General features: G+C 51.1%; 1 protein-coding gene across 1 annotated transcript; it reads left to right on the top strand.

The window, feature by feature from the left end:
• Positions 1 to 13,391: 13,391 nt before the first annotated feature.
• On the top strand, positions 13,392 to 42,286 carry IGFBP2 (insulin like growth factor binding protein 2). The gene is made up of 4 exons (XM_025278225.2): positions 13,392 to 13,908; positions 38,354 to 38,583; positions 39,607 to 39,747; positions 41,941 to 42,286. The coding sequence occupies exons 1-4, from the start codon at positions 13,491 to 13,493 to the stop codon at positions 42,103 to 42,105; spliced, it is 954 nt and encodes a 317-aa protein (XP_025134010.1). The 5' UTR covers positions 13,392 to 13,490; the 3' UTR covers positions 42,106 to 42,286.
• The last annotated feature ends 10,793 nt before the right edge of the window (positions 42,287 to 53,079 follow it).

The following is a 53,079-nucleotide window of genomic DNA, read 5'->3' on the forward strand; positions in this document are numbered from 1 at the left end:
TGTGGGGGACAGTCATCAGCTACGTGCCTAACTCAGGGTGAAGCCATAAGGCTGAGAAGTGCCACAGAGAGGTCTAGGGTGCTTGGGGAGTCTGTAAGGACAGTTTGACCAATGTGGGGGAAGGCCTTCCAGAAGGTTGAGATGACAGAGGAGATGGTTGAAGGAGATGCTGGCTGGTAAAAAGGGAAGGGACTGGAAGCGCCACTTAGAAAAGGGAGGTGCTTGGTGTGCAGTGAGGCTCAAGATGGATAGGGACCCCACCTAGGCCCTTGATGGCAGATCCATTCTCCCTACCACCTCCGTGTCCCCTACCCTCCTCCCACATAACTTCCACCAGGAAAGGGAGCATTGTCCGCTTTGTTCACCGATTTATCCCAACAAAGAAAACCATTCCTGGTGCATAGCAGTTGCCCCAAATTCCTGAAGGTCTCTAAACTTTCCAAGTGCTTCAGGAAGGGTTATGGCAATCTCAGATCCATGGGTGGCTAAGGCAGGCATGGGTCATCTTGACTCATTTGAATAATTTTTCCTGGAGTCTAGCATGGGCTCAGGCCAAGGATTCAAAGGATCCCATTGTCTCAAAGGGAGAAAGAAGAATAATCAAGGAAATGACTAAGACAGGATAATAAGGGCCTGTCTTCAGTACAGAATGATGAGTTCTGCAAAAATGAATCTTTGGGAGTTTGCTTGATCTAGGTCAGCAAAATCTTATTTGGCGCCTACTTTCTGCAAGCTGTATGCCTTGGACAGGTCACTTTAACCTCTCAGGGTATCACTTTCCTTATCTGAAAAATGGGGATGATAAGAACTGCTTTGTGGGGTTGTTCTGAAAATTAAGTAACTCAGTGAGGTTATTTTTGTAAGTCTTTTTGCTAAGAGACTGGTACAGAGCAGACCACTCAGCTATTCCACTGCTCTCTTCCCCTCCCCATCTCCCCCCTCTCCCCTTCCCCTCCCCCTCCTTTCTCCCTCCTTCTTTCTCCTTTCCCTTTCCTGTTCTTCCTTCTCTCCTGTTGCTGTTGTTATTACTATTATTCACTAGCTAGCCTCCCTGGTGTCTCTCCAGAAAGCCGTTGTGTGCGTGTGTGCTGAGCTGCTTCAGTCGTCTCTGACTCTGCGATGCTATGGACTGTAGCCCACCAGGCTGCCCTGTCCATGGGCTTCTCCAGGCAAGAATACTGGAGTGGGTTTTCAGGCCCTCCTCCGGGGGATCTTCCTGACCCAGGGATCAAATTGGCATCTCTTATGTCTTCTGCGTTGGCAGGCAAGTTCTTTACCACTAGTGCCACCTGGGAAGCCCCCCAGAAAGCCACTGATAATGGTTAATCCATAATTCCTGCTTATATCCCCTTATAATTATATAGAGTTGCCCACCTGAGAAACAGCTCAGTTGCAACCTTGCATGTCCTCATGCCTATTGCTCTGGGGCTTCACTTGAAACCACACTTGCTTTCTCTGCTCTCAATGGCTTAATATATGTAGTGTGTCTGTCCTAAATCGGATGTCATCCCAGCCTGCCATGGCATCTCTTATGTAGCTGCAGAAGAGCATGGCTTCCCACTCTCTGGGGAATGCCCTTCCAACAGGCCACTTCAAAGGGAATTTTGCATACCCCTCACAACCTATATTTTAAGTCAAATCCTTTGAAATAAGCTCTCCAGTCTGGGTGAAAAAAATCTCACCAGGCATTTTTATGTGAAGTGGAAACAGAAAATCTCATTTTTATAGAAAGGACCAGTCCAGGACCTCATCATCTAGTGGAGAAGGTTGGGGTTGGCCTGGGATGTGTTAACAGGAAAGACCTAGATGCATAGGAGTCCAGACTGCCAGCTTCCTGGAGAGCTTCCCCCATGGCTCAGCGGGTAGAGAAGCCACCTGCAATGCAGGAGACACAAGAGACTTGGGTTTGATTCCTGTAAAGGTCACATTAAATTCCTGTCCACCTTCTGTCAGGGCAGGCTGGGAGCACAAGTCCAGGATCTGGAGAAGACTGAACCCAGCCCTTCCTCCTCATTGGATGAGACAGTTTGGGTGAGTAATGGGACCCACTGTGGTTGAAGTGCGCCCTTACCTCCCACTGTGGCCCAGAAGGAACTGGAATCAAATGGGATATGGACAGAATCATAAACAACTGCACTGCTACAGGACACGGTGCTTATCTCCACAAATATTGACTTTGGAGGAGCAAACAAGTGGCCAAAAAAACAATAATATTTTCCCCAGAGAGAAGGACCTGTTCCAGATGGCTAGGACCAAGCAGAGCGGACAGGCAGCGGCAGGTGGCACTCTTACAAGGTGAAGGTCTCCAGAGTGGGTAGTGCCAGTGGGTGGAGCCTTCAGCATCTCTCCGGCCTGGAGGGAAGGTGGGATGAGGCTCAGGTGCCCACAGGTGGCCTTGAAGGATACCAGGCACCCCATGTCCCGGACCAAAGTTTTCACAGCCAGGGGATTGACTGTTCCGAGAAGCAAGATCCTCACAGTAAGAACCCCCTTGGGTTCAGCAGACAGTAGGTTGAACCTGCTTTTTGGAATACACATCCTGCCAGAGGCTGTCATGCATGATTCCACTCAATCATTCCAGAAGCCCTGTGAGCTATGTGTTCTTTCCCCTATTTGGCAGATGATTAAACTGAGGCTGCAAGCTGTTTGGTGACGTATAAAGTCATCCTGGGCAGAATTGGCACTGGGACCCCACAGAGCCGCCTCTAAAGTATGTGGGCTTGTCCTGGTTGTCTCAAGCTATGAAATCCTTAGAGTTACAACTCAAATGCCCCTTTACACACTGAAGGTCCAGAGATCAGGATTCTGGACCAAAAGCAGAAACTGAGGTCATTTGGCTGAGCTTCTGGGTTGTAGCTATTTCGTAAAGATGTGGATGGAAATAACTATCGATTCTTCGTTCTGACCGTGGGCAGGAGGCACAATTTGGAAAGTACTGGCAAAACGCCCAATGCCGCACTGTGGGTGTGTTTTATGTGTTGTGTGTAACGGTGTTAGGGTATTCACTGTGACTCTAAACCTTCCCTTCTGCCCAGATCCCAGAGGGCAATACCTTAGAGCCCCACAGCCACTGATAATCACTACAATAGAGCAGAGTCCCTGGGACTTTTCTCTATAGAATGAAAGGATGGGGTATAGAAAGAGGCCTTGAGTTGGGGGTCAGCGTGGGATGAAAAGGATATGAAAAGGATATCATTAAAGAAGATAACCAGGATGGAGAAAGGAGGCAGAGAACACAGAGAAAAAGACCAAGATAAGCTACAGAGTAGCAGAGAGAAGCAACAGCAGAGAAGATAGAAATAGTTGCACTCTTGACAGTTGCACAGAAGAGAGAGAAACACTACAGAAAATGAGGAAGACAAGTTTCCCTGGAGGCAGCAATCAGAAAGATTTCCAGTGGGAAGAACGTGCACTCAGGAGGCTGTGGGTGAGGGGGTGCGTGGGGGGCTGTGGAGAAGCTGCAGAGGATGCTGAGCGCCGGGTGACACCCCAGAAACACAGCATTGCTGCCTTTAGCAGCCCCAATGTCCTGCCAACCACTACCAGCCTCCAGAAAAGTTGATTCCAACACGCACCCGCTGTCCACGACAGGAACCCAAGGGGGTTGTGGAGCTGAGATGTGGGGAAGGGATAAAGAGCTCTGATTTCTGACACCACCTCCAGGAAGGCTTCCCAGGCCACTGTTTAGGTTGTGGGGCTCCCCCTGAGTCTCCCAATGCCTCATCCTCCCCTCGCTTCACATTTGTGGCTCAGGAGATTCTAATCAGGGTCAGAAATCTCTATAGGTTCTTTTATTTGTGTTTTTCATGTGGGAGTGTATTGTTTCTTTTAATAGGCTGTACATTTCTCTACTATTTCTGTTAGATCTCCTTCGCAGGATCTGTGCAGGGCTCCTGTTCTTTTGAGTATGTACAGCATTCTCTACTCCTTCTTCTTTTAGCAACTTATACTTTGAACAATTCCCATGCTTATTAAATTTTGGGACATTCTCCTGGCTACAGTTTCTGTTAAGAATCCCCTTTCTACCTGATAACTCTGTATAGCGCCCACTGTCCTTTGTGGGGTATTGACACCCTCAGGAAGGCAGAGTAAGGTACTTTCATTCCCATTTTATGGATGAGAGGACTGAACCTCAGAGACTTGCTTGAAATACTTCACCTGGCTCAAAGGTTAAAATATCTTCTATACTGTGTACCAGAGTACGGTATACAAGGTGATTTTAGGTGTATTTTGAAGAACATCTTTTAAGTTATGCTTTTTTCTTTTTCATGTGTAAAGGAAACATAATATATGAAACTTGTTTTCAGAAATATTACTACTGCAGTATTTTATTATAAAATATGTGAGTTGATTTAAAGGTAAGTATTAAAGAAATAATTGAAGTCACTCAAAGCTAGGTCTCCAAAGGACTGATGTTTGGGAAACACTGCTAGGCATCTGCTCTGTCAGCAACAGCCCAGTCACTGCGGTTTATGGCCTGCCCACAGCCAAGATAAGGAGACAGGAGTGCCAGATGGAGTGACCATTGCTCCAGGAGTGAAACTGCAGATTGGGCCCCTGACCTTGAACCAGGAGGAGCTTGGTTTCCTCAGGCCGCAGTTCTTCCATTTGCAGAGAGAGGACTCGCTGAGCCTGCCCACGTGTCAGCACCTAGGCAGGGTGGGATCATCTCCATCTGCTGTGGGCAAAGCCAGGCAGAAGAGGTGTGTACCCTCACAGTGCATGGGGAGATGGGTGGAAAACACAAAAGCACAAAGTAACATAAACTCGGATCTTAGAATAGCTGTGGCAGAGCTCCACTCCTGAATGTCAGTGTTCAGGTGTTGGGCACAATGGGCGGGATCACATGGGGGTGGCCTCCCCCCCCCCACTAACCCTCCCCCTCACCCCCGCCCAAGGTGCTCTACAGGGAGTGAAACAAGAATGCTAGTAGAAGAGAGTCTTCACTGCTCCCCCTGCCCCACCCCCCGCCTCCCAGGAAACTTCCCTCATCCTCACACTGGCCTGTTTAGAGTCTCTAAATTGGGAGGGTCCTGCTCTTCCCCAAGGGAATGACTGTTTGCTATCTCCAACCCCCTCAATGACTGAGCTTCCAGACCGGCTGGCTGATTTCATCATTTCCTCCCCTGCTCAAATCTCCCTCCCTTCCCCCTCAACCTCCGCTGAGCAGTGGCCCCTCTCACCAGCGGGCTTCTGATTGGAGGGGCAAGGCTGGGCTTTAATTGCAGAGCAAAGGAGTGCGCGTTGGATCCTAGGGTGTCCCCATGCAATCCTCTCCCCGGTGGTAAAGGGAACAGGCGGGCAGAAGGGCACATTCAAACCCATGCGTCACCAGGACCCGGCAGCAACTATGTAAGAGCCCAAACGTGCCCACGGCAACTTCGTGCCTTCCCTGACTCTCAGAGGAGGCAACAGATTTCCTGGAAAGGGGAGTCAGGGTGATGAAGTGTGTGCCACCATGTAGGAAGCCAGAGACGACTGGAGGTGGGGGGAAGGGGGTGTGTGTGCAGAGGTCTGTGTGCACAGCTGGACACACAGATCCCTCAGCCTGCATTGCAACAGGCTTTTGTGGTGGACTTGGGTTTCAGCTGTAGGAGGGGCTCAGGGTGTGTGTATGTGTGTGTGTGTGTGTGTGTGTATACTGCTGGTGCCCTTGGGGAGCAGAAGGCAAGCTGAACTGAGCCTGTGAGCCTGCAATTCCGCATGGCCAGGGCCTTGGAAAAGCTGGCTGCATCCCTCCTCCCATCCTTTATTTGTTTAGCTTTGCCTGCTTCTCAGTGGCCCCAAGGGGGTGAGGGTGGGGGTAATGGGAAGATGAGATAATTGTGGGGCCCTGAGCAAGTTTGCTCAGACAGTATTGTGTGACTGTGATCCACTGAACAAGTCAGTGAGGGAGAGAGACCCCCTGGGAAGAATGGGGGAAGGAGAAAAAAAAAACCCAAGCAGACAATACTAAAAGTAAACTCGAAGAAACACTCAAAGCCAAGAATCTGTTCCCATCGAGAGGGGCCAAAGGTGGCGAGAGTGAGCAGCCTTTCCCCCAGTGGAGGGCTGGGAGTGGGGGCGGTGGGGATTTCCCCGGGAAGGAGTTGGGTAGGGGGGGCCATGCAGACAGATTTAGGATTAATAAGTCTGTTGCGTTTCAGGAGCTCCCCCATCGGAATAAGATGGGCTGTTGTTTGCCAGGGCCTGAAAGGTTTATTTAACGATTCCAGATAGAGTATCGCCAAACAGATGTAGTCTTGTTCCTCGAAAGAAAAGCTGCAGCCTGGAGGAGGGGGGCAGGCCCATCTAATGGGAGCAGTGGCCCTGCTCGAATTTTTCACAGATGCTGCACCCTGCTCAAAACCTTTTCAGGGAAGCCAGTGCTCTCTCGCTCGGGTCCATGGCATCTGCCTTGCCTCCTGATGCCGCCTGTCCTGCCTTCCTCCTCCAGGAAGTCTCAGGGAGCATCCTATTGAACTCTGAGTTTTGTCTTATAAGACTGGGGTTGGGTGGTGGGGATAGGAGTGGGGGTCTCCCTGGGCCTGGCCAGATGCCGGATTGAGATCGTCTTCTGGTGACACTGGGGATCTAGACAGCTCACTGTGGGATTCTGGGAAGGAACGAGGATCCCTGGAGAGGGGACAAAGCTGGTCTTTTCAACAGGCATCCTGTTGCTCCCTTGTGGTTGCATGTAGGTACTTTCTAGTGGGCGGTCAGTGGGATGCAGACTGGGGAGTAGCACTCCAGGGCCTATATTATCTCCTGGGTTTGATCATCTTTGAAAGCCTGCTGTCTAGCATCAAGGAGGCCCTAGTGTAGAGGTCAGCATTCTGTTGTCCCTGGGTGAATTCTGGCCGTCATCTGTTCTAATAAATGAAACATAATTGGAACATAGCTACGCTCCTTTGTTTGACTATAATCCTTGGCTGCTTTGGGGCTGGGATGGCCGAGATGAGCAGTTGTGACAGAGACCATATGAGGCCAGCAATGCCTAAAATACTTACTGAAGGGTTATTTTTTGTTTGTTTCGTTTTTTAAAACTAAAAATGTCTTCTGGACCCTGATATGAAGGCTGGGGGATGCTCTGCTCAACGCCTCTCTTTCATAGGCAATGATTACTCCGGGAGTTGGTGATGGACAGGGAGGCCTGGTGTGCTGCAGACTGTGGGGTTGCAACGAGTCAGACACGACTGAGCGACTGAACTGAACTAAACCAAGGTCCCAAACCCATCAGGAATTTCCACAACACGTTGACCTCAACAACCTCCCAAAAAAGGAGGGAAAATATGTGACTTGTGTAATGCGTAGCACCTCTTTTCTGCCGTGTGGAACTTTGCTGTGCTAGGTGTAAGACTGTGAGCCCTGGAGGCTGGGAGGGAGAGAACCCAGTGCAAAGAAAAAGCATTGATTCATTTAATCACCTGGCTCAACTACTGGCCAGGACAGTGCTCTTGATGCTAAGCTTAGTTAGGCTGACCCGGGTCCCAGGCTCCATCTACTACAGCCATATGGAGGAACCCATGTGACGATGACCCAGCAGAGCCCGACCAATCCATAGAACCACGACTGATGATACACATGTTTGTTTTAAGACTCTAGCTTTGGGATGATGGGTCCACAGTGAGAAATAACCAGACCAGGGCAAAGGCAATGGGGGCCGTGATGAGCAGGCGGGATGACTAGGGTCATACACCTTGAAGTCAGCAGCTGACTTTGAACTGAGTGCTGGTTTCTTTGCTTCTCTGGGATTGTAGAAAGGTAATACTATTTGGGTGACCACAGATAGGTCACTTAACCTCTCTGGGCATCTGATGACATTTATGAGAAATGAGGTAATTCTTGTGAAAGTATTTGCATGGAATTACTGCTCCTAGTTTTGTTCTTTTCTTCCTGTCATCAATGCACTTCATTGCCCGTTGCTTTGGCCGTGTAGGTCCGCTGGAGCTTCTACTTACCGGAGGGAGAAGGTTCTGAATCTGCGCTTTCTGCCAGCCTCTGAGGCATCTATGCTCTGATGTCTTCTCTTCCTTGTCACTCTTCAGTGCATGCAGTTACCCCGCCCTACCTCACTAGAGACTAGGGAGCCACTCCCCCTTCCTGTCAAGCTCGATGAATTCCTCCCCCTGCAGACATTTTACCAGCTGTGTTAAGAGGAAGGGATGTGAGATTTCCTGACCCCACACTGAGGAGCATTCAGTCTCCCGAGCATCAGGTAATAATAACAGCACGGCTGTCTGTTGTTGAGGGCTGTGTGCCAGGGGTGGGTGTGAAGGACTCACTTTGATCGTTTCATTCACTCCTTGCAGCAACTCTCTCAAATGGGTACTATTATTATCACCTCCTTATGACAGATGAGGAAACTGAGGCTCAGAGAAGGGAAGCAAACTTGTCCCAAATGACAGAGCCAGGGAGGGGAGGAGTTGAACACAAATCCAGACAGTCCGGCTGCAGCGCCTTCTCTGAACTCTTCCACCAACCTCGGGTGCTCACATCGTCATCTGATTCTTTCCCTTTGTATCCTCTCCTTTTGGTCACTTTAGAGCCATCCAACTCGATTCAGTAACTTCTAAGAGGAAGGGTTGCACAAAAGCCCAAGCCAGCATTTGGGGAGAGGTATTTGGTAAAGATGTTCTGAAGACCAAGATGATGGTGGTGATCTGATCATGTTGTTGCCCTGGTACCCGATGCTCATTTGGGAAACCCCACAAAGCATGCAGCCTTGGCCTCTGAGAGCACATTCTTCAGTTTTCATATTGGTTGGTGGGGTTTCCAACCACTGGATCAGAAGGTCCTCTTGCCTGTTTATTCTGTTTCAGGACGCATCAAAGAGGAGGTGGATAGTGCTGGTCTGCAGTAAGGGCTTCCCTGGTGGCTCAGATGGTAAAGCATCTGCCTGCAATGCAAGAGACCTGGGTTTGATCCCTGGTTAGGGAAGATCCCCTGGAGAAGAAAATGGCAACCCACTCCAGTACTCTTGCCTGGAAAATTCTGTGGAAGGAGGAGCCTGGTGGGCTACAGTCCATGGGATTGCAAAGAGTTGGACATGACTGAGCAACTTCACTGGTTCACTGGATGGATAGAGAGTAGAGAACACTTCTTCTGCTCAAGCAACAGTCTTAACACTCTTTTCCCTTCCTCCTGAAACAACTACAATTAAAATCTCCATAATAAAAAAGGTGGAAACTCCTACATGCAAGATCATTTTAGGTGCTACTCAAGATGTATAATCATGATACATGGACATGACATTACATCACATTATATGACACAATTCCCTTTGAAAATTCTTCCTAGTCTATCATTAGAAAGGTGCTCAGCTTCTTCAGTCATCAGGGAACTCCAAAATAAAACCATAATCAGATACAATTATCAGAACGGATACATTGAGAAATGACGGAAAATGCCAAGTGTTGGTAAGGATGGGGAGAAAGTGGAACCCTCATAAAACTGATGGTAGGAGGTTAGAGTCATACATTTATTTGGCATGACTTTCTGGTTAGATCTCCTAGAGCTGAGCATCGGTACACTTCATGATCCAGAAATTCCACATCCAGGTAGGGAGGCCACAGAAATGTGTGCCTAGCAGGAGAAGGGACGAACAGCTACATGCAAGATTATGGACAAATCTCATGAGTGTAGGGCTGAGCAGGGGAAGTCAGAGACAAAAAGGTTACACGTTGTATGTTTTCATTTATATGAAATGTAAAAATGGGCAAAACTCACCCATGCTAGCAGAGGTCGGGATGATGGTTCCCCTTGGTGGGGCCGTAGCCACTAGAAGGCCACAGGCAGGGGTCTTCTGTCGATGCTCGTCATCTGGTATATGGGATTCCTCAAACATTCCTCAAGTTTATGATACGTGTACTGTTTTGCATGTATGTTACGTTTCAATAAAATGTTTTTAAAAATATTCCTGTCCTTCCGATGACTTAATGGAGAAAAATTTCAGCTTGGGTCAGGCTTGCCTTTACTACTGCTCTTTAGATTCGGCTCATCTTTCGTTAACCAGAGGAGTATGCCAGCCTCAGAGGCTGCAGTAAGCAAGAGGTATGCAACTTGAACTGAGTAACATTGTTTTGTTGTCATTGTGTTTATTTTTATGGTTGCTATCTATATATGGCCATCCATCAATACTGCTTTTCCATTTATGGTAGTGATATAAAGTTGCATTAAAAAAAGCTTTAAGTAAAAAAGGAAAAAAAAAGGGGGGATTGACTTTCATTAAGAAAATATTATGTAAATAATAGTACAGGTGGTACTTAGTTACGGTAAACCTTGTGAGGGTGGGGTTTGTGAAGCACTTTTCAAATGGAAAAAAGGCAGGGATTAGGGGGAGGGGAGTAAACCAGTTGCAGCCTGTCTCCATCTCTTAGGGAGTCCTTACTGCCTCATCCTTAGCAGAGACAGGCTCTCAGGACAGGCCTAAGGACATCACAGAGGAACTCATGAGAAATGAAAAGGTAGATATGCTCTAGGGGGCTAGGAGCTGAGTACCCGGGTTCACTCAGGATTTATCCACTCTGTGTGTACCAGGTGCCGTTCTAGGCCCTGGGACTGCAGTGATGAACAAAACGGAGGAGTCCCAGGCCAGCTAGTAACCTGCGTGGGGTCTTGGTCAAGCCCTTGCTCCTCTTCTTGAGACTTCAGTCCACTGAGGATGTTCTGTGATTGAAGCCTCAGCAGAAGCTGGTCTTTCTGGAGTAGGACTGTGGACTTCAGGGTGGTTAGGAAAGGACTTCAAAAAGCTAGCGAGTGAATGTGCATACACAGGGAGGAGGATTACTCTTTTAATCATGGAACAAAGAGAACTGGTGGAGGATCTTCAGACTCATCAGAAAGAAAACTTTCATTGAGCACTTGGCATGTGTCAATTAGCCTTACTTTGCCTGCTCATCTCCATGGTTCTTGGCTAAGAGATCAAGAACTTTAAAGGAGATGGAAGAAGAATGTGTCTCAAAAGATAAGTGAGGAGCTGAACGAATGAATGAATGCCTCTCCTATCCTCTCAACAGTGTCATGATTGAGCCTTACCTTTCATCTCCAGCTACTGGTCACTGCAATGGCAACTGATTATCAGGGCCCTGAGAGGAGTATTTCCAGAGATCATACTTTTCATTCATTCAGTACATTTATTGAGTGCCTACAAAGTGCGAGGCACTATATTTTAGACCTGTTTCCTGTCCAATCTGGCAGCTACTTGCCACATATGGCTAGAAAGTATTGAATTTTGGTTAGTTCAAATTGAAATGTGCTATAAGCATAAAATTGGCACTTCCCAGGTGGCTTAGTGGTAACGAATCTGCCTGCAATGCAAGAGATGTGGATTCGATCCCTGACCGAGAAGATCTCCTGGGGAAGGGAATGGCAATCCACTCCAGTATTCTTGCCTAGGAAATCCCATGGACAGGGGAGTCTGGCAGGCTACAGTCCTTGTAGCTGTAGCCCAAGTCTACAGTCTTGGGTTGCCAAGAGTTGGACACAACTGAGCACACACAGACACATAAACATAAGATACACCTCAGAGTTTGAGGATTTAGTATGAAAAAAGGAGTGTTAAATCTCTAATAACTTATAATATAGACTACACCTTGAAATGATATTTTGAAGAAACTAAATAAAGTATATACTAAAATGGGTTTCATCTCTTTCTTTTTACTATATTTTAACATGACTACTGGAAAATTGAAAATTGCACATGTGGTTCACGTTTGTGGTTTGCAATAGATTTTTATTGGAGAGCTTCAAGCCAGAGTGTGTCTACTCTGAAGATGCTCAGACTCTAATGGATGAGACCAATAGCAACAAATGTTACAAGGTTGGCACAGGACCCTAAGGCACACCAAAGAGTGACCAGCAGCTTCCCATGCCTGTCTCTTCTTAGTTCCATCAGATCTGCACTAGATACAGCTCTGTGATTTCCAGAAGTCCAGCTCTGTCTATTACTCCTCTGCCCAAACACGGATAGATGCTGCACCTCCCTGCCCATTATTTGAAGCCAAACCTCCACCCAAGTCAACTGGATTTCCTGCCAGTCCTCCCCCTGCCTCCAAGCCTTCCTTTCTTCATCCTTGATTTCCTATTTTCAGGTCCTTGCTTTAGCTGGTCCCTCTGCTCAGGATGCCCTTGCTATGCCTGTATGTCCCCTGGTAGAATTCCAAGCTTCAATTTAAATTCTGATCCACCCCTGCAATCCCCATCACCTTGCCATTTAAATATTTCTCCTCCTCAAAGCCTCTGACAACCAGTTATTTGTTCATCTCACCAAACTCACCCCCATAACATTGTTGGTTCCTTAAGATCAGGCACTTGCCTTCCTGGGGCATGGAGCTAACTTTCAAGGCCAGGTGGCCACGTGGAAGGGTGGCATGGAGGTATTGAGAAATTAGACCCAGGCTGGAGGCAGTTCAGTGGTCCTAATCCCTACCAAGAGAATCTGACAAGAATCTTTGTTAGGGTTACAAGAGAGATATGTGATAATTAAAGTGGGGTCCAGTCTGGAATTTCTAAGTTGGGGACAGCTTGGATGGATGAATCAGTAAATCAAGCTGAATGATGAAGGGAGGTCATTCTTGTCCACCTGCATTTATTGGAGTGAGCTCTAAATGACCTTACTGCAGGGCATTCTCCCACACCTGGAAAACTGATCTGATCTAAGACCCCTGAAGCAGGGTATTCTGTCCTGCAGCAAATGCCTTCAGATCTGGAGTGGGTGTGGTGGGGCAGGTCCCCAAGGGATTCTTTGTCGAGGGAGGGGGTGTGGAGCTGAGTAAGCCCGGAAGAGAGAAGATTTCTTAGTGTCCAGAAATTGCATTTCAGGTACTTACACGTTACCAGATGCCTGCAGGGTTGGGAAATTGCAATGGTCCCTAAGAGGGGCAGTTCGGGGGGTAGGCTGATCTACAGGACGCGAACAGCCTCCTGACTCCGAAGTCACTGTCCCAAGCAGCACGTCAGCAGGGAGGGAAACCCCGAGGATGGAGGGAACTGCTGGGAGTAGACCGAAATCTACTTGAAGGTCATGCCTGACGTCCTCTGCATTCCCTCCAGCAGTGAGCCCAGCGCCGGCCACATGGGAAGCGCACAAAGTCCTTCCGAATTGAACCGAAAACAGGAGACAAAAGCACCCACTCCTGCCCACTCCCGCGTCGATCTTAACCCAAACCCCCAAGTTATTCTCATTTTCCTGGCGTCAGGGAGCCCGGGGTGGCAGTGGGTGAAGGGACGGAGGCCAGAGGGTGTAGGGGACCCACGTTACATGCGAGGAGGTGGGGATGGGCGAGTGGGCGTGCGCGCACGCAGAGGCCCGCGCGCGGGAGTGTCGGGGGGAAGGGGGTGGTCTCCAAAAGGGGGAGGGGAGAAGGCAAGGGGGCGGGGAGAAGCAGGGCCCTTTAGGACCCGGCTGCGGCGGCGGGGGTGGAGAAAGAAGCGGAGGAGGCGGCTCCCGCGCTCGCAGGGCCGTGCCACCTGCCCGCTCGCTCGCCGCCGTCGCGCTCACCGCCGCTAACATGCAGCCGAGACTGGGCGGCCCCGCGCTGCTGCTGCTGCCGCCGCTGCTGCTGCTGCTGCTGCTGGGCGCGGGCGGCGGTGACTGCGGGGCGCGCGCCGAGGTGCTGTTCCGCTGCCCGCCCTGCACGCCCGAGAGCCTGGCCGCTTGCAAGCCCCCGCCCGGCGCCGCGTCCGGGCCGGCCGGCGACGCCCGCGTGCCCTGCGAGCTGGTCCGCGAGCCGGGCTGCGGCTGCTGCTCCGTGTGTGCCCGGCTGGAGGGAGAGCGGTGCGGCGTGTACACCCCGCGCTGCGGCCAGGGGCTGCGCTGCTATCCCAACCCGGGCTCCGAGCTGCCCCTGAGGGCGCTGGTCCACGGCGAGGGCACTTGTGAGAAGCACGGCGATGCTGAGTACAGCGCCAGCCCCGAGCAGGTTGCAGGTAACGCGGGGCTGGGACAACTAGTTGGGAGAAACTTAGTGGGCGGGGGGGAGGGGGGGAGCCCGGCTAGCGGCCCTTCTGGAGGGAAGGAGTGTGCGGCGGGACCTCAGAGACCGTTTTAACGGAGGAAGAGCAGGGTCCTGGGCCGGCTCTGGGTTGGGGTGGAGGGGGTGGTTGTTGGGAGGGGGGAAAACCCGAAAGTCAGGTCCCGGGAGAGGAACTGGAGTTGGAGAGGGCGGAAGATCCCCGGCTACTAATTTGCTGGGGAATAATACGGAAAGAGAAGGCATCCCTGTTACCGTAGGCTTCCCTGGTGGAAGGTACCCTACTTATGTTTTGGAGGGGGGATTTGCTGGGGAGGAGGGTGCTGGTCAGATCGGTGGTAGTAGGAGCTTGAGGCTTATCTGGGGCACCACTTGAGCTGGTGGTCGCCGGCCGAAGGTTCCCGGAGAGGTCCTGGTGAAGGACGCTGTCCGGGGTGGGGGTGGGGGGTGCGGGGCGGAGGCTGGCGGGTACCGGTGACACCAGGGACCACTGGTGAGAAGGGGGCGCTAGGAGAAGGCAGCGGCGCATTGAGGTCCCTTCCTTCTGGGATTGTGAGGTGAGAAGAAAAGACTTGTGCATACTTTTTGTAGGGTGGGCTGCCTAGGAGTTAAAAAAAAGGAACGCTGCTATTTTACAGAGAGGACGAAGAAGGCGCTCGCTTTTGTGTTGGGTGGAATGATGAAAGAGGAGCATTTGGGAGGCGAGGAGACCCCAACCGTTGAGTCACTGTAACTCAAGCCAGGTCGCCGGTTGCATGCAGTCTGCGGCGCGGGCAGCCTTGCCGCTCATTTTAGCATCTGGGCGTCCGGGCGGGAGGATGCCCCAGCCCGGACGCAACTACCCTTACCGGAGCGAGGTGTCGCCCCCCGCCGTCCCATCCTAATTGACGGAGCTCTTCCTGTCCCATAGAATGGGGGCTCCGAAATTCTTTGTAAGGAGCTGTAAGCCCCTCCCCCCAAAAAGTTTTTTTTTATTTTTTGGACACAACCAGACTATAAATATCTCACGTGTTTTGTTGTTGTTGTTGTTGCGTGTTTTTTTTTTTTTTTTTAAATTACAAAAGCCTCCTGCTTCAGTGGTCTGGAGGAAGCTGTAATTATTTTCTTTCCTCTTGGAGACAGCGGTGAAATGTGTACACTGCCTGCTGCCGTTGTTTAAAAAGCAAGCGAGTCTGACCAAGTTTCTCAAACTTAAGAGACATTTACAAAAAGAAGGAAGGAAGAAAAGAAAAGTGAAAAATTCTTGCTCCCTTAGCTTCTGTGGTCTTCACCCCCTCCCCCCTGCGCACCTCCCACCCCCGTTCCTTCAGCCTGCTATTGTTTTTTGCCTGTTCTCCTTGAGAAGACAAGTAGGGGTCAGAGTTGAAATCTGTTTTCGGTCGCATTTTGACCTTGAGTGCACAGCAAGTTAGGGCTTCCTCCAGCGGAACCCCTCAGTCCCTTTCTTTTGGCTGGGGCTTGCCTCCCTCCCCAGCCTAACTGGAGATTAACCCTTCCCGCCAGCTTCTCTTAGAAAGCGCTGATGCCAGGGAAAAGACACTGCAAAGTCCTTTCACCGCGGGCGCCCATCCCCCCAGCCTTGCGTCCGCGGCCCTCCTCCATCGCCCGCTAGCACCCCGTGGTCCACCGGGAGGTACTGTGGTTTTCTGAACTGAACTCTGACAAACTAAACATCTCCCCCAGCGGGGTGAACTTTTGTTCAAAAGGCCTCCAAGTTCATAGAATCCTTTGGATTTTGACTGTTGTAACCAAGTGCGGTAGTACACGTCCTTCCTAAACGTTTTAGTATTTTTTTTTTTCGTTCTTCGTTCTTCTTACTTTCTGTCTGAAAAACCAACTCTCCTGCCTCCCAACCCCCGAGGCAGGTTAGGGTTCTAAGGAAGGGACCAGATGCGGGGAATTCTCCCATGCACTCCTCCCTGCAGTCGTCAGGGGAACTCGGGGACAATGGAGTGAGTTCACGGGAAGAATGTCACAGGATTTTCTGCCTGGTTATGGGACTCCTTTCCGCCAGCTAGCCCCAGCTGCCTCCTCTGCCTGCTCCCAATGGCCAGACAGCCGCCTTCCGCATTTTTCTCTTGTGCTGCACGTTGGGAAGAGGGGACACCAGGGTTGGGGGGCGGGGAATGTGGGGTGGAAGCTGAGTGGGTGCCCTGGAAAGAAGTGCCAAGAGCAGGGTGTCTGCAGTGTGAGGAGGGCTGGGGGGAAGGGGACACTGCTGGGCGAAGCCTGGGCTTGCAAGGGTGGGGGTGGGGGCTGGGGAGCCGGGGGTGCAGGGAAGAGAGAAGGGCGAGTTTGGAGGCTCCTGTGCAGGAGAGGGTTCTGGGCTGGAGCAGGGATTGGGATGCTGAGTGAAGAATGCGGAGGTCCGAGTTGGGTGGGGTGGCCCAGATAAGACCTTAGCACTGAACGCCACTGCCTCCACTCCATCACCGGTCTCTTCTCCCCCACTCTGAAGAATAACGCCCCCCTCCCCATCCCAGCCTGCCTTCCTCTGTGAGCAGGTTGCTTTTTGAGAATTTTAAACACACCCTTCTTATTTCGAGGCAGCAAACCCCAGCAGTTCCGGCTTTGCTGTTAGCTCTTTTGTCTTTGTTCCCAGGACTCAGGGGCTGTGCTGCTGGCTTCCTGGGGATGGCTGGGATGCTGGGGGTGGGGCTGGGCACATCAGCGGATGCTGAGCTTGCATCCCATGGGCTGGGACCAATTGGTTTCAAAGAAACCCAGAAGTCACACGGAGGCGAGGCTGGGGGCTGGCGGAGGGGTGGGGGTTGGAGTAGATGGGCCTGGAAGAAAAATAGCAGGGGGACCCTGAGACCTGCCTGAAGTCTGGACCTGAGAAATGTGTGGGTGTGTTCGGTAGCGGAGTGTGCGGAAGTGCCTAGAAATGTTAGGGAAAGAAAAGGAAGCAGGCCTGGGCTGGTCCGGGCCCTTTCAGAATTCAGGGCCTCGGCCGGGCCGGACTGGCTCCCTCCAGCATCTCCCCAGCCTCCTTCCCCGCCGCGTACAATGCCGGGGATTATGCCGAGGGGCGGAGCCGCCCAAGTGGCCGTCTGGCCCGCTGCACTTATAAAGGTGCTATAGAAATGTGCAGTCATTCAAAGTCCCAGGGCAGGCGGGCAGGCGGGCAGGCGGGCCGGCGGGCCGGCGGGCGGGCGGGCCAGGGGAGGCTTTGCATCTGCAGTTGCTGGGGCAGCATAAAGGGGGGCAGAGGCGAGGGCTGATTTACAGTGGTTCAGTGCAGCTTCAAAGAAGGGGGAGAAAAGCAACGGGACTTCTGGCTCAGAGCACTGCTTTGCATCTTGTCTTGCATAAATTTGCATACTGAGTTCAAACTTGTAAAATAGTCTCGAATGAGTGGGACCCACTGTCACGGATTGCTAGCATCACTACCTTCCGGCCCCCCACCTCCACCCCCTTCTGGACAGAACACCCAGAACTAGCTCTGCTAAGCCGCTCTGCCTGAGTATGTTGGAAGGGGAGATGGGGGACTAGAGGGCTGCTGCTCCTGGGTTCTTCTGGAGAGACCGGAGACTTATAGTTCCTGGACTACAGGATCAAGCTGGGTGTGGCTCCGGGCGCTATGGCCTTGGAGGCAGGGCTCCTCCGGAGGGTGTGACTCCCCAGGTTCTGAACCAGCCTGGCAGAGGCAGGCCGTGTTGGAATCTTTGCCTGCAGGCTCCCTGCTCACCTTCAACTCCTGCCTAGAGTTCACTGAGCTTCTTCCCTTTGTGTAGAAATAATGACCCATGGTTGGATGGCATCATTGACTCAGTGGACGTGAGTTTGAGCAAATTCTGGGAGATGGCGAAGGACAGGGAAGCCTGGCGTGCTGTGGTCCATGGGGTTGCAAAGAGTTGGGTATGACTGAGTGACTAAACAACAGTGACCCCATCTATTCCTTTGATGAGGTATTCGAGTGAGCTTTGAGGGAAAAAAAAGTCCTATATAACAGTGTCAAAGAACTTAGAGAAACAAAACCAGAGGTAAGGAGCCTCTGAATTAGGATAGGTGGTGAAGTCCAAGGGGAAAGAAGAACTTGTCTGTTGCGGACATGAGTGTCTTTCTATGCAGTGATTCTTGACCTAATTGGATCATTGAGTTTCCTGGCAGGCAGAGGGAAAAGGGAGGCTTAGATTTTCTCACTGTTTGCTTACCTTAGCACTCAGCTTTAAAATAAGTTTTCATGCACATAGTTTCTTTGGGGGAAATTATTCCTATAGAAATGCATGCAGGGTAGCTGTTACTCAGCTAGAATCATCAGCTGTCAGACACTGAGGGTGACTGAGAGCGTCTCTGTTCTCTAGCCCATTGATCAGGTTAGCTTCTAGTTTCTCAGATTAGCTATTCACTGCCATAGAAAATGGGACACAATTGCTAGTTTTGATATGAGCAAGTTCCAAAAATTCTTGGTTTAATGAAATGCAGGATTGCGGGGTGGGGGGTGGGCAGGAGGGGAGGACAGGGCAGGAAGTGCTAAAGGGAATGAGGGAGAAGCAGAAAATGAACAGGCTTGGGCCCACGTTTGGTTTTGTCGTTGGTCCTCCTCACATACTACAAAACTACCAGGAAAAAAAAAAAGTTTGGTTATCACTATTATTGTTTTTAAGGAGACTGCATATCCAGGCACTGCATTTAGTTTTAGTCTTTCTCTGCTTTCTCCAGCCTGTGAACTGGTCTCTTCTCCCGTGCTTCTCCTCCTGTGGCTCTAGAACACCTTGCTGGATGCTAAGCAGAACATAGCTTGAAAAAAAATGACGTGGGAAATAGATTGGCTCAGCCATCCTCAGAGATCCAGAAGTAGATTGAGACCACATAGATAATTGGGGATTGGCATGTTTGAACCAAACCTGATTCTTAAATGAGAAGGGTGGTTAGCTGGCCGTGCAGGAACTGGGCTTGGTGGGGGGTAGAGGGGGGAAGCCTTATCCTCCCAGGGGGTTCCTGCTCAGGCTTCTTCTGCCACAGCCAAGACACAGATCAGTGAGGTTATACTTCTAATGCCCCAGGATGCTGGTGGTCTGGTTGGCAGGTGTTCAGAGCCCCTCTGCTTCTCCTTGCAACCTCTGGCTAGCTCGCTGACATGGCAGGCAGCCTCCCATCTGCCCCCGTCCTGGTCGCAACCAACTTCTTTGCCTGCTTCATCTCCTGTCTTAACAGCAACTCTATGAGAGAGGCCTTTTACCTCCATGTCACAGGTGTGGACTCTGGGGCTCAGTGGACGGGCCACCTTAGCAGGTAAGTAGTGAGGTGAGAAGCTAACCTGAGTCCCTTTCTTCTGAACCCCTCTGCCTCCATGGCCAAGCAGGGGAGTGGGGGCCTCTGGCAGCAAAAGCCTGTGACCCCATCAGAAGGTTTGTTCCTGGACACCTGCCACATGCAGGCGATGCTTGGGCCACTGTGAGAGGCGCAACTCCTGGAGCTTGGGGATTTCAGAAGTGGAAGTGGCCAGCATGCAGCAGCCAGGAGGCACAGAAGGGCCCCCGCACAGGCCTCTGGAGAGGAGCTGGTGGGCAGGGAATGATGGTGGAAGCAGCCTGGCCTTGGCTGGCAGATTGACCTGCGTTCCGATGCAAGCCTGTCTCTGAGAACCTGAGTGATGTGAGTCTTGTCCTTTGATGAAATGAGGATGATTGTTTTTCTCAAATGGGGTGTGTGTGAGGTCAGCTATGATAATACAGAATGCCCGGCACATAGTAGGTTCTTTTAGCTGCCTTCATCTTGGCAAGCAACGTCTCCTCTCTGATGCTTAGTCAGCCAGCCTTTAAAACAAAGGCCAAACTGGCTCTGTCAGGCAGGCCGCTTGTCTCTGCAGGTTGTACCCGGTGTTGTAGGGCCTCATCCTGGCATGAAATGGCTTTGGTTCAAACCCCAGTTTTCTACCACATACTTGCCACCCAAGGCAAGAGATATATTTTCTCTGAGCTTCCGTTTCCTTATCTGTAAAGGAAGAATTGATAGCATCAACTGCATAAGGTCATGTCTGCACGTGTGTATGTGAGTGTGTAAAGATAAATAATACATATAAAGCCTAAGCACTTGGGTGTGGTTTCTTTTTGGGATGATTCACTTGATTTCCATCTCTCTGTCTATACATTGGAAGCATCTGCATCGGATCCACTTTTGCAGACTGTAGTGGGGCTGTTTGGAGAAAAGGTAATGAAACTGTGCTTTCAATGTGGCATGAACCCAGTTGACAGTAAACAGATGACTGAGGTCCAAGACTTACATGTTTCATGGATGAGTTAATGAAAATCGCTCAGTCGTCTCCAACTGTTTCCAGCCCCATGAACTATACAGTCCATGGAATTCTCCAGGCCAGAATACTGGAGTGGGTAGCCTTTCCCTTCTCCAGGGGATCTTCCCAAGCCAGGGATTGAACCCAGGTCTCCTGCATTGCAGGTGGATTCTTTACCAACTGAGCTATCAGGGAAGCCCATGGATGAGTTAGGCGTGCTCGTTAGGGCTTGTGCACTACGGTCTGGGATTGACCCTTCTTCCTCTGGCAGCTTCACTCTTGTGGTTGTTTAGTCGCTCAATTGTGTCCGACTTTCTGAGACTCCATGGACTACAGCACGCCAGGCTTCCCTGTCCTTCACCATCTCCCTGATTTTGCTCAAACTCATGTCTCTTGAGTGGGTGATGCCATCCAACCATCTCATTCTCCGTTGTTCCCTTCTCCTCCTGCCTTTATTCTTGTCCAGCATCAGGGTCTTTTCTAATGAGACTGTAGTGCTCAGAATGTGGGTGGAGGGGCTGTGGAGGCAGAGGGGGCCCCAGAGTTTGACCCTGGACACTTGGTGCTGCTCAGAAATGGGATGGGTACAGTCGGACATTATTAGGAACTTAGCCCAGTTCCCAGAAGCAGAGTCCTGCCTTCATCTGCCAGCCAAACTCTAGGACCCAGCCCTCCAGTTGCTGGCGTTCAGAGGACTGGGGAGTCCTTGAGGCTATGTTTCGGGGCTGGGCAGCACTGTCCTCCACGGACGGCTGGCCTCCACAGGACACCTGCCAGGACTTAGCTTCAGCAGACGAGGATCAGAACGGTGTGTGCTAACATGCTGGGTACATAGGGTGTGTGCAGGATGAGCCGTTGTGTTGTCCATGCAGCCAGTGAAGACCCCATGACGCCATTTCCCCGCTCCAGGAACGTGGGTTTTCAGGTCCATCCTGTCTGAGCCTCGGGTGCCAGAACGTTGAACATGATCCTGGCAAAGAAACTGGACTTTCTGTCCAAAAAAGTGATGTTTCCTTACTCCACTGTCTCCAGCATTGACCTCATTCCTGAGTGGAGTGGGGACTGAAGGGTTCTTAATAGATGTGGGGGCATGTTTTCTGGGCGCTGGGGTTCTTCCTAATGTCCGATTCCACCCGTGGCCCCGGAAAACCCTCTGAATGGCCTGAGTGGCTAGTGACATGACACAGTGACTCAGTGTCAAGCCTCTGATGGAGCTTAGACCCCAGGAAGCAGAGAAGACTTCCTGGGGAATCTGGGGTGGAGGCTCTTCTTAGACACCTTGGTGTTGGTGGTGGGGGAGGGGAGGAGAGGATATGCTCTCCTTACAGATGGGGTGGTAGGTCTAGGGAAGTGAAATGTGTTGGCTTTTAGATTCCAGAGTAACTGCCCCCTCCGTCACCCTCACCCCCACTGTGAATAGAGTGGATGGGCCATAGGAAATTTTTTTTTTCCCCCTACTGGAAAATGGACCATCTCTGTCTGCCCTTCCCCACACTTGGCTCCTGAGCCTGACCCTCCCCTCCCCCTCCTGGGCCACTCCTGTTCCTTAACAAAGCCAGGGAAGATCTGGGCTGGCTCAGCTCCTGGGTGTCAGTCAGGACGCAGAGGGAGATCTTGCTCAGAAAGCCGGCTCCCCCGGAAAGAAATACAGAGTCGACTGTAGTCAAGAATTGTTTCCTTCCCCCCGCCCCCCACCCCCCCTTTTTTTTTTTTTTGCAGGGTGGAGGGGGGCATTTGGCAGCCCTTGGGGCCCCTTCTGGCTGCCAGCCCCATGTCTCTTCCTGGCTGTTGGGAGGCAGGGCAGGAGTGAAGGTTGGGGAGAAAGGGGGGCAGGGGCTGGCAGGCCTCCAGCTGCCAGGCTGGGGAATTGGCCCACAGGCTCTGCTTAAGTTGGCCCCAAGCAGAGCCTGGGGAGGCTTCTAATTAGTGAATGGGGTATAGGTGTGTCAGCCTGCGTTCATTCAAGGAACTGAGCTCTAGGAGTGAGGAAGCCCTTCGAGGAGGGGCACTGTGCCCAGGAAGGCCTTCGTAAGTTGGGGAGAGAGGGGGGCGGGGAGTGGGGGAAGGCTCAGGGGTTCCCTCCTGATAGGGGTTGGGGAGATCGGTGCTTTCTAGCGGGAGTGATCCAAGTTGTAGGACTGCAGGGAACGAAGGGTCTACCTCACAGGGTAAATGGCAAAATAATCATAATTAAATTGCTTTTTTTCCCCAGACTTTGTTCACTGCCACTAAATGCCAGTAGGGTTCCCTCCCGCACCCCCCAGCCCCCGCAACTGTTTTAGCCTCAGGATTCTCCCCACTTGATGGGTGAAGAAATCAAGGCTGCATTCAGGTTCCAAAGCCAAGGCAAGTACAGACCAGGATGGAGTCTGGGGCTCCAGCTTCTCATTCCAGAGCTCCATCCCATCAGACTCACACATGCAAAGGAGCAGTGAATTATATACTGCTGCTAGGAAAAGCTCCTTTTCTCTGGGAGGTAGTAATTAAGGCATAACTTCTCAAAAATGTTCTTTATGCAACTCCCCAGGGAGTTTCTTTTAGGTCTATTGTCTTGGCTTCTGGATAGAGGTGCCAAGATGCCTGTAGATGGAGAACTTACTTTCTAAAGTGCCTGAGGCCATGATAAACCGAAAATGGCAATTCCCCTGAGGCCATGATAAACCGAAAATGGGAATTCCCCTGGGCCCTGCCCTTGCATTTGCCTGATAACACTGGGTGGTTTCTGTGGGAACAATGGCAAGAGGTGTGTCAGGCAAGATAAAGGAAGGTGGGAAGGGATATGTGTATGTTTGTTAGTTGGTTGCCATTCCCTTCTCCAGGGGATCTTCTCGATCAAACCCGGCTCTCCTGCATTGCAGGCAGATTTGTTACCATCTGAGCCAAGTGTTCTTTAGGAGGAATTGGCTTACTGGATCCTAAATGCTTTTGAGGTTGGGTAGGGGGCCACTTGGAGAAGGCAATGGCACCCCACTCCAGTACTCTTGCCTGGAAAATCCCATGGATGGAGGAGCCTGGTGGGCTGCAGTCCATGGGGTCGCTAAGAGTCGGACACAACTGAGCGACTTCACTTTCACTTTTCACTTTCATGCATTGGAGAAGGAAATGGCAACCCACTCCAGTGTTTTTGCCTGGAGAATCCCAGGGACAGGGGAGCCTGGTGGGCTGCCGTCTACGGGGTCGCAGAGTCGTACACGACTGAAGTGACTTAACAGCAGCAGCAGCAGGGGGCCACTTATGACTGATGGCTTCTTTCTCTGGGAAGACAAGAGAGGGTCTTGTGGAGGTGGGAAGGGACAAAGTGATGGGGAACAGAAGAAAGGAAGCCCTGAGGTTACACAGTCTCTGTCAAGAGTCTTCCAAGATGCCAATAAGCAAGTGCCATTCTGGTTGGTTAAGTGCTGTGGAGGTAAACCACCTGGGCTTTGGTTTTGGCTCTGCTGTTGCTATGTGACTTTGTGCCATTGGCCCCACATCCTGTGGCTTCTTAGTCAAGTGTGAGAGGAGACAAATTATCAATCTCATGTGATTGCTTGATGATAAAGTTCTGTACACAAACCACTTAGCACAGGATTGGAAACTCAGAAGCACTTGAGAATCTCAGGGAAGTGTTTCTGCTCCTGAAAGGAGGGAAGGGCACAAACTTTAAAAGAATGACATAACCCGAGGACATGACGTAAACTGACTATAATCAAATAAGGCCAAGATGGTGGATGAGTTGGCTTCTATTAGCCCTTGAGCCTCAGCATATCTTAATACATCAGCATGCTAAATGACACACCCAGCAGTGCCATGGTAGTTCCGAGGCCAGTCATCAAAGGCCAGAAAGTGGGCAGTGGCCCAATTCCTGGAAAATCCCCATCCCTTCCCCAAAATAGTTGGAATAATCCTCCCACTCATTGAAATAAAGTGAAAGTTGCTCCGTCTGACTTTTTGTGACCCCACGGACTGTAGCTCCTCTGTCCATGGAATTCTCCAGGCAAGAATGCTGAAGTAGCCATTCCCTTCTCCAGGGGATCTTCCTGAGCCAGGGATCGAACCCAGGTCTCCCCCATTGAAGGGGCATTCTTTACCATCTGAGCCACCAGGGAAGCCCAGCCCCTGAAATTACCAGGCCATGAAAACTAAGCATGCCATATTTCAAGGCCACTCTTGCCTTCTGAGATAGCCCCAACTCTGTGGAGTGTGTTTCTCTCCAAATAAACCCCCTTCTTACCTATCACTTTGTCTCTCACTGAATTCTTTCTGTGATGAGCCATCAAGAACCTGAGCTTCATTAAGTCCTGAGGCCAGGTGTGTGATGTCAAGTTAAAAGACTGTGGGTTCAAGTCCTGGCCTGTGGGTTCAGGTCTCAGTCTGAGTTGCTCAGTTAACTTCCACAGGGTGTGGCTTACCTGGACCGCCGCCCTTTGCTTTGGAAAGTCCAGAATGGAGTCAGTCGTGGACGATGTTCCAGAGGGCAGTCGTAGCCTTTGATGCCATTGTTACGCCTTGTGTTTCTACCAGGGCACCTTCATTCCCCAGAAGGGAGGGTTCTTACCTGAGGCCCTGCTAGTTATCTCTGGTTCCTTTGTTGCCTCTAAACCAAGAGAGCGTAACCAAGGAAGACAACTGATGTGCTGCAGGATTATATCAGACAAAATTAGTGAACTTTTAGTTGAAGGAAGAGAAAGCATGGTGACCTATTTAAAGACACTTATTTATATTCAAGACGCTTCTTGTGCTGGTTTGAGAGTGTGGCCGGCAATCCTGGACATCTCTGCAGGTTTTTAGTTTCTTTCTGCATCCTGTGGGTTCAATTTGTCAGGCCTGGGGTATCTGGGAGTGGCCCGGGGATGGAGAAGAGGTGGCAGAAGGGGAGGGTGGGAGGAGAGAAGTGGGTGGAAGCCAGTGTTTATGGCTCTCTGGGAGGGGGTCTGTGTGGTGGCATCAGAGCTGAGTGTAGGGACAGCTGTTTGAATGTGGGTCCCAGTTGAGGGAAGTGGCTTCTCTCTCCAGCTCATGCTTCACTTTGCTCACTGCCTTTCTCTTCTCACTGCTCTGGGGCTTAGATGGTGAGGGAGAGACCAGAAAGATGAGAAGAAGAGCAATATAACAGGATGCTCTAGGCCAGAGTGGTGGGATGTTTTTCAGTCTGTTTTCCTAATGTTTAAACACTGATTAAACACGTGTACAAGCTATGAGACTGACTCTGCAGATACAGTCACATCACCTATGTAGCGCATGCTTTCTGAAATGTTTTACTTTATGTTGGAGTATAGCTGATTAACAATATCGTGTTAGTTTCAGGTGGACCGCAAAATGCTTCAGTTTATACATATGTGCGTGGGCGCTCAGTCGCTTCAGTCATGTTTGACTCTTTGCTACCCTATGGACTGGATCCCACCAGGCTCCTCCAGGCAAGATTACTGGAGTGGGCTGCCATTCCCTCCAGGGGATCTTCCCAACCCAGAGACTGAACCCATGTCTCCTTTGTCTCCTGCATTGCAGGCAGATTCTTTACTGCTGAACCACCAGGGAAGCCCCGCTTATACATATATATGTATCTGTTGTTTTTCAAGTTCTTTTCCCTTTAGGTTACTATAGAGTATTGTGGGCTACAGTCCATGGGGTCGCAAGAGTCGGACATGACTTAGTGACTAAAACCACCACCACCACCAGAGTATTGAGAAGAGTTCCCTGTGCTATACGGTAGGTGCTTGTTGATTATCTATTTTTAAATACAGCAGTGTGTACATGTCAGTCCCAAACTCCCAATCTATCCCTCCCCAACAACACATGCTTTTTGATCCTAAAGGGGAGCAAGACAGGCATTTGAAAAAGTTGATTATTGTCCAAGAAGAAATCAAGTCAGTAGAGATGTATTTAAATCTCATGCAAGTGGCTCTTTTAGCCTTTTGATCAAGGCTCTTGGAAAGATCTTTTGTGAAATAATGGGGCTCTTTTCTGGTGGATGAAGTCTCAGAAGGAAAGGTATCTCCAGTCTTACAAAAGAAAGGACAACCTTTTTCTTCCAAAAAATTGAGCACACAATATGTCTTCCTTCCTGCCCTCTTTTCGTGATAAGTACTTTTTTTAAAAAAACAAAAAAAAAGCTCTATGGAAGCTAGGTCCAAGTTTTTGTCTTCAAGAAGCTCCCTCCTTTGGGGGAGGAAGGAAAAGCATGGACCCATGGCTTTGTGCCAGTACGCTCAGCCTCCAGGGCTGTGCAGGAAGCTGAGTCCAATTACAAGGGTGCTTGGCTCAGGAATGCGCGTCCTCCACTCAGTCAAGTTTCTGCTGGACACTTGGAGGGCATTGTCCTTCCTCCTGAATGATGATGTGTAACTTCATTACAGAAGATGTGTAATTTTTTTCCGCCTGCAGTTTGTCACTCGTTTTCGTTCTTCCCGTGAAACTCTTGGGTGGCTTCTAAGCTGGATCTCTCCCGTTTCAGGTTAAGGCTGCTACCTCTCTGCTTCTTAAGAAGCCAGAACAGTCATCTCCCTTCACTGGGTGTGAGTGGCCCTTGAATGGCGATACCTGCATCTTCCCCTCCTTGACCCTGTGGCCCTCTTCTGCTCTCTTCAAGCCTTTCCCGATTCATTTCCCAGTTCTTCATGCTGCAGAGACCTCGCCAGGAGCCCGTGGTGCCCTGCTGGCACCAGGTAGCTCTGGTGACATTGCCCTCTGAGAGTGTAGGTGAAGTTGGCCACGTCACTGGTGCCGTCCTCTTTCAGCCATTGGGGTTCACGGAGCACCTTGTAATTACTGATGCCTCTGCTTGACAAGGAGGGTGAGGAGTGGCTGGAGTGAGTTTCTTTTAAAAGAAAACTTTAAAAATGCAGAGAGGTACTAAGAATGACATAATAATGCCAGTCTACCACCCATAGCTGGGAATGGTTGATATTTGTTATCACATTTACTCCAAGTCTTTTTTTTTAAAGCGTCCCCTCTCCACCAGCCACCCCCGTCCCCTGTCCCTGCTCACTAGACAACCACTTAGCGTTATTCACTGCTTCTCTTCCTTAACTAAACAGATTTGCTAATTGGATGACCAACATTTCAGAGGTGTTCTCTGAGAATAAATGGGAAAATGTACATAAAAGGTTTCTTTCGGCAACTTTTCCCCCCATCCACTTCAGATTTTTGAGATCTACCCATGTTGATAGACACTGGTCAGAGCTATTCTTTTTAACTGCTCTAATTATTTCATTGTATTACTTTATTGATTTATCTATCCATTCATCTGTTGAAAGGCTTTTGGATCCAGTTGCTAAATAGTTTTCACAAGTGCTGTAATGAAAGTTTTTGTGTACAAGTCAGAGAGAAGCAGAGTTACTGGGTCAGGCACATTCTTCTCTTTCCTATTAGCCTCTGGTCCAGGTTTGCACCAAAGCACATTCTCTGCTTACTTGGGCTTTCAGCAGGTAGATCCCCTGGCCAGGTTCTCAGATGATTTGCGTTGAACCAGATGAGAAATGCTTGGGACCCCCGGCAAAGAGGGAAAGCTGGTAGGGCTGTTGACAATCTTGATATCAATTTATCTGGCTCTTCAAGGACAGCCTGGCTTGCAGAGCCCCAGAGGACTGTGTTGAATTTCAGCATGTTTTTGTTTTCTCAAACTGTCTGCCTCCACCCTGACCCTCCCCAGGCCTTGGCGATTCCAGGAATGACCCTGGTGTTTATGAAGCAGCCCTTTGGAGATCACAGAGGCAGAAAGGCCCTGTGCTGTGTTTCTGCTCACTCAGGTTGGCGGGGAGGGGGTGAGATGAGAGCTGCTCTAGAAACCTCCAAGGTGCCTGGCCAAGGAAGGCCCCTCTGTGTGCATCCAAGCATAGGCACGTGTCTGTTTACGAACCCACTTGTCAGCAGGTGCAAAGAGCTTATGAATCTTTGTCTTGGCAAGGTGTACACATGAAGCCGTATCTCTTGAGCAGAAGCCTTTTCTCCCACCACCAAGAAATTCTTTGGGAAACCGAGGCAGGAATGGGGCCCTGAACTAGAAGGGGGTTGTTAAAAGTATAGTCTCTGACGCCCACCCAGGTCTTGCTGTCTCCAAAGCTTTGGGGCTGGAGTGGTGTTGTTTGGTCGCCATGTCTGACTCTTTTGTGACTCCATGGGCTGTAGCCCACCAAGCTCCTCTGTCCATGGGATTTTCCAGACAATAATACTGGAGTGGGCTGCCATTTCTTTCCCTAGGGAATCTTCCTGACCCAGGGATTGGACCTGTGTCTCCTGTATTGGCAGGCAGGTTCTTTACCACTGAGCCACCAGGGGAGCCCTGGGGCTGGAGTGTAGGACTCTGTTTTTCCACAAGCTCTTCAGATGCTATCTGATGAACAGCTATGATTAGGAAACATTTGCCGGGTCTCACTCCCTGAATTTACAGCTGAGCACACGGGGGCCTGCATATCTGAGACACCCAGCTGGCATCACCCAGAACCCCAGGCCTGGAGGTAATCTCAAGATCAGAACCTGGGGACTTTAACTTCCCAGCCAGCACTGCCCTTCCCACCATACTGGAACTGGTTGGCCAAGGCTTTGAGCCCAAGAGCCCTTGTTCCAAAGGAAATCCTACAAGGGCCCAGAATGGCTTGGCAGGTGGCTGTCCTCTGCCCTCCTGTTGTCCACTGTCGCTGTCTCCAGTAGTGGTTCCTTCCCAGCATGAGGATGGGACTGGGTGCCCACTGGCCATCCCCCTCCACAGACTTCACCCAGCTCTATAGCCCTTAGCTGGGTGGCGGGCCCTGGTAGCTGTGGGGGTTGCAGGGCCACGGTCCTCAGGTGAGAAAGGTCAGTACCTGCACCTGTATGATGTGACCACCTGGGTCGAATTCAGCACGGTTCTCTGGGGCTCTGCGAGCCAAGCTGTCCCTGAAGAGCCAGAGAAATTGATATCAAGATGGTCAGCAGCCCTACTAGCTTTCCCTCCTTTCTGTGAATCTAGAACATCAGAAGAGGCTGCTTACTTGCAGCCATTTCCTTATGTAGAGGGTGGTCAGAAACCTCTTTTGTTTGAAACTTGCTTTGCTTGCAAACCATGCAGAGGAGCTGCTGGTCTAGTGGCAGCTGAGAGAGGTCAGATTGCTTAGCGGTCGCCCTCGCAGGGAGCAGGGGCTCAGAGTGGGGGAAAGAACGGGAAGGGAGTTTGCAATGAATGTGGGTATGAGCAGGGGGTAGATGGCCTGATCAAGAGAGTCATTAACTGAGCTGGAATGTCGCCACTGCTGACATCCACGCATGCATGCACTACTCAGGATTCCCATGTGAGAGGTCACAGTTGCCAGCCACCCGTGACCATCTAAAAAAAAGTAGAGGATGACATGTGATGTCTCTCACCCAGAGAGACTAGGGACCTCAGGTTTAACTTCAGCTGAAGAATAACAAATAGGCCCCCTTTGTACCCTGTGTATATGTCTTAGTTGCTCAGTCGTGTCTGACTCTTTTGTGACCCCGTGAACTGTATGTAGCCTGCCAGGCTCCTCTGTCCATGGGATTCTCCAGGCAAGAATACTAGAGTGGGTTGCCATGCCCTTCTCCAGGGGATCTTCCCCACTCAGGTATTGAACCCAGGTCTTCTGCATTGGTGATAGATTCTTTACCCTCTGAGCCACCAGGGAAGCCCCTTTCTACCCCACCCATTTCTAACTTCTGCCCCTGCCTTCCCCACCTCCCAGCATGGCCTGAATTACCCACCCCAGCCTCTGGATGGCTTGTGTTACTGAACACAGTGGCTACAGGCTAGGCGCGTCTGGTGAGCACAGTCAGCCATACAAAGGGAGGGACTGGCTTCAGATTCTCTCCAACAAAAGTGGAAAGCTTGTTGGCGAGTTTACCTGGGAGCCCTGCCTCATCTGTGCGTGCACGGTGGGCATGAGACTCTTGTTTTTCCTCCCTCCCTTTCTGCCTTCTTTCTTTCCCTTATCCTCCCATCCTTCCTTCCCTTAGTTTCTGTAAGCAGAGTTAAAGTAATTTCGGCAAATCCACCCTTGCCCAAGGACTTCATCAGATGGCAGAGAGCTTCGATGTTTGCAACATAATATATATATAATCAATAGAATCATTTCAGAAGAAATATCTGAATAGATGGTTTTGCACAACGCTGTTTTCACTAGTCCCCACCCCAGCCCCACCCCCACCCCCACCCCCAACTCCATGCATTTGGCCATTCTGCAGATCAGATATCACTCACCATCCCCCTCTGCCTGACAAATGCACCTTTCATTTTACTCATTCCAGAACTAGATGATCCACATATTTCTTCTAAGGCCTGGTTGCCCACATTGGGAGTCTACAAATGCTGTAGACTATTTAAGTAGCAGCCTTCACTTTTGTTGTTGTTAAGTTGCTAAATTATAATCTGACTCTGTGACCCCATGGATTGCAGCACACCAGGCCCCTCTGTGCTCCACCACCTCCCAGAGTCTGCTCAAATTCACATCCATTGAGCTGGTGATGCCGTCTAACCATCTCATACTCTGCCACCCTGTTCTTTTGCCTTCAGTCTTTCCCAGCATCAGAGACTTTTCCAGTGAGTCAACTCTTCACATCAAGTGGCCAAAGTATTGGAGCTTCAGCTTCAGCCTTCACTTAAGTACAATGGTTCTTCTTTTTTTTTTTTTTTCAGCTTTGAGAAATTAGAACTCAGAAAGGTTAAAGGGTTTGGCCCAAATCACAGGTGACCTGTCAGTGGCAAAGCCAGGATTGGAATTCAGGGCTCTTGACTCCTGACCATTCGAGTTTGTGAATGAATTGTCCACAGCTGTGGATATTAATGGAGAAGTTATCTGAGAGGGAGGAGAAAGATGGTAGTTAGTATTTATGTTTTTGCCCAACATATATGTCAAGGTTAGGTGCATTTTGGGGGAAATCAACAAAGAGCCATGTGACTTCTGTATGTAGCTGGGATGGAACCAAGGAAGGAGCCAACATTCCCCTGGCCTGTTACTTGCAGTGTATTCTCGAAGGGCCTGGGGATGCTAGTACCTGTTGAAGGAAGTGAGTTCACTGAGAGAGTGACTGATGGATTTAGGGTTGGGTTAGATCATCTGTATGGTGTCCTTAGCCCTTAGATTTCTCAATAATTATGAGACAGAAGGTTGGAAAATGGCTAGGATTTCTTTAGAATAAAAAAGGAGATGTATTAACCTATGATGAAGATGTGTGATGGTTTTTGGAAACGATCTTCTTTTCTCATCAGCCCTGCATAAGCAGGAAGGGGTAGGGGGTTGCTGTTAGAGTCCTGAGGCTTGTTTTCCTCAGAGTGTGCTAAGGTTTCTTCTAAATCAGAAATTGTAGTTGTTCAGTCTCGAAGTCATGTCCGACTCTTTGTGATCTCATGGACTGCAGCATGCTGGGCTTGCCTGTCCTCCACTGTTTACTGCAGTTTGCTCAAACTCGTGTCCATTGAGTTGATGATGACATCCAACCGTCTCGTCCTCTATTGCCCCCTTCCTCTCCTGCTCTCAATCTTCCCGGCATCAAGGTCTTTTCCAATGAGTTGGTTCTTCACATCAGGTGGCCAAAGTATTGGAGCTTTAGCTTCAACATCAGTCCTTCCAATGAATATTCAGGGTTGATTTCCTTTAAGATTGATTGATTTAATCTCCTTGCTGTCCAAGGGACTCTCAGGAGTCTTCTCCAACGCCACAGTTCAAAAGCATCAATTCTTCAGCATCCAGCTGCCTTTTTGGTCCGACTCTCACATCTATTCATGACTACTGGGAAAACCATAGCTTTGACTATACAGACATAGTGTCTCTGCTTTTTAATACGCTGTCTAGGTTTGTCATCCTTTTCTTCCAAGAAGCAAGTTTCTTTTAATTTCATGGCTGCAGTCACTGTCCACAGTGATTTTGGAGCCCAAGAAAATCAAACCTGCCAGCTGTCAAATGGAGCAGAGGTCAGAGCATCGCAGTACGAGAAAGTAACATTTCATGAGAGGAAGGGTCTGTTGGACACAAAGGTCTTCGTTAAATAAGGTTGTCCGTGCTACAATCAAACAAGAAGACAGTGAGGAGGAAAGGGCTGTGCCCAAAATTAAGTTTTAGTATTTATGCATAGAAGTAGGCAGCTGGAATGTCACCCTCCTTGGGTAGGTTAGGAAGGCTGGGTCACAGAGCAGTGTGGAGACCCCAGGCCAATTATGGAACACTTGTGACAAGAGCAGAGAGGTTGTGTGTGCTCCTGGAGACCCAGGTACTGGTCCTTTTGGGCCTCTAGTTTGCTGTCTGTAAAATGGGACACCTCATCCATTTCCTCTCTTCCTTCTGCCTTTCTCACTCAGCTTTCCTCCAGGTGTGTAAGGGGTGAAGTTGGGACAGTGTCCCTACTGTGTGACCAGCCTTCTCCCTGCCCTACAAGTCTCCCACAGGTGCGCTCTACTCTCCTATCATCATCCCCACTTCCCCACTTGGAAAAGCTTGACCTTCTATGTATCATTAGGAAACTACCTGCTACAACAGAGGAGAATAGTTACTGCTTGCTAATCCTTAGGCAGTATCTCGTCAGGGGTCTTGGAGTTCCCTGTCAGTCATCCTGAAGCCTTCAGGCTTTTCTAGTTCAGTGATTCGGGTTGCTAAGAACCATTTCTTAGAGTGACCTTTGCACTGCAGCCCATGGAGCTGCATACATAAGTGGTTGCTTAATAAATATTATTCTGAACCAAACTCTCCTAGGCAGAAAGAAAAAAAAAAAAATTCCAACTTGGTATTTTTGTTCCTGAGGGCAAATTCCATCTCTAGCTGGAGTTCTTCTGTGGAATGTTTTCCTGCGGACTGCCCTGTCACCTATAAGAGAACAGATGGGCAGAGCTTGGTAACATGTGCTGATGTCCTTGTCCCACAGAGGGAGCGGGTGCCGTGTGGGTTCGTCCCCGAGGGAGGGCCAGCCCTGTGTGCTCGGCACTGTGTATGCATGCAGCCCTTGGGATCCTGCCTGCCGCCCATGGGAGGTGGATCCTGTTTGTGCCCATTTTACAGATGAGCAGTGAAGGCACAGCGAGTTTAGGTAACTTGTCCAGGGCTGCACAGCTCGGTGGTGAAGCTGGGATTCAGCCAAGCGATTAGGCTTTGTAGGCTGAGTGCTTGAACCTCTTTGGCTGGTAATAGGAGCAGTCAAGGAATCAAGGCTCTTCTCAGCCTACCGGCCTTTCTCATCTCCATCCCGGGAAACGATTGCATTTCCCTGGCTCTGGGCTTCCACTTCAAGGTGGTGGGGGCGTCAGCACCTGTGTCAGCGAACCAGGCCTGTGGATTTCCTCATCTTATTAGTGCTTTCATGGGCAATGATGAAATCAATAAAGGAGTGGGTTCCAGGAACATACCCTGGAGCCCAGGTGGCCTCCGTGAGGGTAGACAAACTGACCTTCAGCTCAGAGCGGTCAGGGACGTCTCTGGACAGGAAACCGCCTCTGTCCTCCTGGGATAAGACTGCGCCCTGGAGCCCTGTCCTCTGGGACCCAGTGTAGGGCGATTTTATATGACTTGGGGGCCCTAGACATGTGTGCCTCCATGGGCCTCTTCCCCCACAAAAATGGCTTAAAATCCTATTTTTATAACTGCACACATATCAGTGTTATATGAGGATGTTTGCTGTGACCTAAAAGTTTATTATTTTTTCTTCTGATTTTAAAAAGAAATGAAAACATTTCCTGGGGCTCTGGGTACTGTGCCCACCGTGGTCCGTGATGAGCAGGCCAGCCCTGCCAGGAGCCGGAGGCCCTGAATAAGCATTCTTCTCTGTACCCTTTGCCTCTGCCCAGTGTTTCCAGAGCTTTCTGAGGGCCTGGTTCTAAGCGTCAACTGTGGGCTCAGCTCTAGGCACAGTGGTACGAGTGCCCAGGAGAGTTGAGAAAGAGGGGTCAGCAGGCTGCCAGTTCTCTGAGGTCCCCACCACCATCGCCAAGAAGGTGGGCTCGGAGACCAGAGGCATGCCTGGGGATGGAGCGGTGGTGGAGGGGGGTCTTAGTTGAGGCAGGGAGGAGGGTACAGTGTAGCTCAGATCTGCTTTGTGAGGGGCTGGGGGTCTTGAGCACTGAGCCATGGAGAGCATCAGGCCTCTGGATAAAGCCTAACTCCTGAACAGTGGTTTTCACCTGGGGGCATTTTTGCCTCCCAGGGGCCATTGGGTAATGTTCAAAGGCATTTTTGATTATTACAACTTGGGGCGGGTGCTGCTGGCATTTGGTGAGTGGAAGTCCGGGATGATGCTGGGCGCCTCACACAGGACAGCTCCCAAAAATGCATCTTCTGGTGCCAAGGCTAGTAGTGCTGAGGTCGGGAGACCCCAACCTCAAGAATGTTCCAGACATTGGTTCCTGTGAGTAGGCCCTTTCCAAAAGCTCCTCGAGAGGACTAAACACGCAGATTGACCTGCCGTCTTCCAAACCAAGGTGGTGTGATTACAGCCACAGTGGAGACAGGCGGTATTCATCTAAGCCTTGGGGTGGCTTCCCATGAAAAGAGAGGCGCCAAGTGAGCTTCTGTGCCACAGCTTCAGACGGCAGAACGGATGGGTCCAGAAATGGTGGGAGATTCCCAGAGCCCTTGTCTACTTCCCTGGTCAGCAGAATGCATGGTCTGGAGTGCTGGAAGTAGTGTTGAGGTCTCCAGAAATTCTGCCACGGTGGGGCAGGAAGCTGGCTGGGCAGGGCATGGTGAGGTCGGGGTCGTGCCCAGGGTGAATTGGGGCTAGCCGAGGGCAATCCGCAGGTTCCTGTATTGTCTTTCCCATGGGGTCCTGCCGGGTTCCTGCGTGGAAGCAGGGCTTTTGTAATCATCTTGCTCTTTTCCTCCTGTGTTCCCTGGGCCGTGCCAGCAGGGATGGGGGCAGAGAGCCTGAAATTGCCCCACCGGTCCAGGGCAAAGAAGCCTGTAGAAACAGAAATGGCAGAACTGGCGGTGAGGCTGGGGTTGAGTCCTCTTCTCCACTTGTGCCAACATCTGCCACATGTATCAAGGTTAATGTGAAGGAGATGGAGGGTTACCTGGATCAGATCATCCTGTTTATTTGCCGGGTTTATCTCAGACTCTCTCAAGCCTTCCCTGCAGCCTGCTGCCCTCCACCTCTGATATCTGAGGAGGGAGAGGGGGATCTTATCTTCTTTGGGCCTCTGGGTTTCTGCTGTTTGGGCCTGAAGGACAGAAAGCGGAGGTGGGCAGGGTAAGGAGCGTCTGGGGCAGGTTGATGTAGACCATGGTGGATCCCGATTCTCACCTGACTTGGTGTCAGATGCTTCAGACCCGCGTTCCCCTGCGGGTGGTGCTGGGGTTTCTGGAATAGGGAGTCACCTGCATTTGGCTATTTATGATAGAATCTGGGCTACTCAGAGCCTCTGGCAAATAGCCATTCTGGAGAAACATTTTCTGGGTTTCAGAAGGCTTACTCATTTAAAGACTTCAATTTTTATTTTCCTAAAGTTTAACAATTCTGGATAGAAATTTTTTTTTATTTTAAATACTGAATACTTGACATGCTTACCCCTTCCCTTTTTGCATGGCCCAAGGGCATGGCAACCTGCTCCAGTATTCTTGCCTGGAGAATTCCACGGACAGAGGAGTCTGGCAGGTTACAGTCCATGGGGTCACAGAGAGTCAGACTCGACTGAGCAATTAACATACACACAAGGTCATATTATCAACATGAGTCTTATTTCGGGCCACACAATGTGGAAGTTTTCAGGGGTCATCAATGGCTGTGGAGTTGTTTGTGGGGCACTGAACATCCCCAGAGTTCTTCTGTCTGTTTTTTTTAACTGTCTTCTATCCTCTCTGCCATTTGATACTTCTTGCGCTGACAACATGCCTGCCTTCTTATTCCTTTTGATTTTGTTGATTTTATCTGTGGTGGCCTTGGAAACCAGACATGCAGAAACCAGGCTTACTGGAGCAGTGCTCCTGTGAACCATCAGGGTTCTTCATGCATTGATTTTCCCTGTCTTGTTGGGAAAGCATCACAGCTTTACAATGCTCGGACGTGGTGACCGATGTTCTGAGGCTTGTGAAACTTATCTTCCTCTGCTTCCTGTCTCTGGGTCAAGTTCCACATGGCCAGCGTAGCGGATCACTGAGGCAGATGTCATCAGCATCCCATCATCACTATTACCATTTTCGTAATCACCACCAACAGGACGTAGTTTCTGCGCCTGCCCATATCTCAACAGCTTTCCCTTTACATACACTCAACTGTTCCGTGAAGTAGGAACTATTATTATCCAACAATTTGCAGTTAAGGAAACAGAGGCACAGAGCGAGTATATACGCAGGAGAAATACAGGCTGATATAAAAAATGGTAGAGCTGGGATTTAGCCTGAGTCTGCCCTCCTAACCAGTGCTTGCCAGTCTGGAAATAATGTATCAGGTTCTAAAGGGATCCTCTCTGGCTAGTGAGATCGGACACACACACACAGCAGGTCCTGTGTGAAGGGAAAGGATGGGAGCCAACCTTTGTTGAACTCCTCTGTTTGCGGCGACCCTGCTGGTGCCTGGTCCCCTGGAGTCTGCTGGAAGGAGATGCTCCGAGGATGTAGGTACTGGCTCCCCAAGGCACGGAGGAGGGTCCCACCCCTTAGCTGATGAGGGAGTGAACACCAAAGCTCACAACAACCCAGAGAGGTTATCACAGCCCTCCTTTTACAGGTAAGGGTCAGCTTCTTTCCTCCATACAGCATTATCTGGGACAGCGACCCTCAGCCCACCATGCTGTGCCTGAATTCTGAAGGGACTACTGAGTACTAAGCGCCTTGCTTGAAATTCTTGTGTGGAAGTATTTATCGTAAGACATTTGGGTTTGTTATCCAGACCGTAGGTTTTTGGAGGTGCGCTAAAGGGGAAGAGAAAATGTGCAAGGTTTGTTTGGAGATAGCCCTGAGTGTTCCCTGGGGCTGCAGGCAGCTGCAGTGCTGTCTGAGGCCCTGAGGCCCCTGCTGTGTCTGTTAGGGGCTGTGTGCAACCTGGCCTGCCTAGAGCTCTCCGGACATGGTCTCCCTGATCAGGACCCTTCCAGACCATTCACTGTTCCCTGGCTGCACACACCTAAGCCTACGTGAGACGGCGGGGGTGTGGGGCATGCCACATGAGCTGTGCACACAGTAGGAGCTGTTCCCTGTGGCTGACTGGCTGGGGGTCTAAGAAAGTTCAAAAACTTAATGGGTGGACCTCGGAGAGTCATCTGGATATGAGGCTACACGCCCTGCAATAAGATAAAACTACAGCGTGGTCCTTGTTCCTGTTCTGGGAGCTCTCAATGTCATGGGTTAAAGTGGTAGTTGCTCAGTTGTGTCCGACCCTTTGTGACCCCATGGACTATAGCCTGCCAAGCTCCTCTGTCCATGGGATTCTCCAGGCAAGAATACTGCCATTCCCTTCTCCAGGGGATCTTCCCCAACCAGGGATCAAATCCCGGGTCCCCTGCATTGCAGGCAGATTCTTTACCATCTGAGCCACCAGGGAAGCCCTGTTGTGGGGGGGCGGGGCAGCATGCACAGACAGACCAGGAAACAAGTCAGGGACCCTGGGTCGCGCTGTAGGAGTGGAGTGTCCACGTGGGCAGCACAAGAGGGGGCAGGCGGGCTGATGAAGAGTGATGGCGGAGGCGGTGTTGGACACTCCGGTGTTGGAGTTCTGGTGGCGACCTGACTCTCCACCTCACTAACCACCAGACACCACACAGCCCAGTGCTCTCTGTGGCTTGAATTTAAAAAACTCATCCAATCTGCGCCTTTTCAGACCATACATGATGAAGACTTTAAACAGGGGAGGTTAGTGGTGGGTGACTCTGAGAGGTGTTTCTAGGGAAGAGTTGATGGCCTTAATCCCGTTCCCTGGTGAGGGCCTTGCCCACTCGATCCCCCAACCCTGCCTGGCCTACTGGGATATGGACAGAGCAGAGTAGGTGGCCCAGGCTCCTTTCTGGAGTCAGAGTTTGTGTTCGCATCCTGGATTGTGATCTTGGTCAAGAAGCTGACCTCCGTGAGCCTCAGCTTCTCCGTCTGTAGAAGCTGGGGGATGTTGGTACTCCTAGTGGCTGTGAAACTGAAATTGATTGTCCACGTATCTTGCTTAGTGCTGTTACTGAGACGTTGGTCATCCCCTTTCTTGTCATTGTCAGGGTCAGCCAGTCTCTGGAGGGCCCACATCTGGGGAAACTAGACCTGCAGCCCTCAGTCTCTTCCTCTCTCTGCAGACAATGGCGAGGAGCAGTCTGAGGGAGGCCTGGTCGAGAACCACGTGGACGGGAACGTGAACTTGATGGGAGGTGGAGGTGGTGCCGGTCGGAAGCCCCTCAAGTCCGGCATGAAGGAGCTGGCCGTGTTCCGGGAGAAGGTCACGGAGCAGCACCGGCAGATGGGCAAGGGTGGCAAACATCACCTCGGCCTGGAGGAGCCCAAGAAGCTGCGGCCGCCACCTGCCAGGGTCAGAGAGGGTCGGGTCTGGATGGAGGGGTGGGAGGACGGTCAAAGCGAGTGTCCTGGCAGGAGGGGTCCGGAGCACTGCCGTGAGATCCATGTCCTGTGTGCCTGCGGGCAGAGTTCTTTCTGATTCCGCTGCTAACATTCAGTGTTTTTTCAGGCACGTCAGTGTGTTTTTGAGGGCCTCAGCATCTTTGGCTGTGAGATGGGCTGGACGTATGGGTTCTTGAAGTCCCTCCCTTCTAAAGCCTCCACATTTCTGCTCGGCTTCATTGCTGTTGTTTAGTTGCTAAGATGTGTCTGACTCTTTTGTGACCCCGTGGACTGTAGCCCGTCACGCTGCTCTGTCCATGGGATTCTCCAGGCAAGAATACTGGAGTGGGTTTCCATTTCCTGCTCCAGGGGATCTTCCCTGATCAGGAAGTGACCTGCATCTCCTGCACTGGCAGGCAGATTCTTTACTGCTGAGCTACTGCGGAAGCACTGCTTGGCTTTGAGATATAGCACCCACCCCCGCAAAAAAAAAAAAAGGCTACAGTCCATGGAATCGAACGAGTCAGACACAGCTTAGCAACTACGTCCCCACCACTACCACTTGAACTTGCCCACTCTTGTTGCAATACACTACCCTCACTGAGCCACCCCTCTTCCTCTTTCCAGCTCAGTTCTGCTGTCTTGGCCCTTGGATGGGTTTATGGAAGGGAATGATGGTTGGGCCGCTGGATGGGGTAGAGATACTTGAATTCAGTGTTTGCAAGTAGATCCCATTTTGACCCCTGAAAGGAGGGAGGAGAGGAGGGAAGACTCACCTGCAGGCTGACTTTCTCTTGGAGGGGGGTGGGGCCTGGTGGTAAGGCAGTGAGCTTGCTGGGCTGGGTGTCGGAAGTTCCTGGTTCCACCAGCTTGCTGTGTGGCCTTGGGAACGTGGCGTTCTGCACACGGGCTTCTTTCTGAAGCTGTGCCGGGGCTGGCGTTGCGTGAGCCCGTTCTCACTCTGAGTGTCCTCTCTGTGTGCCTGTGCCTGCAGACCCCCTGCCAGCAGGAATTGGACCAGGTCCTGGAGCGGATCTCCACCATGCGCCTTCCGGATGAGCGGGGTCCCCTGGAGCACCTCTACTCCCTACACATCCCCAACTGTGACAAGCATGGCCTGTACAACCTCAAACAGGTGAGTGAGGGTGTCCCTAGCCTGGGTGTGTCTTGTTCTTAACTCCCATGCAGCCAGTAAGCCCCTGAGGTCTCAGCGCTGAGCCCAAGACCAGTCTTCTGCGAGGAGGAGGGCAGGGATGCCAGCCGAGGAGGGTGGGGATGCCAGCTGCCAGGCCAGGGAGGGCGGGGCGGGGCTTGTTGGCTTCAGTCCCTTCCGAGGCTGACTTCGATTCCCTGGCTACCTGCCAGCAGCGGTTAGCATGAGAGGGAGCCTTTTGGAGAAGAGATAGGGCCTCATAACAGTGCCTCTTGACTTTTACTGAGCATTAGAATCACCTGCCGGTGATTCTGGGGACCCGGCCGCAAGAGATTGCCATTCAGAAGGTTGAATGGGGTCCGAGAGTTTGCATGTCTAACCAGCTCTCAGGGATACTGATGGTCCCTGGACCCCACTTCCAGAATCACTTAACTTTAACCATTCAAAACCAGGTAGCCTTTCTGGTTTCCCAGTTTCTCAAGGAATGGAGAAACACCACTTGAAATATTACTAAAATAGGTAATAGAAGAGGGCTTCCATTAGTGGCTCAGCAGTAAAGAATCTCTGCCAGTGCAGGACACTCGGGTTTGATTCCTGGGTTGGGAAAATCCCCAGGGAAGGAAATGGCAACCCACACTGGTATTCTTGCCTGGGAAATCCCATGGACAGAGGAGCCTGATGGTCTGGAGTCCTATGGGGTCAAAAGGGTCAGACATGACTTAGCAACTAAACAGTTAACAACAACATGAGTACATTAGAGAAAATTAAGAAAGTTTAAGTTTTTAAAAGAAAAGAACCCTTTTTCCTCCCCCTTCCACTCTGTTCATATGCCTTTTAATGATCTATGTGTATATCTGTATTTACCTAACCACATAGAGTTTATAGTGGTGATTGTTACCAGTTGTTTAATCTTGGTGGGTTGTCCTTTAACCTACCCCACTGCTCACTTCCTCAGGCTCATCCCTTGTGTAGGGAGAAAAGGTCCGTGCGCATTTCACGTAAGGCAGGATTGAGAGAGTGTGGGCTCCACCAGCCATTCTCTTTTCCAGTGGAGGATCTGAGCCCAGGTGCACAACGGGCTTCTCTAGAGAGCTTTAAACAATACGAATGCCTGGGCCCCACCCCCAGACATCCATATTTTGTGAGTCTGGGGTGCTTTCTGGGCACTGGCTTTTCAAAGGCTCCCCTGGTGATCCTAGTGGGTATTGGAGCTGACTTAAAAGCTGGGTATGTGGGAACTTGCCTGGTGGTTCAGTGGCTAAGACTGCACTCCCAGTGCAGGGGGCCCAGGTTCAATCCCTGATGGGGGAACTAGATCCCACATGCTGCAAGTAAGACCTGGCACAACCAAATAAAAAAATTAAAAGGAAAGGTGGGTGTGTGGAGCCAGAAGATGGGGTATGGGGCTCTGCTGACACCCCAGGGGATCTCACTTCCCCATCTTCTTAGCCCAGGCATCTTTGTCCCTTGAAATATCAGTCTGCCATTAAAAGCACACCTACCCTCTTACACCAGCTACTTTGTTTGGAGCGCCAAAGAAGCAATAGCAATCTTTTCTTCCAAACCTTATGGATAAACGGGATTTTCGAGACGAACTGGCTCATGGGAAAGAGCAGGCACCCTGGGAGGGAGATGCCCAGGGTGGTGTACCATCTGTGGCTCTCAGTAGGGAAATGCCCGGGGTGGTGTACCATCTGTGGCTCTCCCTAGCTCTGTGACACAAGCCAAGTCTGTGCTTTCTTCTGACCATCTATAAAGTGGTAAAACATTGGTACTTAATTTGCAAGCTGATTGTGGAGGTAAATGAATGTATGTTAGATAGGAACTGTAAGCAAGCAGCATAGAGATTGCTTACACCACGCCCAGCACCTTTTACCATTATGTGCATTGCCGACCTCCCGTTACAAGTGTACATCCAACTATCCCCGTACACTGGGTCGGCAGCTGGATGGGACCTCCCCACGTGTGGGGGCCAAGCCTTTCTATTGAAGCCACCCCCAGCAGCCTTGCTAATAACCAGAGCGCAGTTCCTGGGCCAGCATCACGCGTCACACTGGAGCTTGAATGACCGTGTGGAATTGGCAGGCACACCCAGACCTCAGAACAGGAGTCTGCATTTCAGTGAGACCCCCTCATTTTTATCGGGGTGTCCTTTATGTCCTCCTCTCTCCTCAGTGCAAGATGTCTCTGAACGGGCAGCGTGGGGAGTGCTGGTGTGTGAACCCCAACACCGGGAAGCTGATCCAGGGAGCCCCCACCATCCGGGGAGACCCCGAGTGTCATCTCTTCTACAACGAGCAGCAGGGGGCTCGAGGGGTGCACACCCAGCGGATGCAGTAAACCACAGCCAGCCGGTGCCTGGCACCCCCCACCTCCACCCCTCTTTGGAGCGGGCAGAGCATGGAGAGCGCATGCGTGGTGGGTGGCGGGGCGGAGCTTCCAGGAGTTCTGACATGTGTATTTATATTTGGAAAGAGACCGGCACCGAGCTCGGCACACACCCCCCCCACCCCTCCCCACCTTCCCTCCCCAGCTGGAGATGCCTGCACCCTCCCTGCTCGAGGCCCTGCTGGGCAGGAAGGGGATGGTTGCAGTGGCGGAGCTGGGGTAAATGTTTGGGAGAGGGAAAAAAAGAAATTTTTATTTTTGAACCCCTGTGTCTCTTTTGCTTAAGATTAAAGGAAGGAAAAATAAAGCTTGTGTGTCTTTTGCCTGAGTCTTTGCTGCCCCACCCCCCACCCCCTCACCCCCCCAACCTCCCCCAACCCCCATGCCCAAAAGAGGTTCTGAGGCTTACCAGCCTCCTTCCCTCCAGCTTTGCCCCGACTGCGTGGGGAAGCCAGGCAGGCCAGCCTCGGGTTCATAACAGAAATGAGATGGATGAGAAGTCAGGAATCCAGGTGGAGCCCCCAAGCACAGCCCTAGGAGTCTGGCCAACCTCCCCTGCCCCTGGGTGGGCTCTGGGGGAGGAGGGGTGGACCCCAGTGTCTTTTCTTCCATCTCACATTGAGATGACATTGCAGAGGAAGAAGGGATCCTGGAAATTGGAATTGGGGTCCTCTGGCCCCCCCAATTAAGGAGAGCTCTCTTACCCCGCAGGAGACATGTAATCACCCCCAAGGGAAGTGGAGTCTCAGACCTGCTTGCTGAGGGGCCCAAGGAGTTGTCTGGCTCCAGAACAGCACCTCTTGGCTAAAGCCGAGGGACCAGGGAAAGGGCACAGATGCCCTATTTCTGAAGCAGAATTCTGTCCACTTGGTTCTGTTGGCATCTCCAGCCCCGGCCAATTCCAGGGGGCTCCTCACTTGGCCGGCTTCCCTAGTGGCTCAGTGGTAAAGACTCTGCCTGCCAATGCAGGCGATGCAGGTTTGATCCCTGGGTTGGGAAGATCCCCTGGAAAAGGAAATGGCAACCCACTCCAGTGCTCTTGCCTTGGAGAATCCCATGGACAGAGGAGCCTGGCAGGCTACAGTCCATGGGATCTTAAAGAGTTGAGCAAAACTTAGTGGCTAAACAACAACTCCACTTTGCAGGAGGCTGCGGGGAAGTGGTGCTCCTGCTTTCAGGCCCACTGTTCACACGGCCTTACTTTCCACAGCGCCCCTTCTGTGACATCGCACCCCTTCCCGTGTGGAGGAGGGGACCAGAGGCAGCCATGCCTGAGCCACCACCCTCCTGATCAGCCACCTGGCAACTCAGGAAGGAGGCAGAAGGACGCCTGGGGGTGAGATGAGCTTCACTTAGAGAAGAAAAAAAAAGCACGCCCCCCAGAGCAGGCAGATCCCCAGCCGAGCCTCTGGGCTGTACCGGCGAGGGTCTGGCTGCCCCGGAAGTACATTAAAGCTCAGTTAGTCCTCGGATCCACAAATAAGGTGCTATTGTTAGCTTCACAGATAAGGAAAAAGGCCCTCAGAGATGCCTAACCTGCACTGCCTGGGACCGGGTCCCCTGACTCCTAGGTGGGTTTGCCGCTCAGCCCTGAGTTATACTGCCCTCTGTGGGCAGAAGCAAGGAGGTTCTCCTGGAGAGTCTAGAGGGCTTTGGGCACTGGTTGGATCTGTGCCCTGTGGGTCACCAGCCCCTTCACGAGGGGTGCTCCCCCATCCTTCTCCGATCACCTCAGCTGTCGTCGGCAGCCGGTGGCTGCTGCCCTGGGTGGGGCAGCAGTTTTCAACTTAACTAATTTGAATCGACTGGGGCACTAAAAAATTTCTCATCCTGGGGCTGTGCCCTGCCATCAAAAATTCTGATCTAAATGGTCTAGAGTGGACCACAGGCAAGGTGTTTTAATTAATGTAATTAAATTAAAGTTCTAGTGCTTTCTACCTGAAACTGAGAAACCTGGGTTTGAATTCTGTCCCACCACTTACTATTCGTTTGCCCAGAGCTACATTACTCACCTCTGAGCCTCAGTTTTCCTCACCTGTCTAATGGGGATGATTTCAGCCTCAACAGGGTTGATACCTAATGTCACCCAATTGATAACAGCGTGGTATGGATGTGAGACAACAGATGCGGTTGTGCTCCAGAAGCTATGAGTGTACCATATGACGGGTTAGGATGGGGCCATTGCTGGGGTCAGTGCTCACGCCAGCCCCCACCATAGCTCACGTGCCCAAGGGTTGCTAACTCGCGTGGATCCTTTCTGTAATGTTTTTTGCAGAGTTCTCCTGAGGATGCCACAGTTTCTTTGCCCATTTTCATGTCACTTGCCCACAGCCTCCTTGTACACCCTTCTGCTATGGCTCTTGCTACAGGAAACGCACTGACTGATGTATAGTGTGACCTAGAAACCTTTTCAGAGGCAAAGCTTAATTGCAACCACGTGGGAAGATGGTTGACCGGGCAGCGATCTCTGCTGATCAGAGATGTCAAGCTGATGGCTCACCTTCTGGGACTAACTGCCTCTTCCAATTTTAAAGACGGGAAGTTGATGAACACTGGGGCTATACTGCCACTGTGTGGCAATACAGGGAACTGCACCTGAGTTTACATGGTCTCCAAGAGTCATTTGCTTAAGGGTTGGTCCCAGGAGTCCAGGTTGAGTCAGCTGGGGGATGCTTGTTAAACTTGAGATCTATGGAATCTATCCTGGACTGCCTGCTCTCGTGCCCTCTGAATTTGGAGAATCACTACTGTGGTGACTTCATCTATCTGTCAGCTGTGTCTGGAATACTAGCTCCATTTGATGGGGTAGTTGAGAGCATGAGTTTAGAGATAAGGCAGTCTTGGAATTTGGGCTGTACCTACTTAAAGTGTATGTGAACTTTTTTTTTTTTTTTTGCTGTGCCATGTAACTTGTGGGATCTAGTTTCCTGAGCAGGGATTGAATGTAGGCCTTCGGCAGTAAAAGTGCAGTCCTGACCACTGGACTGCCAGGGAATTCCTTGACTTAGGTGACTTTGGACACATTTCTAACTTCTGAACCTCATTTGTTTCATCTTTAAATATTGAGATAATTTCTCTCAAAGAATTGCTTTGAGAATATAAAGTCATTTTTGTCATATAATAAATGCTGCCTACATGCAGTTGTAGGCTTCCCTGGTAGCTCAGATGGTAAAGAATCTGCCTGCAATGTAGGAGACGCAGGTTCAACCCCTGGATCAGGAAAACCCCCTAGAGGAGGGAGTGGTAACCCACTCCAGTATTCTTGCCTGGAGAATCCCATGGACAGACCATGGGGTTGCAAAGAGTTGGACACAACTGAGCAACTAACACACACACATGCAGTTGTACTGCATTCTGGTTCAGTGTTAGGGTTTTACAATATAAAGAAGGAAAAGATTATGGTCCCTGACCCGAAGGGGCTGACATTCTAGTGGAGGGAACCAGCCACCAACAGAAGAGTGCCCAGTGAAATTAAGAGGGACATCTGTGTCTTGGGAGATGCGAAAACAGAGGCGTAAGGAGGAAGTAGGCATTTGGAGAAAGGAGTGGTGTGTGTATGTGAGTGTGTGGATGTGTGTATGGCGGGGTTCACACAGAGGGACCAGCATGAGCTACACAGTGACCGTGGAGACCTGCCTGAGGCTGAAGCTGCCTGTGGAATGGGAGGTTTAAGGCGAGGAGGGCCCACCAGGAAGGACCTGGGTATCTTGCTAAAGGGTTTTGGACTGAAAGCGCTCAAGAGTCAAGGAATTTAGGCAGAGGATAATGTGACTGGTTGTTGTTCAGTTGGTAAATCGTGTCGGACTCTGTGACCCCATGGACTGCAGCACACCAGGCTTCCCTGTCCTTCACTATCTCCCAGAATTTGCTCAAACTCATGTCCATTGAGTCGATGATGCCATCCAGCCATCTCATCCTCTGTCATCCCCTTCTCCTCCTGCCCTCAATCTTTCCCAGCATCAGGGTCTTTTCTGGTGAGTACTCTCTGCATCAGGTGGCCAAAGTATTGGAGCTTCAGCATCAGTCTTTTTAGTGAATACTCAAGGTTGATTTCCATTAGGATTGACTGATTTGATCTTGCAGTCAAAGGGACTCTTGAGAGTCTTCTCCAACACCACAGTTCAAAAGCATCAATTCTTTGGTGCTCAGCTTTCGTTATGGTCCAACTTTCACAACCATGCATGACTGCTGGAATAACCATAGCTTTGACTAGACAGATCTTGGTCAGCAAAGTGTTGTCTCTCCTTTTTAATATCCCGTGTAGGTTTGGTCGGCAAAGTGATGCCTCTCGTTTTTAGTATCATGTGTAGGTTTGTCATGATCTGTGCATTAGAAAGTGAGCTCTGACCGCAATGTCCAGCATGGAGGACACGAGTGGGGTTGGGAGGTCCCAGCAGGAAGGAACCGCAATGACCCAGGTGAGAAGAGAGCATGGTCTGAAGCGGGCAGGGGAGGTGATGAGAACAGTCAGACTGGAGAGCTGTCAAGGAGGTGGCTTATTCCTGGGATTTGGGAACTTATCAGGTGTCGGAGGTTAAGGAGAATCAGGCCAAGGCAGCTGGGTGGATGGTGATTCCATTCTCTGAGAGCAAAGAGAGACGGAAGGAGGAGAAGAAAGGAGATGAAGAGCGAACAGTTCAAGAGGGGGGATGACGAGTCCAAATTGTGTTTGTGGTTTTGAACTTTGTGCTTCTAAGGTATAAAGTTAGATGGGCAAAGTACATGAGCTTATGGTACGAGTTCAGTTAGGGACACTTTGAACTTGAGTTGTCTGGGGGACTTTGGGTGGAGGAAATATCCTTGACCCTCCCGTCATTCTCATCCTATTATCTGGTTCATGAGCAAGTCCCATTGGCCTGTCCGTCCCCTTCTCTGCCTCGTCTCTGTCGCCAGTACGGCAGGAGAGGGGATGGCTGATGGAGGGGATGGGTAGGGAGAGAAAAGGAAGGGGACCGTCCCTTGGAAACAGAGGCAGAGTGATGTCAAGGGTGGAACGTGACGATGGTTTAGTGGCTAACTCCATTTGGGTTGGGAAGGGGAGGTAGGATGTACTCAAAGGTGGGTCTTGGTTCTCTCTGGTAGCCAGATGACAATGTGAGGCAGAGCCTGAAGGTGTGTAGTAGATGGGAGGGGGAGGTGGGGGACTCCCCAGGCAGGCTTTGGAGCTTGGTGACCTCTTGGTGGTGTCAGCCCCCATGACGCTGGGGCTTTCTCCAGCAGGGCTCAGTGGGGCTGTGCAGGAGTGACAAGGGGAGGTTTCCCGGGGCCAAGGGGCTGCAGGGCAGGCGACACCAGACAAGTAGATGCTAACAGTGGAGCCCCGTGGGCTCCATGCTCCTGGGGGAAGGAAGCCGAGCCAGGGAAGTGTTGATGAATCGAGAAACAGAATGCAGGAGGCCAAAGGCTCTCGTTCTCCACTGAGTAAAAGGTTGACACTGCAGCCCTCTCACCGCATTTCTCTCCCTGAAAGAGCTAGCTGGGCTTGGAATGGGAAAGTAGCATCTTCAGATTTTCCGTGTGGAACCCCTGAGAGAACCCAGGCTCAGAGAGTGGCTGCAGTGGATGGAGGACCTTGGAGTTGAGAACATTTCTAATAGAGTGTGGACTAGAGTGTGGCTTCTCTGATGGCTCAGACGGTAAAGAAACCGCCTGCAATGCAAGAGACCCAGGTTTGATCCTTGGGTCGGGAAGATCCCCTGAAGAAGGGAATGGAAACCCACTCCAGTAGCTTCTTTCATGGACAAAGGAGCCTGGCAGGCGACAGTCCTGGGTCTCAAAGAGTTGGACACGATGGAAGGCTACCACTTTCACTTTCGCTAACAGAGTGTGGTCTCCGATCAGTCCCCACACCTAAGGGTGAATGTGGGATAGGGCAGACCCCAGGCCCCTGCTGGGTCTGGATCACATGGCCCCCAGATGAATGAATGGTCAGCAAGGCGCTGTGGGTCTCAGTGATGAACTGTGCAAGGAGGAGCAGGCTGAAGGGCAGAACAGCCTGGCGCCAGATCTAATGACGTGGGGAGGTGAACAGGGTGTTGGTTGGTGAGGGTTGTAGGGGTAGGGGGCATGGAGGAGTGGGTCCGGGGATGGGACAAGCCTTGAAGGGGGAACAAAGGGGCCAAAAATCCTAGCTCACTGCCCCCCACCCAGAGGCAGTATGTGGGTGAGCAGCTGCCAATGGAGGGGCCAGGAGACAGTCCCGGGGCTGGTGGTGCCCTGTGGCTGGACTTGGGCCAGCATGGCCTTCCTGCATGCTGCTCTTTCTGCACCGCCCCCCCCATCAGCACCCCTGCAGAGGAAAGTGGGACTTCCCAGCACCGCTGTCCCACCCGCCAACTCTCCCATCACTGCTGGGTGCTGGCTGAACAGCTGTATGCCTGCAAGGTTGTGCACAGGCTTGAGCCGTCTCAGGGGAGAAAGCTTCAGCTATGCTTCAGGAGCCCATGTGCCCAGCGACAGGCCAGCCCCTCACTAGGCAGGGACACTACCAGTGACTTTGCTTGGCACATGACTCGGACAGGGCAGGGTACCAGGTCTGGGCTGGGCTGAGTGGAGATGCCCCCAGCTTCATTCCCCCGCTGTGCCCACAGACAGAGACCCTTGTTGGGGGCAGTCAGGGGAGTACAGAAAGGGCGGTGCCTACTGTGGACTCGCAGATGAAGAAGGGACATGGAGATGGGGAGAAGAGTCTGAGAGGAGAAGGGGCCAGAGGAAGGAAGGGTGGACGGTAGAAAGTGTGCACTTTATGTCGATGGAGGGTTAGCCATTTCATAACATTCCTCTTCACTGGGTGGAAATGGCGGCCAGGAGCTGGGCAGAAGCAGGAGGTAGGATTCACCTCGACCAGAGGTTCCCAGGAGTTAAGATCTTGCGAGGACCATTCTAGCAATGCCTTCCTTAAAGTCCTACCTGAGGAGAAGAGACCCATCCCTTGCTTAAGAGTCAATTAAGATCACTTTTCTTTAGGGACTTCCCTGGCGGTCCAGTGGTTAAAAATCTATCTTTCAATGCAGGGGTCTGGGGTTTGATCCCTGGTCCGGAAACTAAGATCCCATATGCCAGAGGCAACTAAACCCATGTGCCGCCACTAAAGAAACCTTGAGAAAGCCTTTGCGATGTAGCAAACACCCAGCGAAGCCAATAAATAAATAATAAGATGACTTTCTTTAGCAGCAGGAGCTAAGCTTAAGGGGTAATAATGGTAATAGCCTTAGTGGTACCAGCAGCTGACCCCGCAGGACCACTGGCCCTCTTAAGTGCTGTGTGTACTCACCGCAAAGGTTTTGAAGAGCTAGAGAAAGGGGCACCGGAGTGCCAGGTGGGAGGGAGGGCCAGAGGCACCTCTGGAGGGTGCAGGCCCGCATTCCTGCCTCCACTGGTCCTTTCTTTTTCTCCTTGTCCTCTCTCCCTTCGCCTACCTTCCCTGGGCCCGAGGAGGAAGCTGAGGCAGGCTAACTGAATGCATAACTTTATTAAATAAATGCTTTGTCATGATAAAAGACAAAGATCGAGGAGTAACATAAATTATAAGTTGAATAAATAGTATACAGCAATCTTCACTTCTTTTAATAAAACGTGAGATCCTCAGGGGTTTTTCGTTTTGTTTTATTTCCTTAGGTACAAAACACTAAACAGGAGGTGAGCTTGTCCACATTCAGCAATTGTTTTCCCCCCGCTTTTTCGTTTTTTTTTTTTTTTTTTTCTTTCCACAAACAAGTTTTGTTTGCTGGTTAATTTTTTTTCATCCTTTTCACCAGTAAAGATTATGAGCATTTATTTAAAAACAGGAAAGTCAAAAACAAAAAAAGAGGAGAGAATAGCACTATGGTATGTATGTATGTCAAACTATAAAGAACTACAGTAATATGTGCTGTGATTATTGCTGTCTAAAAACAAACAAACAAACCGGTAGGCAACTCGGAATCTGAAGGAATCTTGTCTGACAACTGTCTATCCGTGTGGGCTACTGTGTGATTGGTGGTGGTGGTGGACGGTCCGGGACTCGGGCTGGTGGCCGGGGACCAGAGAGGTGGGGTGAATGGGTGCAGAGTGGCTGCCCCCCACCTCCCCTTTCCTCCATCCAAAAAAAGTTAAAGAGAGGAGGCCAGAGTCTGTGAAAATGGCTAAACTATATACTCCATTAGGGAACCAAGAAAGGATGCTTAAAAAAAGACACCAAGAACCTACGAGAAAAAAAAAAGTAGAGAAAAGTGCAAAATAAGTCTTGCACTTTAGTGGTTTTAAAAACAAAGACAGTACAACGCCCATACAACCACCTCTCAAAATACAGCCTCCTCAATCTAGGAAGCCAACTGTGTCTTCTCCAATACCAGGGCGTTGCTTTTCCTTGGCCCACTCCTCTCTGCAATTCCCATCTGAGCTGGAGCCCTTGTAGGGGCTGAGCGGATGGAGGTGGGGCACTGCCCCACATGGAGGGGGGGCTTGGTGGCCACATGGTAGCCCTGCAGCTGCTGACGAACTGGGCAGTGGGAGAGTGGTGGTCCAGGCCCACTTCCCCAGGGGAGGTTGGCCCCACTGGGTTACCATGGAGACCACAGAGGTGGTGATGGGAAAATGGTGAGGAGACAGGAGTTGGGACCACGCAGGGCCTCCCGTCATTCTCCGAGTTGGGGCTGAATGTCTCCAGGCCTGTCTCTCCAGGCCTGGCTGTCTGAGAAACTTCCAAGTCTCTTCTGTCCCAGACCGCCTGCTTTCCCCGGGTTGAGGCGGGGCGGGGGTTCAGTCCTGGCTGGGACCCCCTCATTCACCTGGCTGCAGTGGTGGAGACGGTCTCCTCTGCTAGAGTGAGGCCTGAGTCAAAGGGAGATGGGAAGAGACCTCCTGTTGGCGCTGTGGGCCAATGTTTAGATTTGAGGCCACAGAAAACCTGGAGCCTGAGGCCTCTGGGTGAGCAGACAGTGGCCAACAGGCAGCCTGGGGTCAAGAAGGTCCCTGCTTGGAACTTCACAGTGGGCAGCTTGCCACACCTGCCTGCTCACCATCCTGCCCAGAGAGGCCTCACTTTCCTCAATGATTCCCTCCCCCTGGACTCCCCCCCTGGGCTCTGCCTGAAGGTCCAGCATCCTCTAGGGAGTGGCCAGAGGACCAGAGTCTCCCCGCACCCTCTGCAAGCAGTAGAGAGAGACTCATAGATTTGGGGTTGTCAGCGTGAGCTCTGGAGATCTGAAGACAGGGGTTGCGTTAAAGCAGGCCCTAACCCCCAACCTTGTGGCTGACTGCAAAGAGCCCATGGAAGGAGCTGAGGCCCCTTCAAAGTCCAGTAAACAGCGGGAGGAAAAGACAGCCCCCTCTCAGGAACCAGGAACTGGGTCCAGGCCTTGGGGGGAGGTGGTGGGGTGGGGTCTGCAAATTCCTGGCTCAGTCTTTTCTTAGGGGGAATGGCACCCCAGTATCCACATGGCAATCCCAGTTTAGACGACTGCTGAAGATCCAGAGAAAGGATGGGCGGAGAGAAGAGTGAAGTGGGAAAGGCTGACGATACTGGCCTAAGACGTTGAAGTGTGGGTCGTGGGTTTGGGGACAGTGGTGCAGGGAGGGGCCACGTGGACAACAGCACGTCAAGGAAGTCCTCACTGCCATCCCCATCAGGCCCCTGTCCAGTGGAGATCGATGCCTCTCCCAGTCCAGCCGACCGTCCACTCAGGGGGAGCAGGGGACACTCCCCTACCGAATCCCAGGGCTGCAGGCTTGCCATCAGCTGAAGCGTTTCTGCTCCTTAGCTGCCCCTCTTCACTGTCCCCAAGTTCGATACTGGAGTAGTCTCCACGGTGTCATGTCGTTGGGGAAGAGTGGAGTGAGCTGCGTTCACAGCGAGAGAGGGTCTCCTTTGCTGTGTCCAAGCCCCGTCTCCTGGCCAGAGTTCTCCATCAGGGCTGCCCATTTACTGCAGGGGTGGGGGGAGTCAGTGGACGATGGGAGTTTTCTTGGTTCAGAATCTTGGCTGCCCCAAAGCATCCATTCACTGCTTGTCCTGCGCCTTTCTGCCATTTCCCACCCCAGGAAGGAAGCTGCAACAGGCCAGGGTAAGACCAAGAGCTTGAAAGCCTCTCCAGCCTCTGTCCCTTACTGCAGGGTGAAGGCGGGCAGGTGAGTTCATAGACTTGTCCCTTGCAAACCACGGCCTCTGCTTATCCTTGTTCCTGTCCTTCTCTGGAAAGTTCCTCACCTTTCTGGCTCACAGGGCTAGGTTAAACTCATTTCTTTCTTACAACCTGTTTCCTTTTCTTCTTCTTAAACCTCTCTCCTTCTTAAATCCCAGAGGGCTTATCAGGTGGGGACCCAGGGAAGTGTCTCTTGGCTTTGTCCCCTCTTCTTTTTGCTTTGCTCCAAAGCTAGGATGGGGCAGTCAGCCCTCTGTCTCTCCAGCTGTCTGCCCTTCTCTCCATCTACTCTGGCCTGAACAATCACTTTTATTGTTTCCCCGTATTTACACTTTTCACCTCCATCTCCCTCTTTGCCATTTCTCATTTCAGTCTTTCTCCTGCTCTGCCAGCATGAAGGCTGAGGGAGGCTTTCCAAATGCAGGGTCTGTCCAGATGAAATGAAAATGCTGGGCAGGACCAGGGGGTTGAGCTTGGACTGATTGGGTTCTCTGGGTGTAGGGTCCAGAGACAGTAACTTCCCAAGGGTCTAAAGGTGAATGTGACGTCCTGGGAGCTTGGTGGGTGCACTGTTGGGTGTGCTCACCGACCTGGCTTGGTGGTACATGAACACACGTGCACGTGGGAAATTATGAAAAAAAAAAACAAAAAACAAAAAAAACCAACACAGTGTCCCACAGAGGGCTGAGTTTGCTGCTGCTCATGGGATGCAGGCAAAACTGGTTTTATGGGTTGTGTTAGAAGAACATGGGTTTTCTTGGTTTCCCCAGAATAAGGACGCTCTTCAATGCCCCCAGAGGAACTA

Source organism: Bubalus bubalis, chromosome 2 (assembly GCF_019923935.1).
Source record: "Bubalus bubalis isolate 160015118507 breed Murrah chromosome 2, NDDB_SH_1, whole genome shotgun sequence".
Classification (NCBI taxonomy): Eukaryota; Metazoa; Chordata; class Mammalia; order Artiodactyla; family Bovidae; genus Bubalus; species Bubalus bubalis.

What these genes read in the sequence shown, in the direction of transcription:
- IGFBP2 (XM_025278225.2), top strand. Translation starts at nt 13,491, where the DNA reads ATGCAGCCGAGACTGGGCGGCCCCGCGCTGCTGCTGCTGCCGCCGCTG. An exon ending in TGCGGCCGCCACCTGCCAGG is followed by an intron (nt 38,584 to 39,606) that starts GTCAGAGAGGGT and finishes CTGTGCCTGCAG; the next exon opens with ACCCCCTGCCAGCAGGAATT. An exon ending in GCCTGTACAACCTCAAACAG is followed by an intron (nt 39,748 to 41,940) that starts GTGAGTGAGGGT and finishes CTCTCTCCTCAG; the next exon opens with TGCAAGATGTCTCTGAACGG.